We start from the raw sequence: 61956 nt of genomic DNA on the forward strand, positions 1-61956 counted from the left end.
ACCCCCAGACTGATGGCCTCGTAGAGAGATTTAACCAGACCCTCAAGCAAATGCTCAGACGTGTGGCGGCGGAGGACAAGCGGGATTGGGACCTCATGATCCCCTACGTGCTCTTCGGGATCCGCGAAGTTCCCCAGGCCTCAACTGGCTTCACCCCCTTCGAGCTCCTGTTTGGCCGTCAACCCCGGGGCCTCTTGGACGTGGCCCGGGAAGCGTGGGAGCAGCAGCCGGCCCCGCATCGTACCGTCATCGAACATGTCCGGCAAATGAGGGAACGGATCGACCGAGTGATGCCGTTAGTCCGGGAACACCTCACCAGGGCCCAACAAGCGCAGCAACGTCATTATGACCGGACAGCCCAGCCACGGGAGTTCCAACCGGGAGACCGCGTCATGGTCCTGGTCCCCAGCTCCGCCTGCAAATTTCTGGCCTCCTGGAAGGGGCCCTACTCGGTCGTCGAGAGGGTTGGACCGGTCACTTACCGCCTGAGACAGCCGGGACGACGGCAGGCGGAGCAACTCTACCACGTCAACCTCCTAAAGAAATGGGTGGGGACCCGGGACCAAGTAGCTGCCCTAAGCCTCACCGAGCCCGTGGTTGTGGATATCAACCCCCACCTTTCGGCTGCCCAGAAGACGGAGCTGCAGCACCTGGTCAGTCAGTTCCAGGATGTGTTCTCCTCTCAGCCCGGGCAGACCAACGTGCTTCAACACCATATCCGGACGCCCCCAGGAGTCGTCGTTAGGCAACGGCCCTACCGAGTCCCGGAGGCTCGTCGGCAGGCTATTGAGGAAGAGGTCCAACAGATGCTAAAGTTGGGGGTAATAGAACCATCCCGGAGTCCGTGGTCCAGCCCCATTGTGATGGTCCCAAAGCCGGATGGCACCCTCCGCTTTTGTAACGACTTCCGCCGCCTGAACGAAGTCTCCGAATTCGACGGGTACCCCATGCCTCGGGTGGACGAACTGCTGGACCGGCTAGGAAGGGCCCGGTATATCAGCACCCTAGACCTAACCAAGGGCTATTGGCAGGTACCGTTCTCCGAGGCCGCCAAGCCGAAAACCGCCTTCTCCACCCCCAGTGGCCACTGGCAGTACCGGATCCTTCCCTTCGGCCTACATGGGGCCCCCGCGACGTTCCAGCGGATGATGGACATCCTCCTGCGGCCTCACCAAGCTTACGCGGCCGCCTACCTGGATGACGTCGTGGTCCACTCCGAGGCGTGGGATGAACATCTGGATCGTCTGCGGAGGGTGCTCTCGGAGCTCCGGCGGGCTGGACTTACCGCCAACCCCGAAAATGCCACCTAGCCCTCTCTGAGGCCAAGTACCTGGGCTATCAAGTCGGCCGAGGACTCATCCGGCCGCAAGACAAGAAAGTTGAGGCCATCCACGCCGCACCAAGACCGGAGACAAAGACCCAGGTACGAGCCTTCTTGGGGTTGGCGGGTTATTATCGTTGTTTTATCCCCAACTTCTCCTCTTTAGCCGCCCCCCTGACAGACCTGACCAGGAAGGGGCAGCCGGAGAAAGTATGCTGGACCCCGTCGGCGGAAGAAGCCTTCTCCCAGGTGAAAGCAGCACTCACGTCCTCGCCGGTACTCCGCGCCCCGGACTTTAGCTGCCCCTTCCTGCTGCAGACGGATGCTTCCGACACAGGACTAGGAGCGGTCCTCTCCCAAATTCAGGAAGGTGAGGAGCATCCGATCATCTACATCAGCAGGAAGCTGTCCCCCGCCGAGAGGAAATACGCCGCTGTGGAGAAGGAAGCCCTGGCCATCAGGTGGGCAGTCCTGGAGCTCCGGTACTACCTCCTGGGCCGCAAGTTCACCCTGGTAACCGACCACGCGCCCCTACAGTGGATGGCCCGCGCCAAGGACACCAACGCCAGGGTGACTCGCTGGTTCCTAGCGCTCCAGGACTTCCACTTCGAAGTCCGCCATCGAGCTGGGGCCGCCAACGCGAACGCCGATGGCCTCTCCCGGATCTGGACAGCTTATGCAGGTCTGTCAGGGGTCATTCCCCACCCTCCCCTAATCTCACCCCTACTTTCTACATGTCTTCGCAGGACCAGAACGACGCTTAGGGGGGGGGGATGTGACGAGCACTCCCAGAGGAATCAGCGTCGCCCTGGAAACCAAACCAAAACACCTGCACGTCCTCGTCACCGGCTGATCGGTCACAGCTGCTCCCCATCAGCCAGCACATTGAAAAGCAGCACATCTTGCACTGAGAAGAGGTTCTCAAACAGAACGCGAAGCTGGACTAACCCCTCTCTCCTATCCCCACAGAAAGCAGCGAGTGACCGACAGCCCACACCCTTTGGAGCACGTCTGGACACCCACTTTCCCCTTGATTGGCACAGAGGAGCACGGAGAGCACACGGGGAGCACCAACCAGCGGAAAGCAGATCAGGACACTTCACCAGGCACCCTTCACTTTTCAATAAACCCACCCTCCGGGGCTTTTGATTTCACGTACCTCTTGTCGAGTGGTTCTTCACCCCGTGACAATATATATATATATATATATATATATATATACATATATATATATATGTATATATATATACATATATATATGTATATATATATATATATATATATATATATATATATATATATATATATATATATATACATATATATATGTATATATATATATATATATATATATATATACATATATACGTATATATATATATATATATATATATATATATATATATATATATATATATATATATATATAGTAACATTTTAAAACAAAATTGCTTCACTGTTTCTTTTTTTTATGAATTAAAATAAAACATTGTGTTTCAAAAATTCAAACAGTTAAAGCATTTACATCAGACATTAAGACTTATGGATGGTTTCATAATCTTGACAATTTTGACTATACCCCTTAGAAATATTTCAGACAATTATTTGTGAAATTGAAAACTTGGTCACACTTTATTTTAATGTCCAGCTCTCGCTATAAAAACAAACCATTCACTAAGACTTTTGCCTCAATAAACTAATTTACTGCTTATTTATAGTTAGTTAGGTAGTTGTTAAGTATGGGTATTAAGTTAAGTTTAGGGCTGTAAAATATGGTTATGCACAATATGTGCTTTTGTAAGTATAAACCGCCAATATATTATTAATAGGAATGGTAATAAGCATCTAGTTAATAGTGAAAATTGGTTCCTATACTAAAGTGTTAATGAAAACTTAATTGAATGAAGATTATATTAAAGTAATGCATTGCATTTCCAGTGTATTTCTAACTAAATTAATAAATCCACACCCAAAATAATGAGCATCACGTCATTGACCCATTTACATATGCTGGGCTGATTTAGTGGTCTCTCTGCAACCAGCACTGACACAACACCTTCCTTTGATGATAGCACGGATGTACTGTTCTCAGTCATGTCGCCCTCATATTAAATAAGCAAAGATGCGTTTCTTTTTCATAAAAGGACACAGTGAGCTGATCTCATTTAGCCTTGAATGACTCAGCAGCATCAAAATTAAAACGAACCACAGAAACTGTTTTTTTTTTTTTTTGCTGAGGCTAAAGCAGTTGTCCACAGGCAATGGCTTAACTAATTAAGCTTCTCCAACTTTGCAGTGACAGTCTTTATGAGCATTTTTCTTTAGCAACTCATTTAATCTAGAGCATTTCGTCGCCACTCAAAATAGCTGTGAGGGGGTGGATGGCTGCTCATGTTTAACTACTGTGGTTAAGAGAACGTCTGAGTTATTGTGGGGAGTTGGACACAAATTAAAATGTTTTCTGGCAATTTATCAGATTCAAGGTGTTTTGATGGACAGAAGGCACAACAATTGCCGTCAGTTATGCCAAGGTTTTTGAAAACAGATTTATACTTGACTGCCCAGGTTTAGGTTTTTATTCCTCCAATGATCCATGTCACTTTCCTAGACTCGATAACTCACACAGATAAAGAATGACAGAGCTCTTGACTGAACTGTTGACTGCTAATATGATTTGTGGTATTCTAGCATTTGCTCCTTGACTAAACCAACTTTGTGTGCTAAAGGGGTCATATGATGCGATTTAAATGTTTCCTTTCTCTTTGGAGTGTTATAAGCTCTTGGTGCATAAAGAAAATCTGTAAAGTTGCAAAGACTAAAGTCTAAAATCTATAGAGATATTCTCTATAGAAGTTAAGAGTCAACCACTCTTACCTAAAATGGCTCGTTCCAACATGCCCCCACGTCTATGTCATGATGTGGGAAGATTTGCATAATGCCGCACAAATGTTCACACAAAGAAAGAAGGCGTAACTTTTATTCTCGCTGTTGCTGCTGGTGCCATGTTGTGGAGATGCTGTGTGTTTCGTTGTGAAAGACAAAATACTTTATTTGGCCATCCAAAAGAGGGCACAACTAGAAATCAGTGGTTAAATTGTATTTACAACACTGTTCCACAACAGTTCAACCCAAATATTCAGATGTGTGCAGCGCATCTTACAGAGGACTGTTTCCTGTGAAAGTAGCCTACAATGACGGTGTCTGTTTCTATAAAGTGGGACAATTCTTTTTTTTTCATGGACAGTCTGATGCTTTTGACACACAGTCTTTAAGTACGTTTTCATATGAAAGAATTTTCCACTGATTATTCAAATTCCAGTTTTGAGAAGTGTAGAGTAACTGTTAGTGCTTGTTGTTTGTCGTTTCTCTGTAATTATCAGTAATTATGTAGTAATTAATAATTAGTAATTATGTCCCCACTGGATTCAACATATGCATCGTTTGAAATGTTTTATTTTTTTTGGTTTTGTCTCATTGTGCTGGGGCATATGGCATTAGAGTGTAAAGGGGCATAACATTTCCGTCATACACTTGAAGCAAATACACAAAATAATGTTCTTTTTAACGTCATATGGCCCCTTCAGTATTAGCATACATACAGTATGTGTTTCAAATGAATAAATACGGAGCATAAGTTTTGATAAAAAGGAATATTTCATTCAAAAATTCAATTTTGAGGATGAGTTTCATTACCGGACAGATTTGGAGAAATTTACCATTACATCACTTGCTCAACAATGGATCATCTGCAGTGAATGCTTTTTGATCAATCAAAAAGCATTTTGATGAATTATTTTGATGAAGTCAAAACAGAGCTATCAATATTTTTAAAATAATTAACCACAGTTATAAAGTTCAATGAAAAGCATCTATTTGAAAAGGATTTTTTTGTATTATTACAAATGTCTTTACTGATGCATTTGGTCAGTTTAATGAATCTTTGCTGAACAAAGAAATTAAGCAGAAAATGTATAATAATAATAATTAACAATGTCAAAATTTGTGAGCATAAGAGACATCCAAAAATTATTATTCCAGACTTTTTATATATTTATACATAAAAAAACATAACTTGCAATGCCTTTGTTTGTGTCTCAAATTGTGTACAGTTGCTATTTTGTGACATTTAAATTAAAATTTTGACATTTCCATCCTTCTATTTTCCAAACCACTTGTCCTATATAGGGTGGTGCAGATGCTATCCATTTCCCAGCTGTAGGCAGGGGAACAACCAAGTTCGGTAGAGAGTTCACCCTCAACCCTAATCAAACACACCTGAACAAGCTCATCAATGTCTTCAGGATTGCTAAGGCTACATGCAGGTGAGGCTTTTTTTCAGAGTTGGAGCTGAACTCTGGGTTCTCTAGGACCGAATTTGCCTACCCCTGACCTAGACGGATAGCCAAATTAAAACATATTTCCATTTAAATGAACTATTTCTGTATCAATTTTACCGAAGCACTAAGGGGGCAGAGGTTGCATTCAGAAGCCGCTCCTACATCAAAGGCCTTTAGAGAAGTGTCTTGCATGTGGCGACAAATCATTGTGTCTTCTAAATTGTTTCCCTCTTCATTCAAACACAGATGTGCATATGGGTCTGTTCATCATAAGCAGTTTGAGGTTTCATTGGAGATGTGTTGTCCTGCAAGCCAACTATATTATTTATGTTGCTGATAAAAATTTCAGATGCATAGAAGCCGCAGGGTTTTTTTTGCTTTCAATGCATAAAGACTTGAGGGAAGTTCAGCGTCTCTTCTTCTCTTTGGTTTTGTCTCTTTTCTCATATTCTCTCTGGTTTCGTTTCAAAACATACTCTGCATACCTCAACCTCGACTGTCTACATACACAGCTGTCTTTTATGTGAGCATCCTAACTGATATGAAGCCTCAGAAGTGAGTTATTTGAAATTCATAGCAACAAAAAGCATGTGTTAAGGTGTTTGACTCACTATTGATATTAATTTATTTTTTACATTTATGTTTAAAGTCCCACAATCCGTTCTGGGATTGCCTTCTCCACAAAGGATAAAATGATGGCTGCTGTAGAATTTGCCCAAAATAATGCTGCACACTTTTTGGAGCAACATTTGCCTAAGTCATAAAAAAATGTATCATGCTGGGTTTTAGAATAGAGCCTCTCTATGTCTGTCAGTCTGTCTCTGTCCTTTGCTGTCTCTCTCTTCATGCTTTTTAGAGCGAGTAGCATTTATTTTGTTTTGATCTCACTCTTTCCCTCTTTTGTTGTGTCCCACCGGGCTGTTCTGATTTTCTCTATGTGCCAGCTGTGCCCCAAAAATCTGATTTAAATGATGACCAGTAGAGATTACTTCCACTGATATGTTTTCATGGTTGTGTTAGTTTCTACTTTTGGGGTATAAAGCATTGGTTAGGTAAATTGTAACCCCAAAACGGTTATCATGAACAGCAGGGCAAAGAATAACTGCTAAATGAACTTGTTACTTGTTGCTGGTCCCCAATGACTTCCATACTATTAAAAAAATAGGTAACACTTTAGTATAGGGTCCAATTCACACTAATAAGTAGTTGCTTATTAGCATGTCTATTATTAACACATTGGCTGTTTATTAGTGCTACATATAATGCATGACATCCATAATCCTACCCAATATCCTAAACTTCACAACTACCTTATAAATGTTTAGTTAATAGTGAGAATTGGATCCTAAAATAAAGTGTGACCAAAAAATACTATGAAAGTCAGTGATTGCCAACAACTATATGGCTGGCAACATTCTCCAAAATATCTACTTTTAGGTTCAACAGAAGAAAGAAATTTATAAATGTCATGATCAGTCAATGATAACAGAATTTTCATTTTTGGGTGAACTCTCTCTTTAATCTATGAAAGACAAATGAATTAATTGAGTGCTGAGTGCTTGTAACAAGTTAAAACGTTTTGTAGTTTTTTGTTTTCAGTGCTATGTATTTTATACATTTATATATATATATATATATATATATATATATATATATATATATATGTATAATGTTTGTGCATGTATATATATATATATGCACAAACATTATACATTAGTATATAACCATATGGTCCATATATGTATTGAAAAATATGGAAATGTTATATTTTCCAGTTATTACCATATATTTGTGTTTGAGTGTGCCTTAAGCGAAATATTTATTCAGAAAGGCATGTATGATGGCTTAAAGAATAGTAAACGCTATTCTTTATCACTATTTAAATAATATGAATATCCTAGAATCGCCCCTGATGGAAAGCTTATTTTTATTTGTATTTCATTATTATTAATATATAAATTAGTTAGAATTATTATTTCTGTGTATAAATTATAAAAGGCATTTTTGTTATACAGAAAGAATATCTGGGATAATGCATCTAAAAACATGCTGTTCATTTTGTTTCAATACATTCTTCTAATGGCTCACTGACAGTTAGATTTAGTGTGAAACTTAATGCTTACATTTTTCAAAAAGAAATTCGCCTATTTGTGTTTCCATAGGAATGTTCAAAATTACCACAAAATCACTGCTTCATAAAATGTCTAAAGTAACGACACGTGACCATGCATAAGAACATGTTTTTAAGTGCACATCCAAACGGGTCTTTTTCAAACCTTCAAAAGAGGAAATTAACTTGTTCTAAAATGTTCTCAAATGAAGACTTGTAAGCATCATTACATGTTGTCAAGCAGTGCTATTAAACCAGTCACTTCCTGTGCATACATTACGCCGTCTTGCATCACTCTGCAGCCACCGCATTCATTCCTTACATCTGTGTCTCAAAGCTTGAGGATATCAGAGACACTCCAATATAATCGTGACACTTCCTCAGAAATCTTAAAGGACAAGAACAGAGGAATTACTCAAGATGCAAATTTGCTGATGCCTGATTCCTTTAAAGAATAAAACAAGAGGACAGAGAAAAGACACTTTCTGTTTTAATAAGGTTCCATGTGCTTCTGTGCATAGGTTATCTCCAGCAGATGGTATTTTTTTCCACCTAACTCATTCCCCAGTGATGGATCTGAGGCTGAGAAGAGCTCCGAGACTTTAGAAGCTTCCCCAGCTACTCAGAATACCTTATTACCAGAGAGCAGAATATGAAATATATGCTGGTGGAAAAAATTTGAAACTGAAGCTATATTCTCTGGCTTACTTTCTCATAATCATTGTGTTAAGCAATTGTATCTTCAAGAATTATGAGTATTAATAAAGATCTCTATGTGATATGAGTGAATTCATCTGCAGCACAACATGCAAAAAATTTTAGGCATAGGATGATGAGCTATGATTTTCTGTGGGCCTTTTTATGATGTCTTAAGGAACTCTTTTAAGGAAGTTAATGGTGTTTACTTCTTTGTCAAACAGCTGACACCTGTGATAGGTGACCGCGGGGGTCTCTACAACGATAAATATACTCTGAATGAATATGCAAGTACATAAAGCGTTTCTTGATTTCACCCCTGAGAAATTCAAACATCAAACCCATTGACACTGGTGATTGCCCCATAGAGAATCCAGAGGAAAATTGCCTATTTAGCCATAAGTGGCACACTTCTGCTCAGGTAGTCCTCTCAACTTAAATAAAAGTTCATAAAAAACGTGTTCAAGTAATCCTGCTGATCACAACACAGGCTTTTAAATGGCTGCCTCACACCTGTTTTCTTCCCCATGCATTCACATGACACAATATCAACCCACTTCAACTTAAAACTTTGTTTAATTGCTTCCCTACACCCTTATGAAACAAAAATATATTGCAGTATATTGGAAAATATTGTGTAAAATATTAGGCATATATACTTATACTTATATATATATATATTTATTTTTTCCAATATATTGCAATATATTGAAAGCGGCAATCATTTGTATATTTTGCAATATATTATATAATATATGTATCATCAATATATTATTAAACGTATTCAAATATATAAAATTTTAGAAAATAAAAAGGGAAAATAATATATTACAATATATCACAATATATTTTAAGAAATATATTGGTAAACATATTTTCCTTTCGTAAGGGCAAACAGAAGTAAACTCAAAATCATTCCATTTACTATTTGAACTTCATATTGAATGCTCAAAAAAGATATAAAGAAAATAGCCTATCATACTAACTGGCATCAATATCCACATATTAACTTATAAAGATAATACTCTAAAGCTAAAAGCTAAATAGTCTATTACAATGTACACAATAATCCGTCTTGCAACAAGATGACCACTGCAACAAAATAACAGTAATATTAATTTTGTAGTCTTCATTTTTCACTAAAATTAAGATGCAGGGTGGCACCAGTTGTGTTTCTATAAAATGAGAGTCTGCAGGATATAAAACATTAAAGTGCTGGCAGTTTTATTTCCCCGTATGAGTAGATTGATCAATATACTGTATATAATATTTTTTTGTATTTTACATTTTCTCTGTCCAAAGTGAGGTTAAAGTATCGAATGTGCACTTCAAAATCATCTCATCAGCTTTTTTGCTGTTTTCTAATCGTATAAATTCTAACATACTTCTCTTTCGGCGTACTGTTTTTCGTGTACATGTAGTAGGGAAGAATTCGATTTCATCAGTTACTTTCTTCATGAGTGAGTCATTTAAATCACTCATTCAACTGATTCGTTCAAAAACACGGATTCATTTAGAAATTAAAGAAGTGAATAACTGCATCTGACATGACACACTGTCTCAATAGAAACTGCATTTTATTTACTTTCTGACTGTTAAACAGTTATATTTTGTAGAGTATGTGTGTGTAAAATTAATGAAATTCAGACTGAATTTGAATGATGTCACTGTTACGTGATACAACATGAGCTTCATCGCTTCACTGCCATTAAACACCTCTCCTGTGGCCTCATGGGATAGTAAGGACCTTTCCTAATACCCACATATCTTGGTCACTTGAAAGTGAGTGCAAGTGACAGGAAGTGTGCAAGGCTAGTTCAAAGCTCAGTGCCTTTAATGCACACTAAATCCACACCATCTCTAATTCAGATTGGTAGTGGTAGGCTATCTGTGGCTATAAGTGCATCATGTAATGCATCATATTGAGGAACTCCGACGCCTTGAAATTGCGAGATCTCGAGGACAACCTTGCAGTGGAAATTCATTTAATTTGTGTAAAACGTAAATTGTTGTACATTTCATTGGTAAGGAGATATGTACATTTTGTAAAACATTTGCAGCTGCTTTTATCACTTAATTAAAAGCACCAACAATTCAATTGTGCCATGCATAGGGACTACTGAACAGGAATTTGAAGATTTATTTTAAAGTGTGAATATTAAACGTACAGAATGTGTAAATAAAGCTCTGTAAAAACTTAGATTTTTACAACATGTTTTAAATATCTCATGGAACGTTCTACACACCCCATTGAACATTCTGACCAAATACAGAGAATCTGTGATATAAGTAGACGGTAAGTGCAAAGATTGCAAGTGTGTGTGGGTATTGGGATGAGCCCAAAAGTGTCCATTGTATGTAGTAAGTCATATGGATTTTTTTTTTTTTTTTTTTTTTTTTTTTTGCTTGCTGTTTTATGAATACCATGAATCCGGAATTGCGTTCCAGTTTATTTATTTATTTATTTATTTTGGTCTTCATGACCATTTACAAATAAGGTTCCATTTGTTAACATTACTTAACATGAACCAACAATGAAACAATTCTTATGTTAGTTAATGCATTAACGAACATTAATTAATTCGACAGTTCTGCATGTAAATCATCATGCAACTTTTTTAAAATAATTTTTCAAAATCCAGAAACCTTCTTAAGTAAGATTTCAAATAGATTTTTTAATGTGATCTCAGACTTTAGACTCCACCATACATAATGCAATTATTTCTTTAAGCCTAACACTTTGTTGTCATATGACAAAAATGCTAAAGCATCTGTTCTGTCTAATTGTCTAATTAGTTGTTTTGCTCTGAGGTCGCACACATTCCTGTGAGGACTGAGTGCTTCATCTTCACATCACTTCCCTCTGTGCTGTGGTACACAATGCCGCCCCTCATCAGATTAGCGTGTGCTGGAGCTGCTGCCGCCCGCCCCTGGCTTCCCCCGATCTGACCCCATTCCATCTCTCACAGGGAAAGCAGGACTCTCATGTGATTTCTTTCTCTCATTTTTCTAACAGTCATCAATGTGTATGCAAAGTGGACGCCTCCCTGCTTTTAGTCACTTGAGCTCTGTTCGGTTTTTCTTTTTTCTTTTCAGTCTGGACAACAACCGACTGCAATTACAGTTCTCGGAAAGATGTATTAAGCATCTCGCTTGAGTCCTGATGGGGAGCTCTGCCGAATGCAGTTTCTAAGCATGTCCCGAAGCAAGATATTACATATCTTTTGATGGTTTAACCATCCAAAAATGACAAGAAGATCTAAAACTGCCGTTTAGAGGCTTGTAAACAGTGTGTCCACCACAACATCACACTATTTGTTGTGAAACGGCTGCGTCCTCTATGTTGGGTGGGTCAAGAGCAGAACACAGCAGACATGATGGGCAAATATTTCCTCAGAGGGAATCCGTCCTCGCTTTTTGCTATGCTCTTTCATTCTCTTTGATGTGTGTCTCCGGTCATTGGACATGATGTATCTGTTCTCAGAAGCCGATTTCAGAGATGGAAGTTTTTCAATAGCTTTCAAGTAGGAGAGCGAGATTGCCTTAGATATAACTGTGTACCAGTTTTGTCAGCTCTCTTATTAAGGCTCCAGGTTTCAGAACAGAACAGGGCAGAATTACTGAATCTGTTTGTACAGTGTAGCCATAAAAACTGGAGCCGAATGTGTAATGTGGTCCCTGAACTTGAAAAACTGTTGTTTCATAATCAGGCACAGTACGCATCAGATAACTAAAAACAAATCACAACAGGATCATTGTGTCACATTTTTCACACATCCTCCAGCATGGGGGTCTATTACCATCCAATGTTGCTAACATCAGCCCGAACATGCTCTCGTACTGTGAGAACATGACTAAACAAATGATGATTTTACACAATTTGGAAAATATCCCTAAAACGCCCTGTCGCTTGTGTCCCAGGCCCCTGTTGTCTTTTGATCCAGCCCTTAACTGAGATGTCGCATGAGTGCATAATAGACAGAATACTGTATTTATTTTATTAACATCATGGGCAGTTATGGTGAGAAACATCACAACACTGTTAAGATCTGGAACAACAGAGATTTGAGTATTAGCCAAAAAAGAACTAACAAACAAAATGATACATGAATCATTCTTATTTGACTCAGACTTGCCAGCTGACAGAATGAGATCTATCATATAATCTATGATTTTAAAGATGATTTGAATAAGTTACTCTGTGTAACTGTTCAGTTCAGCTGAGATGTAAATGCTCTGGCCATTTTATTATAGAATTATAGTGGTATTAACATATACATGACATTTCAATGAGGGTAATCAAATTTAGACTTTATATCTAGTTATTCTTGCCATCTTATGCAGCATTTGACTGATGTAGTTAATTTAACATCATCATATTGGGAGGAAAATATTGCATGTGTTTAAAGCCAAATTCACCAGCAGGTTTCCTTTGAAGCCCATCAGGACCGAGGACAGCGGCAAGGATTCAGGTCTGCACTGTCGTCACATGACTGGAAAACATGCGCTTCTAATGAGCTAACAGTTGCAATCTTCTTTCTGGTAACTGATAATAAAAAATTCTGAGATGCTAACAGTTAAATGTTTGTTTCATAAATACCAGTCAGATCAAAAACTTTATAAAAATTTCACATGTGAATGTCTTTGTACACTGAAGCAATTTAATGAAAGAGTCTGTCATATCTAAACTATTTTGATCCAGTTTTGAAATATTTTGAACATGTGCTCGTATAGATAATACATAATTAAAGTGGTCTGCCACATCACGTGTGGTCTTTGAAGGAGCTTTCACATGTGACCATGTAACCTGCCCATGTTTATTTGAGGAAATAAAGATTCTGCATAAAGAAATCCTTAGAGATCCCATATATACCGAGCACACAGACAAACTGATACACAGTTAAACAAGCAGTTTACATGCACACACATGCCAACACATACATTATATATGGGTCAATGATGTGACACTAAGTTTTGTCAGGATCCATTAAATTATTCTAAAATGCAATTCCTACATCAGCATCTGTTCTATGATAAAATGTTGTTACTTTCTTAATTAGAAGTCACATTCGTGTGGGGAAAAAATTAAAAGAAAAAGGAAAACATGTAAAAGGTGTAACCAGCTGGAGATTGTAAAGAAGAAAAAAAAAACTTCTTAAAATAACTGCTTAAATTCTAGAAAAAAAGAAGATAAGTTGCCATATCTTTCATTACAAAACAAGCATGTCAGCAGTTTTTTTTTTTTTTTTATCAGACCAAATCAAAGTCATTGTGGTGTAACCAACATGCTGAAAGACATTTTGTTTTCATGTGACAAGAAAACCATAAAACTCTTATTAATGTGTGTCAAGTTGATTTGTTTAGGTCAAATGAGGTCAATCTGAAACTTGATATTCATATAAGTGAAGGTTTTTTTTAAAATATTTGTATATATAACTAATTTATCTACATTTATTCAACAAGCAAGAAAATAAATGAGTAGGTTTTAAAACAAAAAAAAAAGCAAAAATGTACTTCACGTGGTATAAACTAATGAATAAAAAATGTTTCTTCAAATAACTGAATCAAAGTGTATATATATATATATATATATATATATATATATATATATATATATATATATATATATATATATATATATATATATATATATATATATATATACTGAATAAATTAGGTTTCCATTGATGTATGGTTGTTAGGATAGGACAATATTTGGCCGAGATACAGTTATTTGAAAATCTGGAATCTGAGGGAGCAAAAAATCTAAATACTGAGAAAATCACCTTTAAAGTTGTCCAAATGAAGTTTTGATACATTTACTGTAGTAAACATATAAAATATCTTAATGGAACCTGATCTGTATTTAATACCCTAATGATATTTGGCTTTAAAAATCTTAAATTGTTACCCACACAGTTTATTTTTGGCTATTGCTACAAACATATCTGTGCTACTCATGACTAGTTTTGTGGTCCAGGGTCACATATCAGGTTACACCAAGAAAACTACATTTAAGGGTAAGATCAGGCAGAAATAGCACTTTAACGTAACAACGTTTACAGTGTATTATATTATATTTTCAAAAGAATCCCCCTTTTTATCATCTCTTGACACTCTATGACACTCTTTTATTTGTCATTGACCCATATACATATGTGTGTGCATTTACGCGCGTGTAGAGTGCTGACACATTATCTTCTTGAAAGCTTTTCTAAAGTCTCTATTGAAAATGGTATAAATGATGGGGTTCACAGAGCTGTTGCAGTAACCAATCCAGAAAAAGAGATTGAATAGAGAATCCGGTATTGTGCAACTTTCTCGGCATATGGCATGAAGGCTGTAGGTGAAGAAAAAAGGAAACCAGCAGAGCACGAACACCCCCATAACCACTGCCAGCACGAAGGTGAAGCGCTTCTCTCGCATCTGTGCCAGTTTGGACTTGGACAAAGACAGCTGACGCGCCTTCGGTTCCTGATCGAGCTCCGACGCGCGGCTACACGCCCATGACAGCCGTCCGTTTAGCTTTGGACACGTTTGTGCCCCTTCCACCTTCCTGCTCTTGGCGAAGCGAGAGTTTCTTTGTCTGTTGGAGACGCTGCTCTCCTCCAGATCGATGTCGTCGAGTTCGCCTTTGCGCTCTCGGCTGCCTGAGCTGTGGCTGCTGGGGCTCTCCGTCTCAGTCTTGCCTTTACGCACGAAGCAGGTCTCCGATTGCGATGGTTGTCGCTCCATCCCGTTCTTAGCCACGAACACGGTGGTCGCGCGCTGTTTAGCCACCCTATAGATCTTGCAGTACACCAAAATCATGATGAGACCAGGCGCAAAAAACGAAACCATGCAGGAGGAGAGGATGTACCAGGTCTCGTTGTTCAGCAAGCACTCTAGCTCGTCGTGCTTGGTCATGAGAAGCGGTGGGAAGGAAATCACAGCCGAGATGACCCACACCACCGTGATCATGAACTTTATTCTCCGCGGGGTTCTCTTTAGGTTGTAGCTGACCGCTTTGGTGACCGACCAGTAGCGGTCCAAACTTATGGCGCAGAGGTGCACAATGGATGACGTGCAGAAGAGCACGTCCAAAGCCAGGTAGAAGGCACACCAGGTGCTTCCAAAGTACCAGTAGCCCATCACTTCATTGGCTAGGGAGAATGGAATAACCAAAGTGGCCACCAAAATATCAGCAGACGCCAAAGAAACCAGAAAGAGGTTCTGTGGCGCACGCAGCGCGCGGCTGGTGAAAACGGCCACCACCACTAATACGTTCCCCACAATGGTCACCAAGATGATCACGGTGACCACGAGAATGATGAGCACCGCCGCGTACTGTGAATGCGGAGGAGGTCTCGGCGCGCTTGTGCCATTAGTATCCGCGGATGAGTTCAGCGAGGGGAATGGGACAGTAGTTAAATCCATTCTGGGTACCTTTGACGCTGATCCCCCATTTCCAGGTGTACTCTCATCCAAAACGCGCTTCGACTTTAAACTTGTAGCATCCAGTCTGAAGCGCTGCGCGATCCGCCAAACACTCCACGCCAAACGTATCATACCAAAGATGGGGTGCTAACTTTTAAAACTCCCTCATGATCTGAATATCTTTCATCAGTTTCACCTGCCGTTTTGATGTGGCAGTGGTGAACCACACAGTGCCAAGACATGTTTAGTTTCCTCTAGAAGCGCGCGGGGAGAGGCGGCAGGGTGTTGGTGTTGCTCGCTCCAGCTCGTCGCGCTTAACACATATGGGAGTGTTTGTGCCCGTTTCTCTGCTCCTTTCTCTCTCTCTTTACGAGACGGGGGTGGACTGCGAAACTACACCAGCTCTTGAAGTGTGATTAATTAGCAATAAAGCGCTGCAAAATCCATAGGTAGTCGCATGTTATAATAACTTTAATTAATCAGTCATGAATGTGCATGGCATGTATTAATCAAAGTTTTCATTACACAGTAATCTGTTAAGAATTACATGATGATGTTTATAATTAGAGTTTATGGTAAGGAACTGGCAGCTGTGGTTGTCTGAACATTAGCCTACTATAATATTACAAACAATTTGAGAATACTTAAATGTATCCAACATAAAAACATTTATTGCTTTCATTTTTGATAATATTAAGTAATCTGATAGCAACGTGCTATCTATTAGTTTAACTAGTAAACACACACAAAAAAACACCTCATTAGATTCTTGATTATGTCAAACAACAGTGACTAGCATTTTATAATTTCCAATGGCAATATTTATAACACTTCTATGTAATGTACATTTAATAACTGATAATACATTTAATAAATACCAATACATTTTAATAATTATGCTTTTTTTTTTCCTTACTATGTTATGACCTCAAAATGCTTTTATCATAATGCATGACTTGTATATACAGTAATAGATTTTCACTTTTGCATCTCATAACCAGCTTAATACGTATGGCTTTTCTGATGTAGTAAACTTGCTAGGTAAATCACCTGGTACACCAATGTGTGTTTGAGACCCGTGAAGTCATAACAAAAGACAAAAAACTTGTTAAAAGCAAGCTAAAATTGCAAGGTTGCATGAACATTAACCTTCTAGAAACACTCAGCAGACATTTAATTTCCTATAGCTGCCACGGAATGTACAACAAACAACATAATGAACATTGGCAGGTTCACTTTCAGTTGTTTTGGATCAAACTGAATGTACTTTTTGCCCTACTCACTTAGACATTTCAAGTGTTTTGAAATGTCCAAAAAGGAACATAATATAATTTTACAGAAATGTCACCACAGGTACATTTTACAAGTGACCTTGGGTTGGAACTTAAAATGAGTAGTACACCAAAAAAAGAAAATGTTACCCTCAGGCCATCTAAGATGTAGATGAGTTTGTTTCTCTATCCGAAACAAATTTTGAGACATGTAACATTGCATCACTTGCTCACCAGTGGATCCTCTGCAGTGAATGGGTGCCGTCACCATAAGAGTCCAAACAGCTGATACAACATAACAAATCAATCAAACACATTATAATTTAATTCAATTTTGTATTTAATTTTATTTGAGAATATTTTATTACACATTATCTTTTACCATATATGGGTATGTAACCTATACGGATGACCGATTATCAGGTATTTATAGTAGAATACATACATTTTCTGTTATAATTACTTCCATTTTTCACAACATGTAATCACTTGACAGCTCCCGCTGAAGTCAATTAGTCTCTAAAGTAATTCCCAGTGTGAAGTGATAAATGCTATATATATATTATGCCACATGCTTGCACTTTGGAGTAATGTGATGCTTCATTTTGCCCCACATGCTTAAGCAGCAAATATCCTCATTTATTTTTAGAGAAGAGATTGTTAACTTGCTATACAATTATTAGGCCGGTAATTCTAGTGAATATACTCATCGAAAGAGGTGTAGAGATTCATTGACTACTATCAGAAATTAGCAAATTAGGTGGAATTTAAAATGTCAGTAACCAATTAATAATGAGAAACAGAGCAGAATCCTAAATATTTCTTCATTTCATGTCACACATACATTTTTCATGTCACACAAACATTTAGTTTAATTCCAGATTTCAATTTATTTTTGAATCCCAGCTTTTCATTGTCATTTCAGAGCTCTGAGCCCCATTTTATGTTCAGGTCAGATGTTTTCAGTGAGAATGCTTTCGAAGTATGCACTGAGGACCTGATGATGACAGTGTGTTTTCTTCCCCAAAGGAAGTGCTGTAAGTCTGTGCATTCTAAATGCAAATGGTAAATAACGAAAACCTGAAAGTTTGACTCAACTTTCAACTTGTTGAGGGAAAGAAACAGTTTGAGGACATTGGTTTTCATTTATGTGAATGTTATTATAAATGACACCAAATCTTTGTTCCAAAATGGTACACTGCCCCAATGCCTACTGATTTCTGATGTGGAACGCTCTGCATACACAAACAGCATTCAACTCACAAATGATTTCAATAGAGTTTGATGTTAACATGTTTCCAAGCTAACTGCACACTATTGGTAAGCATAAAAATAATCAGCAGTTGTGTATATTTCAGTAAGTATATTTCTAGTCAACATTACTCTTCACTTTTATACCGTCTTGGGATTATTATTATTATTTTGTCACTGAACATGTCACATTGCCTTTGAATTAGTCTACAATAAAATATCTTAATACCATAAAGCCCGACATAAGAAATAACAGTCAGATTTTCCCACCAGAATAGAGCGGTTTATTGAAAAGTGAGAAATTAAATATGAATTTTGCATATATGTTTTTCATATATATATATATATATATATATATATATATATATATATATATATATATATATATATATATATATATATATTGAGAATGGAGCTTTGAGAAGGGGAACACCTTTTTAAAAGTTTATTCAGATGCCTAAACTGAGCAAAATTATGCATTTTGATGCAGATGCTGATATTTATATGGCTTAAAGTAAGGTAAAATTGTCTATCCTTAATAAGATGATATTGAAATGTTTATACTCATTTTTTTATATTTAATGCTTAGTTTTATTGTGGGGAGCAAAACATATAATGTAATAAACGCTCTACATACACAAACAGCATTCAACTTACAAATGATTTCAATAGAGTTTGATGTTAACATGTTTCCAAGCTAACCAGTCCCAGTTTCCAGTCCCATCAGTGTTCATCTTTAAATACTAACAATAGAAAATATTTTACATTTAATTTATAAAATTCAGTAAAGATTTCACAGCTAATCTTTTTTTAATTATTATTATTATTGTTTTTTTTTTTTTTCCAATTATGCCAAAAGGCCATTCACTAAAAATAGTAAGCTATCAATCAGACGCCACAATGCATGTTGTAGATTGTAGGACAGCAAAGTTTTAATTTAGAGCCCTTTGAGATTTGCATTTGGATCATGATGAAGTAGGCTAAGGGTTAAAGGAAATGTTCAACCAAGAAAAGAAAATTCTGTCATCACCCTCATGTTGGTCCACACGCACACATTTCTAATAATTTCTCAGAAATGTTCTACAAAACATGTATAATTAAGATGCAGTTTTGTAAGACCTATGAATATTGCCTTTGCAGGTAGCTCACTAAAGCACATGAGAAGGCTCTGTGTGATGCTCTGAATTCTGTATTACTAATGTGAGCAATGAACTCACACTAGGTGTTTGCTAGGTAATCAACTGTTCTCTCTTTATAGCTCATTTAGGGCAAATGCTCTGGCTTCAAATTGCTGATTGATGCAATTACAAATTCACTTAAGCTCTCTTAATAGTAGTTTAGGGAAAAGTTCAATATCACGCAATATTACTATATACTTTGTGCTTGAAAAATCTGAAATGAACACTGGAGGTTCACAGATTAATGAGTGCAGTGCACTGGAATGTGTTGATCTCATTTGGTTGCTTTGTTCACACGAGTTAGTGTCTGCAATTATATCTAAGTCTAACAGATGTGTCAGTCCTGCTGCTTTCTGTGACAAGCTCAGATGTGTGGCAACTGTGCACTTTGCATGCTCTTTGCAAGGCTCACATGCATGCAATCATATAAAAGAGAACACACAGTTTTCCCCACGGTCAGCGGGTTATGATGGTTTATGAACTCAGGGATGCTGAACTCCCTCAATGTGGTTGTATTGACATGACGGGTTTACCAGCATCACAGCTGTAGCTTTCTATGACGCCATCGGCACTCACGGCTGGAGAAAAACAGATCCAGCACAAGGTTTTTAAAAACTGGTTTCTGCTCCAACATCCTTTGGTTTTTCACCTTGAGCTAGTGAGGCTCCTGACTTAAAGCTTCAAAGGGGGAGAAAAAAAATAAAACAAATATAAATCAAACCATGATTTAGTTGTTCATCTGCGTTAATTGTCAACCCTTGAAGTGCTGTTGGGATTTATCACTGTCTTTATTTCTTTTATCCAAGTCAAAGCAAAGATCTATAAATCATCTCAAATACTGTTGCTACGGCCCTGCTCACCGGAGGAGAGAATGTGGGGGTGTGAGTGTGAGAATTGAACAGGGAGAAACAACAAAGGAAAAAAACAACAACCCTGTTTACCTTGAATTATTAAATGAGATGCAGAAAAGAAAATCTGGACGATCAGGGCTGTCACAGCTTCATGTCAACGGTCGAAACGTGGCCCCTGTGACAAATTCCCATGCAGCTTGAAGGGATCCCCCAGGGCCCTCTCTGTTCATGATTCAGATCCACAGGCGGTTCCTTTCTTCCCGTTTGACTTACACATCCAGCTTCTTTGTTTTAAAAGAGAAACTGAGAGAAGGCAAAAAGAAAAAAAAATGTACTTGAGCAAACAACATTCTCAAATAGCCTTTCTTTTTTCCCTTGACCTTCAGTTCTTACTCATTAGAGATGGAAAATAATGACATCACAGACTCCTTTCCTACTGTGCTGAGATAATTATCAAGTGTTTGATTTATATAACCCGAGGCGTTCGATTTCTTGAAAGCGCTAATAATGCTGACACTTGCATGCTATTGAAAGCCATTCAATAGCTTTTGGCATTAAGCGTTAAGTCACTGCTCTGGAGAGCTTTCTGGCACACATCTGCACAGTCAGCGGAAGTGGGAGCGAGATGATTGAGAAACACAAGATGATAGAACATTTGACAAGCGCAACCCTTGCAATTCTCCGATAAGTGAATGCGGCAAAAGCATCTGTCAGATTTCGATGTGTACGCTGCTAAATGAGGATGCTGCTTAAAATGATGCCTTGGAATTTATGTAGGTGCTAATTGGATGATGTGGATTCAATTTTGGAATTTTGATCAATTATTTTAATTCATACCATTGCCATATTGCTTTATTCATGTTTTTAACAACGTTTTATTTTCCCAGACTAAGGACTTTCAATAAAATGTGTAAATTAATTTAAAAAAATATGAATGTTTACATGTGCATTGCTATAAATCGAATCAATCTAAATACAACAAATAAGATCCATACCGAAATGTATTGTGTAAATGCATAATACCCTATTTAAAATACATAAATGCAATGATAATTGCTTTATAATTTCCGCATTTCATCACACTGATTACTTTTTTATAGTGTATTGGTTACCAAGGAGACAAGCATGTCAGTGAAGTGCTTGAGATGAAATGTGAGACGTGTGATGTGTGAAGAAAACAAAGGAAACCCAAGGTTAATATCACATGAAGGAAATTACTATATATTGTGAGTCCTTTCCAATCAAGCGATAATTTTGTCAAATTATTTAAAGAGCGTGAAAACATTGTTTAATTGTGTGTATTTAGAGTGCATTACATGCTAGCTTTGAAATGACTCTTAGCAAGACAAAGGAGCTGGGGTTATGGGGATTGAAATGTGGTGGAAATTAGACAAAAAAAAAAAAATGGCATAATTCCTGCTTATTCCTTTTGTTTTGTATGTTCTTCGTTATCTTTAAAGGAATACTCACCCCCAAAATGAAAATTTTGAGGTGCAGTTTGCGTTCAGTGGATATTTTCTAAAATGGCTACCGTGATGCAGAGAGACACAAAAGAGACGAATGGTTGAATAAGGTCATTATTTTTGTTTTCTTTGCGTATAAAAATTATTCTTTTCGCTTCAAAATTTTACAGTTGAACCACTGATGGCAGATGGACTATTCTGACAATGTCTTTCATACTTTTCAGTGTATTTCAGTGGACTTTGACAGTGTATTTGACTTCGCAGTTAATGGGACAGTCACATGCCTCCCGGTTTTCATCCAAAATGTCTTAAATTGTGTTCCGAAGACAAACAAAGCTTTTATGGGTTTGGAACGACATGGGTTTAATAACAAAATGTTCAAGCTCCCAGACCTATTGATGTTCTATCATGAGAGGTTTAGCCCTTGTTACATGCATCATGATGTGGAAGATGTCAGGGATGAAACTATATTTAGCCCTCAGCGGGTGGGAGTGTGTTTGTGCTTGTGGCAGGATTATCACTTGACAGTTTCAGTGTTGTCACCAAATCTTTACATCCCACATTTCAAGCACAGATTATTGAAAACGCTGTATTCCTTCTACATGTCAGTGGTGAATTGGGTTAGATATTGTGTAAATTTATTAGCACATACATGGTTTTCATCCATTTTTATCAGTCATTAAGGCCTGTGTTTGATAAGGCTCAAAAATATTCCTTGTGTTCCTTATTACTTGGGTTGCCTTACATGTTGTCATTTTATTATCAATGTCATTTTTATTGAATTGTTGTTTATATGCTTGTGGTTTATGAATAAAAAAAAAACATACATCCACTTAAGTTATTTTTCTCAGCATCTGTTAAGATCATAATTTTTTTTAAATATGAAAACAATACAACATGCAATACAGCTTATAATCATAAAATATCATAAAAACATCAAATAAACTAATTTCACTATTATACCACAATCCAAAGTCTAAGGATAACCAAGTTACGCGAATGTTCTGTATCCATGTAGCTAAGCGAGCTACTTACACAGACATTAAAGGAACAACAATAACAACAAAAACAACAACAAAAGAAAAATGTCCGGAAAATCTTTCACCCTCAGGTCATCCAGCATGTAGAAGAGTTTGTTTCTTCATTGGAACATATTTGGAGAAAATTTCCATTATATTACTTGCTTACCAGTGGGTCCCTTTGCAGTGGATGGGTGCCGTCCAAACAGCTGATAAAAGCAAATGTCTCCAAATCTGTTGAAGGACCAATTTATTAACACCTTGGAAAGTCTAAGGGTGAAATCCTTTTTAGCATATTTTAATTTTGGGGTGAACTATAGTGTTTAAAGTATTGGATCCTACAATGCCATATGCTCAGATTAACAGAAAAGAAAAGAAAGTATTCAGTTTTGAACAAAGCCGAAATGTGTGAATGTAAAGCTCTATGACGCCATCCATTGGCCAGCCAAATGTACTGCAGCTCATAAACGCATTTTTTAATTATACTACTTTTAATTTTATTTTCCTGGAAACATGAAAGCCTTTATAGACTTATTGATGGTATATTTAGACACCAAAAAAATATTTCGATACCCACATATTATTATCACATGTGGTTGATATAATATTTTGGAAAGTGATGGACCTCAAATAAGTAATAAAAATGAAGTGATCCACGTATTTTGTATGTGTGGTTTGATTTTCACGTTTAAAGAAACGTCGAAGCAATAAAAAGCAAAGCAGGACAGTCTGTGTATTAGTCGCCATATAACTTCCTTTTTATTTTTTTAAAGCGTTTACAACAAAACGCGACTCCCACGTGTTTCTTAAATGCTATTCATCAATTGTCATTACTGTTATCGTCGCATAATGCTCTATAGCGCGTTTATTTAAAAAAAAAACTGCATCTTTGTTTTACTCGACTCGTCAACATCCGCAAAATTGACCTATTTTTGTGACTCTCATTTGCGGCCTGCCTCGCTGGCGTAAACAGTGTGGAGGCGTCGAGCGCACAGAAGAACCAATAAGAGTGCTCGTTTTAAGAGCAGCCAATGAGAGACGCGCTTCTTATCGAGCCCTGAAACTCTCACGGCCGCCATGATGCTTGTTTGCCATCAGTGAGAAAGAGCAGCGGATCAGAAACAAAAGAAACGCGCACTCGTCTTTGTGAACTGGTATGAGCTTACAGGTAAATTTAACACGTATTTGAGGCATTCCCAAATGTATCTAATAGTATGCAAACAACGGAATATGTTTTCTTTCATATTGCTTTGCGGTGCTTTTGATGTTGGTCTAGTTTCGTAAATGTATAATCGCTTTTAGCTAGTTAGCTTATGAGCTAATTTGCTCAATCCGAACAGAGAGGAAACGATGGATCGATAAGATTGGTATCCTTTGATTTGTATTCGCTGCGTGCGTGAGTGCTTTAAAATCTATGATAGATGGATAAATTTCGCAAACGAGCGATTTTGAATGTTGAGATCTATGTTGTTGGTTATGTAAGCAGCCTGCTGTGTCCATAGAGAAGCTAACTTACATAGGCTAAGTAAGCACCACAAGGCTTCTTCTATATATTTCTTAACATCATTAAACTTAATGGATTACTTATGATAGTTCCCGGCGATTAACGTCGCACACATAAACCTTCAAAGTAACGTTGACGTTAAATCCAAAGTTATATAGAGAGGCAAACGCTTAACGTTTACGGTCACATTGTTAGGGGTCCGATCAAACTAATTCACTACAGCAGTTAGACAGCAAATCTGTGGTAAGAACATATTACGATCTAAAGCCAATTAATTTCCTAATTACTTGTTCTTAATTGGCTCATTAAGACGTCTTGCAGCTTGCCGTTTTCTCAGTGAATTTGTCTCGCACAGCTAACTGAACAATCCTAGCTCTGTATCGTGGCTCTGCTTAACAAACACGAGGTGGTGATGTTTTTGTTTGGGTTCCGTTGCACAGCGATGATGAAAGACTAAAAAATTAACCACATCTGGCCCTGACTGATTAGTTAGCGATAATCACTGTAGTTGTAAATGGAAATATACTGACTCCGTGTTCATTTGGAGTGCAGTTTGCAAGGACCTCAGCTGCACCTTTGTTTCTTGGAATTAGTAATAAGACCCGACTTTGTTTGTGCCATAACTAACAAATGAAGAAGTGGTTTTAAAGGAAATTTAGTTCGAGTGAGTCGCCCTTCGCCTAAAATGCCAGCTAACGTTACTCGAGACCGCTGGAGACTTGCTACCACTAGGCCTACTTGGTAATTTCTTAACAAAACTTTATCACAAGTTTTCATCTTTTGCCTTTCCTCTGTATCGAGTGCTAATTTGTCATTTACGGGTTTAAACTATTACGGTTTGTTTTAACTGAAAGCAGTTTAATGTAAATTTGAGGAGCGTGGTGACGTTGAGCTGCGCGCGAGTGTCTCTTTGTCATACGCGTAATGGAAAAATCCCAACAGCTATTGATCCTGGAACTGCTTTTGTGTGTTCTCACTCTCTGAGTGTTTTCAGTGTCTTTTTTCCCTAGGTATCTCACCTGGTCTTTGCACCCAATCTGTTTCCTGTCATATAAAACCACTTCGTGTGTGTTTAAAGTGCATGTGCTGTACTTTTCCCGTAACAGTGTTCTAGTTAAAGTGATTGTCGTTTGTTTCAGTATTACAGGGATGCCCAAGGAAAAATATGACCCGCCTGACCCCAGGCGGATGTACACTATAATGTCCAGTGAGGAGGCGGCCAATGGGAAGAAGTCATATTGGGCAGAGCTGGAGATTGTTGGTAATGTTCGGGGTCTCAGATGGGGTCAACATGTTAGTGAACTCAAAACAGAATGCACTCAGTGTGTTTAAAGTTGGCATGACATGGAAAATTCACTTTATTTTCAAAATGCATGTTATAGATTTAAACTATTTATCTGTGCTCTTCCCTCTTTAATTGTGTGTGGATTTTTTTTTTCTTTACTACTTTGTTTTTAAGCATAACTGGAAATTCCAGTGAAAATGCCCGACTTCTTTCTGGTGACACATACAGGAATTCTCCAATCATCATTTAGTCTGTTTAAACCCATCCCCACAAGCTCACGTTGACCTGCCTCCACTTGAGCGTGATGCCTGCATCTCTAAATCCAAACAACAGCTGATGAATAGAAACAAGTGTCCTACATTTTTTCCATTACACTCGGTTTTTTGTCACCATATGGAAGAAAAGTGGTGTTGATTGTTTCACCGTGACTTTCAGCTTGTTATTCCAATGGAAAATGTTAGTACTACTAATTAATCAATGTAGTTATTTGCTTCACCTGTAACTGATTTTGGTTTTGGCTGAGGTGACATTGTTGGAATATGATGTTAAGCTGTAGGCAAAAAACTTTTTCCAGTTTACACCGTTGTTGTAGTCAGTTACATTTTTTTTGTCTTTACAATAGTTAATCCAGTAATGCCATATAATGTTAATACATTCGTTTTTTTAGGACTGCATTAAATCAACTTAGAATTTTGATTCAGTCAAATCTTCACGCTATGCGCATCCCATTGGTTATTTTTATTTATGGAAGAAAATAGTAAATTTTTATAGACAAAACTGAAATGCAGAACCCAGACTGTTGTTGCGGTAAAAGGAAGACGGTTGCTTTGTTTTATGCCTTTTAATGTTTAGAGATGTTTTCATAAGCGCTCAACTTTTTATGGTTATATGCTTATCTGTAAGTGTTAGAAAATCTTGGAAGTGTTCCTTTTGTCATAAAGGTTCTTCACAGGGAGTGAGTCTGTGAAACTTCACAGACTTCATTGAACAAGCACCAGCATGTGCATCAAACTGACAGAGCACATCAGAAAAGGGGTGCTATAATTCTGACTGAAATGTGACTTTCATCAGGGGAACGCCGCCAAAAAAACGTCTGTTTTATCCCCTTGAAAAGTGATAGCGCTAGTTTCCAGTAGCAACTGGGCAGGATTTTGCTTTGAAAACCTGGCAACCCTGGTTCCTTTTGCTTCAGCCCAGATACTGAAGTGTGCATCGTACAAACAATTTTCTATCCCAAGAGATCATGGGAGAGAAATCTGTAGCCTAGCGTACAAGGATGCATTAACTATTGTTTTCATAGCATTCAATTTATACTTTACATATTCCACATCCTGCCTAATATTGTCCTCCAAATGGAGTAATTAAACTTGAGCTTTTATGTGGTTAATCAATTAAATAATCAGATGTTGCAGAGTTTAAAAAGATTTATTTGGGATGTTGATTTTCTTGAGACTGAACCCCAGTATTAAATTTACAATGTTAAATTTGCAAATGCTGTTTCATTATGATCAGTTGTATTCAACATTTTAGTATGTTGACTTAAGTCCCGTTAAAGGGTTTTTATTTATATTTGGTGGTGTATGTGCGTGTGCTTACGCATGTATCTTACTGTTCATGCGGTTTTTTCTTTGCAGGAAAGGTGAGGAGTTTAAGTTCATCATTATGGTCCCTTACCCACCTCACTGCGCTTCACATCAGTGATAACTCACTTTCACGAATCCCGCCCGACATTGCCAAACTACACAACTTGGTGTATCTGGACCTCTCGTCCAATAAGATCAGGAGCCTGCCCGCCGAGCTAGGCAACTTGGTTAATCTCAGGTAAGAAGCAAATTTTCTGTTTATTTGCACACTAAATTGCACTGGTTGAAACCACCATGAAGATTTTTTGTAAGGCAGCTGGATGAGACTATTGTGGTAGCTTGAAGAGACTTTAACCCCATACTTGCTTTTACAAGTCATTATAGCAGTGTTTCCACCGCTTGAACTTTACTCAGGAACTAGGGACTTTGGGCTGGTACTTGGTGTGTTTCCAGGAACAAGGATCTAAAAAAATTTCTGCATTAAAAATGCCCCCCAGAAAGTCCCTGCTGGCGTGGTAGTACTTTTTAAAAGTTCCTGAACTTTCAGGGACGGGACCTGGGCGCTAAACATGCTGATTGGTTAAGTTCACGCAGCATTGGTTGAGTTCAACCACCATCTATTTGGGTCATTTTCAAAAATATTACTGTTATTGTGTCATGAAATGTAATTTTTTGAAGTATTTCAGGTGAGAATGTAGGCGAGAACGTAGTTTTAAACTCAAATCTGCTGTTTATTTATAAAGACAGTGCTCATTTAAAAATGTTTTGCCGATTTCGGAGAGTGTGAGCTCAACGCGATCAGCGGGAGCTCAGTGCTTATGTATCCACCTAGAGTACTCTCAACTCGGCTAGACCTTCTGATATGTGCCGCTGGCTCTGTCTCTTTAGTGGTTAAACAAAATATCATCCGTTTTGGGTAAATCTAACAGGTAATCTTTGGTCTGTATTCAATTTATCTAGATGTTAAAATTTAAAAGTAGTTGATTTATATACAGCCATTACAATGAAAATATATACACATTTCCCTGAACTAAGTACATTTCTGCGGGTAGTTCCTGGGGAGGTGAGTTCCTGGTACAATTGTTCCAGGTAATTTCGGTGGAACTGCAGCATTAGCCTCCAAGCTTTAATTAGGTCCTATATTCTTCAGGAGTGATGTTTGTCTCCAGGGGCTGTGCTCTGATAACACCACCATTCTTATATGTGGGTGACACAGTGGTTTGCTCTGAATCTATTTCATTTGTCCCAGGTTGAAATGTTGCCACTTCTCTGGTAGTGTGATTACTGCTGCTTGGGATGGTTATAAATCACGTTCTGAGCGCAGCTGAAATGCTACAGTGTTAGGTACCATTGAAAGTGGTTGGGATTTCATCCAGCTGCTGAAATGCACCAGGCTACTATAAGTTTTTTGCAGCGTGGGGGCTCAAAGGCTGGTTGAGGATGTTCAGTTTTACGTAGTATTTGGTTTTTCATGCAATATTTGATCCCTGTTTTCTTTTGTGCATACTGCTGTGTGATTATCACTGTTTTTATGGCATGCAAATCTTTGTCTGTTTGTTTCACAGGGAACTGCTTTTAAATAACAACCAGTTACGAGTTCTGCCTTTTGAGCTTGGAAAACTCTTTCAGTTACAAACGTTGGGTTTGAAAGGTACTACTTCCTTTTATAACCCATAAAGGGGTACATTACATGTAGTAATATTGAGACTTTAAATGGTGTTTTTTTTTTTTTTTTTTTTTTTTTGTAGTAAAGTAATCCAATCTTTTTTTGGTCTTTATCTTTTTGTTTGAAACAGAATTTTAAATTGTTATCCCCATTTCTAAAATTACAGATTGATTTTTATTTTTTATACATTTTCCCCTCTTGGATTCACAATGAAGTCATGGCTTTTATTTTTTTTATTTTTATTTTTTTAGAAACCATATATAAATTGTAATTTTGAATGCTTTATGTACTAGGGCTGCCCTTGATTTAGTGTTCTTATTGGTCGACTTGTAGTCATTAATTTGAAGCAGCAGTCGACTAATCGCACGTTTTTTTAATAAACCATTTAAATCATCATAATAAGCCTTTAATTGCCTGCAAAGCCTAATAAGCTCTGAAGTACACACAAAGCTTGCCACAACGCAACAGCAGGAAATTATGAATGTCAGGGAAAAACGGTAAGGAAACTGCATTAACATTTTAATATTTATACTTTGTTTTCGGATTACGAGATTAAGTCGGAATAGTGGCTGTTTAATACATATTACATAATCTGAGAATTTGTTTTCCATTTGGTTTATTTGAAAGTAGGCGTTTCACATTCTATACTGTAGATGCGTTTTTGCCTGTAAGGCATTTCACAGTTTTGCGCTCAAGTTCAAAGACTGAGACAGCAGAAAGCGCGTCATGTTTGCTTTTCATTATTTTACAAAAGCACAGTATTTTGAATGCACACAAATGTAGTCTTTACATATTTGAAAGATGTATTCCTCTTATCTGTATGACCAAAAATGACCAGTATTTTAAGTGCGAGTGCAACGGCGCCTCCATCTGTCCTGCAGTGAGCTCTACTGTTAAGCTTTCACACGCCACACACATTTTAACAGTGCACATTTCTGTTAACCTTAGATTGAGCGGCCATGTAAAGTTGCTTCTACTTTAATATTCCAGATAAGCAATATATGAGAAGTCGTTGAATAATAGTCGAGCTTATGGATGTCCTGCCCATCTATAAGTATTGTATTAAGACTGGCTGTTAAAACTTTGGTCGACTTCTGATTAGTCCACTATAAGGGGGCAGCCCTACTTTGTACTGGCTCTGTAATTACACATGGCATGTTTCATGTTTGGTTGTGTCCTATAGGAAACCCACTTGCACAAGAAATCTTGAACCTCTACCAAGAGCCTGATGGGACACGTCGGCTCCTAAACTACCTGCTGGACAATCTCGCAGGCACCAAACGTGGTGAGTCAACCCTTGTACAGCTGCCGGCCCGCTTGTGTGGCAAGCACTGAAAAGCTTCTATTCTTGTACATGCTCTTTAGAACAGATTAATTTCATGCAATGAAATGAGTCATGGCATTGTTGTCTGATTGAACATTTTTCTTTTGATTTTCTTGAATTACTGTGGGGATAATTACTATGTTCTTACATGCAATGCAGTGTTCAGACCATTTCCACCGAGTCATTGCTCAGCTTTTACTGAAAAGTTCACTCACTGAGTGTATGATTTATTTTTTTCTTTATCATAGTACCTATAGAACATCCACCACCACGCTCATGGATACCACTGCAGGAGCATGACAGAACACGGCCAGCAGGTGAGACACTTTCACTTCAGTTCACATTGTCTCACACAGGCCATCACTGCACCATTTACTCTCACTTCTCTTTTACCCAGGTGCAGCTATTTAGAGTCTTTTCTAATAATAAAGTGCAAAACATTTTATTTAGGGGCAATTTTACTTCATGAGAGACCTATGGCTGCACAATTAATACAAAATGCTGGATTTGTGATTTTAAGGTTGTTTTGATTTGGCTGAGATTTGATTAGACATAGTCTGCAGACACTGTGTCTGTAATATACTTTAAGCACATGTGAGATTCTTGATGCAGTGTTTTTGCCATTTGAGTTTGGTTTGCTTCAGATCTAGAGCTCTAAGTAACCTTTTTATTTATTCCAGTTCATGGTTATCTGATGTAATGGTTTAAGCATCAAAAAGCATATCGAATCATTTGAATTTATAACTAATGACTAAAGCCCTTTGAAATTCTTCCCCTTTTCCCAAGTTCCATTTTAATTCAAAATATAAGTCTTGATTTGAAAAATTATCAAACTGTGGTCAGCACGAGTTCATAATGTAACAATATTTTAAAACGAAGCATATATATGTCTTTTTTTACTTGTCATTTTTAAATTTAATTGAGTGTTTATTTTGGTGTTTTGATGTGAAGACTGCCAAATTGTTATTTCCTTAGTGTCAAAACCCTAAAACACATTTGAGATGTTAACGTGTGAATGGGTTGCACATCAGTGAAAACAATAGCACTCGTATCTATTATTAGGTTAAAAGGGGTCATTAAAAAGACGTTCATTTAATTATTCTGATTCAAAAAGCAACACGAAAAGTGATGCATGCATTAATTTGCAGTGGCGATTGGCTGCTGTGGCTTGAGAGTACATGTCTCATTAGTTTTCCGAGCTTTTCTCAGTATTTAGGTATGCACCAATCATGATTTTTCATGGGCAATACAGTTTTCCCTTTTTTTTTTTTCTCTCTTTTAATAAAGATGCAAAAGTGTTTCATTGGTCCAATTAAAAACAAATAGGGTAATGATTCACATCTATATTTTTTTTTTTTACTTGAGCCAATGAAAAATAAATAACTACTGGCTCAAGTAAAAAAAAAAAAAAAGATGTGAATCATTACCCTAAAATGTTGTAATTGGATGAATGGAAAAAAAAAAAGGGGAAAAGCATTTTAGTCAGTTTAGTTTCTCATCCAACACGTGAGAAGTTGTCCCTTCACTGTCTCTGCTTGTGCCGGGCACGGACCAGAGTATGTGAGCGGAGTGGAGCGGCAACAATTTCCCCTTCACACTCAGAGCATTTAATAATCACTCCGCTCCGGGTTCACAATTTCCCGCTCCCGCTCCACTCCGCGCTCCGTGATAACCGAAACACCGCTCGGCCTTCGCTCCGTGGCTAAAGTATTTCAGTATGTTTGAAATGTTATGTTCATAATGTAGCCTATATTAAAATTAAAAAAAAAAAACAGGAGAGTTTTAAAGTGGCTTAGGGTATTGTGTGCAAACTTTTTTTTTTTCCTACCACATGCCAAACTAATAACATGGATGTCAGCATTAAAAGGTATAATTACTGTATTCTGCTGTGCAAATTTTGTTTGTGATGAAAATAACTACATTTTTATTTTATCTACAGATCAATGCATTTCTTACACATTTCTGTTCATTCAAAATCAGATACAGATGAAGTAAAATTTTAAGATTACATTTGTTTGAATGCATTATTGCGAAAGCGATTGCATGTGAATGTGCTGTAACTGTTTAAATCATGCTTTGACCCGAAAATATTCAGTAAAAGGAACCGACAAACTCCTTGAGAACTAACCTATAACTTCCCGCTCGGCTAATGTCGTCATTGTAACCTTCTGATTTGAGAGATCCATCTGTATCAAGCTATAGTTAAATATGTTTAACGTGAATACTTGCTAAATATGCAGTTATATTACCGGCCATTGGCATGAATTGTACTCGTGATGGAGCGCTCTTGGAGCGAGTGAAAACCACAACGCTCCGACTTTAAAAAAATCCGCTCCTCGCTCCTGTCAAAATCACACCGCTCCGCTCACATACTCTGGCACGGACAGGTACAGTACACTTGTGCAGGAAAGGGGCTCTTATTTTGTGCAGTAAGCTATTCACTTCCTGCTATCTGTGCCTCAGACGTGTAGCTCTGCACTTCCAGTGCTGAGCGGCTGACCGTGTTCTGTGCAAAGATTTCAAAATACTTCCACACAAGTGACATGACAGTAAATGATTACAATGTAGTCTGTGCACGTAGGCGCACTTTCAGAAAAATCGGCCGATTGTGTATTCTAAGCAAAAACCAGCCGGTTCCGATTTATCGATGGTCAACCAGTGCATCCCTAGTATTCATAAGAATGAAGTCTTATGATCCAAACACTGTGCTGTATTATGCATGAGGTTGTCTTGCAGCGGAGAATTGAAAATAATGAAAGGGCTTCTGTGCTGTCAGCTCACCTCTGTAAACATGTTTGTAACAATTTAATATGTAACGTGAAGTGTGCATGAAAATACCACGATAATTTTAACCATAGTCTTTGGTCCTGGAGGCACCCCAACACTGCACCTTTTGCACGTCTCCTTTCTCAGACACACCAGTTTCAGGTCTTGGAATCTCTACTAATGATCTGATGACCTGAATCCGGTGTGCTTAAGGAGACATGCAAAACGTGCAGTGTTGGGCTGCTTAATATCCGTTGGTCTGTATGATGAGTGTATTGTAAGTTTGTGATTTATGGATGGGATTTTTTTTTGCCCTCTTCCCATCCTCTACACTCCCATTTTTCCATGCCCATTTCTAAGGTGTGTAAAGCCAGTGCTGGAACAGGGTGGTTTCATGACACTTTAAAGACACCTGAGATAAATTTATAATAATACGGTTTAAATATTGAATGTCTTTGTAAAAAAAAAAAAAAAAAGTTATTTTGTTAGCGTTACTGAAGTCTTGCTTACACTCTTCACACTTTAGCACTTTTCTCTGTAATGTGCTACAACGTGCTGTGTGACAAGTACGCCACACGCCAGCTCTATGGCTACTGTCCCCCCTGGGCCCTCAACTGGGACTACAGGAAGAAGTCCATCATGCAGGAGATTCTCAGCTGCAGTGCGGATATCATCAGCCTACAGGTTTGTCAGCCGTTCACATAACTCTAGATGTAGAACTGCGCTTTCAAGGTATTTCAAATGTTGCAGTATTAGCAAGGGACTCCAAAACTGTTCAAGAGCGTACACCCAGTCTAAAAATCTACCTCTTTTGTGCCCAATAGGAAGTGGAAACAGAGCAGTACTACAACTATTTCCTGGTGGAGCTGAAGGAACAAGGTTATGAAGGATTCTTCAGTCCAAAGTCCCGAGCCAGGACCATGTCTGAATCTGACCGCAAACATGTGGATGGCTGCGCAGTCTTCTATAAAACAGAGAAGTGAGTCTCCCATAAGCAGACTGCAAGTCTTAAGATTAGTGGTTTGAACAAGAGTTTTTCTAGCATGTGGTGTTTGCATGTGTCCTGACTAGGGATGTCAAATTTCGATTATTTCCATGATCGATCGTCGTTTAAATTAACGATCAATTAATCGATTAATCGTTAACCATAATACTGCAAAATGCGTCTATTGCAGGCACGCAGTCAGCGGTATGACAGGATGTGCAAAAGCCACACACACACACAAAACGCTTTCTCACTTGAATTAAAGAGATTTTAGTCTGAATAAAATGCTAGTAGCAGGATTATAAAATGAATAGATGCGATTATGATCATTTGATAAAATGAAGAGAGCGCGCCATACTTTTGAGGTCATTTTACTTTGTTGACAGTTTCCAATCCCGCACGGAGAACGCTGAACGTGCATCTTTAAATGGTTTTGTGGTGCTCGTTGTTGTATTTTAAAGCACAATTGCAATGTTTTCAACTGACATTATTGTATAAAATTATCCGAAATGTGGAGCGCGTGTGACTGCGCTGCACATTAAGTGAACTACATCGGCGCTGCTGCACCAAAACACAGTTGCTCACATTAATTTGATCCTGCTGGATTCTGTCCTAGAAAATGTCAGATTTTTAAAAATCCGGCATACAGCGCATTAGATCGTGACAGTGCATGCGTGCAGACGAGGATGAGCGAGCGCGGCTTTGGCTAGATTTATTTGGAGGTTATTGCTCATGTCTCATTCGGCACAAATCGAAATGTTTCCATATTCGCAATGAATTTGAATGATAAACTATTATTTATAATGTAAACTAGGCTTGTACTTAACACGCATTCGCATATAGACGGAAAAGATGATCCTCTTCATATGAGCAAAAACGTCCTTGGCATAACAGCAGAGTGGACCGGTATACTACGGTCTATTTAAACTGACCAGTGTAACCTTTTAATGTTTAGTTGACATTTTATTTTGATAATGAACAGACTGCGATATAAGTTTGAATCGCTAGAATATACGTGTGCAGCAGGCTCCGGGGCGATCGAAACAGCTGAGACATTAAAAAAATATATATATTTTCCGCAAAAGTGTTTACTTTCATTTGTGCACACTCACAATAAAAACAGAAGATTTGTGCTCTTGTAAAATAAAGCAAACAAACAGAATGCGTTGTCATCCTTTTTTTTTTTTTTTTTTTGTGAACTTATGGAGCGCCCACACTTCTGTTTTAAATCCGTTAATCTTAATTAGCCTATTTAAGTCGGATATATTACGCATAGCCTATTTAAAAAAAAAAAAAAAAAACATGAAAACAAATTGTTATTTTTATGTTGGGCCTATTACTTAGTAGGCTATAAATTTTCCTTAAAGCATCCCATTTTGTCCCAGGGCTTAGAACCTGTGCCCTAGTCAGGTCCATGCAGAAACTTGTGAACGATGCTCGGCGTCATCGTTTAGTGACAGCAGTGAATGCTCCAGGAATGTGTCGGTCACAGCGCCTATTAATCGCTGTTTTGAATCCAGCAATTATTTATTTAGAAATTATAAGATCTGATTATGACAAGTGTGGTATAAAAGCTTTGTTTATTAGAGGAATAATAGGTTAACTGGAAAATGTTAGATCGCGACCATGCTTTTGGACCCCATAGTCTTCATTTACGCGGCTTTGTTCTGGTTTGCCGGTTGGTCACGAATTTCCACAAATTCAGTATATTTAAGCATTGTTTCTTTTCCTAAATCTTCATAGTCTAACCCTCTAATTTCCCAGGTTTATTTTATTATCTTTCGCTTTTTAATAACTGTTTTGGCATCTCTTACTGTGGTAAACATGGGAAGGGAAATTAAAGATTTCATGAATTAAGAATTCGTTCGATTTATTAATTTGTTCCCTTATTTCACTTAAATCATGGGTTATTTAGGGAACAAAATTAATGAAACATGGACAATTGCCACATTAATAATTCGTAGGAATGAATTAAGTTGTAGGAATGAATAGACTATACCTGTCCTGTCACTGTGTCCCGCAGCCCTGCAGAGCGCACGATATAAAACAGTTATCTGATGAAATGATTAGTAACTACATTTCTATTGCATTTAATGTTGAAGAACTTTTGTTGTTTCTATTTTAGTGTACTTTAAAGTTTAAATCACACTAAAAGCTTAATTTGTACATTGTGAATGAATGATGATGCTTTTATATATCGTCACCGTCACTCACAGCCGCTCGCACGTGTTGAGTGCGCATGAGCCGCACGCAGCCCAACATTGAATCAGTTAACCGACCATCCATAGCCTTAATCGATTGCATCTCTTATCGACAATTAATCGATCATCGATTAATCGTTGACATCCCTAGTCCTGACCTCACTGTTTCTGTCGAGCAGGTTCAGTCTGGTGCAGAAACACACAGTGGAGTTCAACCAGCTGGCTATGGCAAATTCAGAAGGTTCAGAGGCCATGTTGAACAGGGTGATGACAAAGGACAACATCGGAGTCGCCGTACTACTAGAGCTGCGGAAAGAGATCATGGAACAGTCTGGTCTGTTTTCTATTCCCCCTTTTTGCAATTGGTAGATGTGACTTCAGATTAAATCTGTATAGGGCCTTTCGCACCGCAGGAACCTTTTCATAGTATTGTCAATTTATTTCGCATGCATGATGAACAGTGATAAATGGGTGGACGCTGAACTGCAGGCACTTGTAGCAATGTAGCACTGCCAGTTGTCGTTGTAGGTTCCTTTCTGTTCTTTCAATCACTTTACGTATACGTCGACATTCCATGTCCATTATTTTGAAACCTGCTAGACACAACAAAAACATAGCTCCGTTCAGTGTCCTCCATCCTCCTGTTGTTAACGTTGTTGAACGCCGCTTTCAAATGAAATAGCTGTTGTACACACGGTCGGTGCGAATGCAACCTTTTAAATGGTATTTGGAAATATTTTCGCAAAATCATCCTAGTACTTTAGTACTGTACATTGTACATGAAGTCGCAGAAGTCATTCATGTTATACAAATGCTTTGAACGAGGCTCAGCAAATCATATTTAAGGAATATTACATTTAAAATCACTAATTTAATGAACATGTTAAGTGTAATTCTAGCAGATATCTATTTTGAAGTAAATGTCACAAACAATATTACAATTCTGTACCTTTTTTATTATTCTTAACTAAAACCATAGTGACATTTTATAAATAAATAAAAGAAACATTTAACTGAAATAGTATTAAACCATTTCATCAAGTTGCCATTGAAATAAAATTAACTTAGTTTACCTTGTACTAAAATTAAAACGTAAAAATGAAACCATATTGACATTTACAAAATGTAAAATGCCTCAAAATTGCTAAGATTTGCTGAAAATGAAACTAACATACTCAAAGACCATAAGTGTCTCAATGGCGAAGTCACATTTACTTTTATAGGAATTTTTTTTTTTTTTAGTTTAATTCAGTGGAGCTTCACAGTATTCAACAGGAAAGTAACAGAATTAGTAATGCAAAAAAAAAAAGATGCAAATCCAAAATGCTATAAAGCAGCTGTAAGACAATAGTGTCATTCTTCAGCTCCAGTCAGTTCAGTGTTGGTTAAGTTCAGTAAGTGTGTAAAGGTCGTTCATTCCAAATGAGTTCAGTTCAGTAATAAGCAGCTCAACTGAAGACAGTAATGTCATTCAACTTGAGTCATTTCAATTTTGATTATTCTCAGTTCAATAAGTGTTTGAATTCAGTTTTATTGATCCCAACATAACACTGGGCTGAGATTAAGTCTCAAAGCAATATCTAAAGCAGTTTCTCTCTCTGCTCTATAGCTGGAAAGCCTCTGCATGGCATGGAGAAACAGCTCCTTCTTGTGGCCAATGCTCACATGCACTGGGACCCAGAGTACTCAGATGTTAAGCTTGTCCAGACCATGATGTTTCTGTCTGAAGTGAAGAACATTGTGGATAAAGCCACTCGCAGTCTCAAGCTCTCCTCCATCTCAGGGGAAACCAATGCCATCCCTCTCGTCCTGTGTGCTGACCTCAACTCTCTACCTGACTCGGGTATGTGTGCCAGAACCATAGTGTTTAGAGATTGGTTTTTATTGTTTATTGTTGATGGGTTTTCTCCATGCTCGCACAGGTGTGGTGGAGTACCTGAGCACAGGTGGTGTGGACAGCACCCACAAGGACTTCAGAGAGCTGCGATATATTGACAGCTTGACCAACTTCAACTGCAACGGCAAGAACGGCACCTCCAGCACCAGGATCACGCACGGCTTCAAGCTGAAGAGTGCCTATGAGAACAGCCTGATGCCTTACACCAACTACACATTGGACTTTAAGGTTTGATTTTTTTTTTTTTTTTTTTTTTTTTTTTTATCGAATACTCCCTTGCCCCAGTATTGTTTCTGTTTGCAGTAGCCCTACTGTGCTGTAACATGTCGGGTATAAGGAGCAACTCTGGTAACGCTGCCCTCGCATTCGTTGATCTGTTAACTGCTTGGTTATGCTCTCGTATTCTGATAGTAATCGTGTTCTAGGACTAAACATTGTGGATGATTGGTAAAAATAAGTCCCTTAATAGCCCTACATTAAGACCTACCTGGAGAAACTAAAGCAATTGATTTCATTTGTATCGTTATTTATGCTATCTTTAGTCATTTATTTGTTCTTATTTTGTTACTGACTCCTTTTTGTTTTTAATTCAATTCTAAGTTTGAAGTCGAGCCATATTTGTAGGGTGCCATTATTTAGATTTTTTATTTCCGAAGGGTGCCGCCCCAAAAATTGGTCTAGCCTATTTCATAGTGTATGTGTGCACTCTTTATTTATTATACATAATGTATAATATACATAATGGAAGTCAGCAACAGTTTGATTAACTGCAGTCTTTAAAAAAAAAAAAACACGTTTTGGGGAGAACTAAGATGCAATACAATTTTGTTTGTTAATCTCACCCCTAATCTCTAGTCGGCAACTTTAAAATCCAAGGGACCATCATTTAGACAAAACAAGCTAGTTTCAAGAAGTTTAAACTGTCATTCACCATAACCTTACTGTTTGTACATTTAACATTATCCTCAAAAAACACAAATGTATTAACACTTTTGAAATGTATAATAAATAATAATAGAAGCTTTTAAGTGTGTTTGTAGCATGTTTTATCTTGGTGTCTAACATCAATGGCACAGTTGTAAGGTGGTGTTTTTTGTTTTTCAGGGCATCATTGACTACATCTTCTACTCTACACCTTTGCTTAATGTGCTGGGTGTGCTGGGTCCCTTGGACCCCCACTGGCTCCACGAGAACAATGTCACTGGCTGTCCCCATCCCCACATCCCCTCTGATCACTTCTCCCTGTTTGCACAACTGGAGCTGCTCCTGCCCTTTCTGCCTGCTGTCAACGGCATTCATCTGCCTGGTCGCAGGTAGTTCTCAGAGCCAGCAGAGGGAGCTCCAGGCCCCTGCCTTTCTCTCTCATAGTGGAGTGAGAACGAGGCAAGGCCTGTTGTGTTTAAATCAGAATCCATTAAGAGGAGATGGAGTGTGGCAAACTTTTATTCCCACAGATTTTAACTGAAGCAGATGCTAATGTCAGTCTTATCTCTACCACCTTCCTCACACTTTTTTTTTTTTTTTTTTTTTTTCTCTACCCTCCGTTTCTGGGCACAATTAACAAATCTGTTTTTTTTTGTTTTTTTTTTTTCAAACCCCTAAGGCCCCTTGAGTGATCATGTAAGTTTTACCTTAAACAGAAAAAAAAGCTTTTTTATATATAAATAACTGAATGGCAATATCTTTGAAACTCATGCAGGGAGTCCAGATAAAGCAGGTGATCATGAAATGCGTAATTTGGATCATGCTACTATGAAGCCAGTTTAGAGCAAGCAGCTGAATTTGATGAATTAAAAAAAAAAAAAAAAAAGGAATTTCACCAGCTTGGGTCAGATAGTCCGATCTCCAGGAGCAACCCTTTAAAAAAGGGCTTTTTAACGTGTAAAGAGAGCTGGCCGAACTCTTACATTTGCACTTAGTGGTGCTGAGGCCTCTCCACGGATGCTCGAGCTGTTCTCCAGTGATGGGTTGCATGGCCCGCCATCACCACCTAGCGGGCCTTGTCCATCTTGTAATTAAATCCATTGGATGCCAGTGCAACTGCACCTTTTTTTATTCCTGCTTTTAAGAAAGCAACATTTCAAGAGCCAAAATGGCCGACTTATGGAGTTGTCTAGCTTCATGTGCCATAGAGCCCTCCTTGAACTGAGGTGCCCACTGATCTGGTGCGTGCAGCTGAGAAAGGGTTTCAGCGACGAGAAATCATCTGGAATGGCCAGCTTTGTGTTAGTGTATGCAGGAAGTTTGGCAGGAAATATGCTAGAACAGGCAAAGACGAGCACATCCCACTCATAGCCCGATAAATTAAACTCAATGTGACCAGTAGACGCCCAGCCAAGACTCCAGGTTTTCTCCTTTTTTTTGTCTCTACATGATTGTATACAAGCAACAAAACTCCTGATCTACTGCAATTTTTTTTTTTTTTTTTTTTTTTTGTACGTACACTTTTAGATTTGGATGAAAAATGATTGTATTGTAAATGCAGGCTAAATTCCTATCCGTTTAAGATCCTAATGAACATTCAAAAGACCAGCGTGTGTATAAAAAAAAAAAAAACATTCTGCTGTATAAAGTTGCACTTGTCCAGGTTCCCGTTTTTACCCAGTGCAAATTTTTTTTTTTCTTTCTCCTTTTCATTAATTATTTTGGAGGTATAATTCCACTGAGACAGATATCTGGTGATGTGGTCCCGTTAACGGCTTTGATATTCAAGAACATATGACATTGTGCCTCACTGATTCGTTTCTCGAAGCGCACTGCCAGTGCTATCAGTGAACACCTGAACAGCCTCAATCTCTGTACATCTTCACCATATTTATACAATATCCTCATTTCTGTTTGTTTTTTTTTTTTTTTATTCTCTATCAAATATCTTAATCTTCTGATATTTTTGGGTGTCTACAAAGTCAAGTGAGTGTTTCTGCTGTGCCGGTCGTGATTTGGAGAAATCCTAATGGTCTCACTGTAGTGTTTTCTTTTTTTTTTTTTTTTTTCTCGTTTAAATTCTTTACTGCCACTTCCTCTCTCTCGACTCAGGCAATTCTCTTTAACCGTATATTTTGCTTGTGTGTTTCTCTTTGTTTGGATCTCGTTCTGTATTCCACTTCCTGCTAGATCACGGTTATCTCCTAGTGTCGTGCCATCTAATGCATTCTGCCACAAGGCCAAGTGTAAAGCTCGATTTACTACTGTAAAGCCTGTTCTCTGACCTGATGAAAACATGGTGTTTTTTTTGTTTTTTTTTTGTCTGTTTTCTGCTCTAAACGCAAGGCCAGAGTACTGTTACTGTAGCACGGTCTGATTTTTAACTTCATCTTCGGTGGCATCATCGTTTATTGCCGCGTGCTCACCAAGCCAAATTGTTTTCCGTTTTCCCCATCCCTCTTGAGTTTGTCATGTTTTAAAAATCATATGGATTGACAAGCACTTATTGTAGATCACTGGTGCAGCTACTCACTTGCTTTTTTTAAAATGAAAACATACTTTTGCCATGAGGCAGAGGTCAATTTTAATGACTTTTATTAAGCAAGAGTAAATAGATGAACTGGGGAGGACCATCTTATAGTTCCCCTTTTGTTGTCCCTTTTTATTCCTCAAATTATCTCCAGTTTTTTTTTTTCTTTTTCTTCTGGTTGTTTTTAATTGAAAGCAACTTGTCTGGTTATAATATTGGATTGCTGATGGTGTTGTAGTAAAAAGATTTTTGTAAAGTGTGAATAAATAATGTATCACGTTTCCTTTCTTTTGACATGAATTGTGTTGATGTGTGTATTATATCTAATAGTTTGTCATTTTTGTTTTGTAATACTCAAAACCAAATTTTTTTTGTAAAAATGTTGGCACACTGAATTATAGATTTATATTGTTGCTAACCTTCACTTGGAAATACTTTTGAGGAAAAAACAAATGCGTCAATGAAATCGTAGAGTCTCACAGAGAAATAAAGCTGTCATTTTGTCACCAAACAATTTCAACTTTGACCCTGAGCTTTATGTGGCGTTTCACCTCATTTGAGAGCCAGTTAGTTTAAAGCGTACAAATATTTTTGGGTTGTGGTAAGCATTGCAGACACTTATTTTTCTCTCTCTCCTTTTTTTTCCTACTTTCGTAGGTGTTTTCTTGCTATTGATCTCCAGACAAAAAGTAAGGTTAAAGGTAGATGAGATGAAAAGACGTCTTTTTATATTAGCAAGTGTTCTTGTTCTCCTTTTGTGTTCTGTGCACTCTTCAGTGTCACTGACCTCTGAAAAACACACTTCTAATAAATTGTGCATGTTTGGATATTGTTGCCATTGCCATATCGTTGTTTAGAGGCATTTATGTTTCCTTTGGGTCAAAGACAATGGTTTCAGGTGGTGTCTTGTGCACGACAAGCAAAAACGGCGTAATGCTAATCATGTAAACATGCTCAACTTGGCAATAATGACTCGCAGCCATGTCACCCCTCCTTTTCAGATCCACTTGAGCAGATGTTTCAGGCTTTACCATAGAAATGCTTTTCATTTCCTTTTCCTGTTTCATAGTTGACTTTTCTCTGTCAGTAGGGGTAGTAGTTCAATGGTCAGGATTGTGGTTGAAGCTGAGAGTCAATAAGTATTTAGGTAATGTCACTATATAATGCACTGGACCAACTCTTGTTTACCATTTATGGAATACCAGCATAACACTTGCACAATGTAAAAAAAAAAAAAAGTATATTCCCGTATATATGTATGTATGGGAAAAGAACATTAGATATATATAAAAAATCAAATAATGGCAGCTGTTTTTAATTCAATATTAAGTGTTGGGGATAAAAACCAAATGGTAAACAAGGCGTTTTGGATTTCACTGTTTCTCCAGTTCTCTTGGTTCTCTAAGTAGTGATGTGTTTATAACAGGGTCAGCTTGTTTCCTTTACACCTATGTATTTTTTTTTTTCCTACTCATTGGTTAAATAAATTCTATATCTGTTTCAGTCTTGGTGTTCTGTGTTCATTCTTATATATATATATTTTTTTCAAATGTTAATACACATGTAGGCTACAGAAGTTGATTTCTTCAGTTTCCCACAAAAGTTATAAGCTTATTTTTAACAGCCCATTTTAACTGTATGTCTACCATTGTTTGAATAAAACAGATAGCTACGCCCACAAACCCATGTCATTGGTTGAGCTTCAATTGCTATGTCTGCCTGGATGCATAAATGGTAATATATTGGTAGTACTCTGTTTTAAGGGAAATCAACCTACAAATGTCTCTGCAGGAGATATGATGGTAAAATTACATGCTTCAACTGTTTCTTAACTAACTTTGGCCCCAGACTGCTCTTTTTGTCTGCCCTGATGTAGTTCACCCAGCAGATGGAGCGCATGTTTCACAGCACTGATCATGGATTTTTTTTCTTCTTTCTGTTATGAATTCATTTTTTTTCCATCCGTATAAGCTTGGCAGGAATTCTTTATGAATGTAAAAAGCTCTAGGTATGAACGCACAACCACATGCCACTATAGAGGAATGACAAAATGACCCTATGAGATTTCAAACTTTGGTGAGATTACAGTGTGTTTTTACCAGACGCAGATGAATATGTATTATATTGTCTACAAAACCCTCAAATTGACAGTCTGTATGAATGTGTAAACAGACATTTCCCTGCAGTTCCATTGTGATTTAATGCAATTACCATGGAGACAAACCCTCCTGCAAAACGATCATCACAAGGAGCATAAACAGTCAGTCTTGGGTAGCAATGCGGCAAACATCTGCAGCACTGAGATGAATAACTCATGTCAGTCATAATTTGTTTAAACTTTGTCAATAAGACAGCCAAGGGCTACAAATTATGTATCGCTGAGAACCTGAGATGCATAATCATAACCATACGCGCAACGTGGAAAATATCAAAGCAGTATCTTCTCTTGACCTGTCTCTGGACAGTAAAACAAAAAGAGAGTCCAGACAGTTGCCTGGATGAAAACTATTACACATTGAATATACAGAAAAATACATAGATTGATTTCAAATCATAAAATCAAATACAAAGATAGACTGATTAAAAACAGATAGATAGACAGATTACAATCATATATGAAGATAGATCATGATTTAGAAACTAGATGGATAAATTTAGATTGTTTAGTCCAGCTGAGCATGGTGTTTCTCAGCACATAAAATTGACAGTAGACTTTTAGATTGTCACGATGTAATTTTGCTGCCTTAAAGCTGAAGTTGTTTACAGGTTGGGTTTATCCTTGGCTAGACTTCATTAGTTTTGAAGTTTCATTTCAAGGTTTGGGCCATAGGGAATCTTTCTTAATTCTCTCTGTAAGTCTGTATCTTGGTTATAACGACCCAAAGCAATGATTGCTGCTAAAAACATTTTCAGACCCAATCTCTTGGGACGGCCATTTTTTGAGGTATAATTGCTTTAGAATTCACTTGGCTTTACACCGAGGGTCTTAATGCTGATCCTAAAACCACATTTGAAATGATCTGGTCTGCTGCCAGCAGAGTCATTTTTACCAAACACACGTCCATGCCTGGACTTGTCTATCCCAAGAAGGTATATCATTCAAAATTTCATCAGGTTTTGTGACTAATGATACAGTGAGCTCCATCTGCTTCTTTGGCCCTATACTATTAGGGGGAAATATGTGCTCATTTTAATATTTGGCCTATCAGTCTGATAGGTTTAGTATATATGCTACAGAACCATCAATACTCTGATCTGCAGTCCTGTATGATGTTTTAACCAATAGAAAAGTTAATTAAAGGCCAATTTCAATCCAATCCAATCCAAGTCTGACTTAATTAAGCATGATGTAAGTAAATTATAATAAATAGTATGCAAAAAAGAATTGTACCTCTTGAAAGGTATCATTGAAATACCATCGAAAGACCAACCCTGCCGTTCTAAACAATATAAAAGTGGACGTCGGCCAGTCAGATTAACCAATTAGAAGCCGCTTTTATCCTGTCAATCATTTTCGTTTGCAGCAGGAAGTCCATATATGGGATTTGGAAGCTATATATTAACTTGAAGTATTATGTGAGACATGTTTGCAGCCAAACATTCTAAAAGGAATAGAAAGAGGAAAATAAGGAGACCAAAGCAACAGATAAAAAAAAAAAGAAGAAGAAGAAGAAGCAAAATGAGAGTAAACACTGGCAAAGCATTTGATCGCTGGAGGGAGCTGAGAGTTTCAAAGTGTATAAAAATGGATGCCAAGCTCGCTTTGCTTCAGCTTGACAGGTAAAAATACCAAAGGGCAGAAAGGTCATGTCTGGTTCTGGAGGAAGTCTGTTATTTACAGTTCTTTCATAGAGATGACTGTGAGTAAACAGTAATATTTAATTTAAGAAAAAAATGGATACATTTAATTCAAGATATATTAGTTTTTTTTTCTCAGTGGATTTTTTATGTGTTATTTTCTTTAAAATAAGTCAAAATGCTGGTTAAAAATGATTTAGTTTTTTTGTAATTTGTATAAATTCAGATATTATTTGGTCTTGTGGAATGTTTGGGAATATGTTACAGCATGTAAATAGTTTAAACAAGGCAGTACTATACGTACAGACACTTATGTTCGCTTTAATTCAAGAAGTTATCATAACAGATAATAAATGAAGTATACTTATGGCAGAACTTTATTGATTAATATTTTTACTGTAGGAACAGTAAAGGTTGTAGGCCACTAGTTACAACATCTGGTGTCAAGTTTATGGGCTGCTCAACAAGCATGATGTCCGTCCTAATGTGAAGCAAATGGCCTGAAGAAGAAATAAAACTCCTTGTGGCTAAAGCACTGTTCTGAATTTAGACATATATTTATTTTTTAATGAAGACATTGTCACAGTGACATTTTTATTTTTAGGTTTACAATCTTGTTTGCTCAAAAGACATTTGATGCCTGCGGTTGGTTAAGTAATTTAAATGGTTGAACACTTGTATAATATTATAAATGTAGTTTGAAGCATGTTTATAGCCGAAAATAGATTTCGTTCCATGGAAAATGGAAGCTCAGGGTCCTCTGCTTTTCGTCCTCTTGGGCTCATAAATTGTTCAGCGGGTTTCGTAAATGAATGAATCAAGTATCCTGAGGTTCTGAATGTGTTGCCGGTAATACATGTGCATCTTTGCATTTCCGAATTTCATATTTTGACAACAGATTTCAGATGTTATTTGACGTTCAAAGACATGCTGGTTATCAAACACATGGGAGCATTTATGCAATGGTTTTTGGTGGTATATCCACAATTCTTTCAAGCAGTGTGTTCCTTTGAGAGGAATGCAAGAGGATGAGAAGTTAAGACAGCCTAACATGGCTTGACTTGTGCAGTTTATAGAGTAAATATAGAGATATAGCTATGACGTCAAAACTCGAAAGACTAATTGACTACTGGTTTCCTCAAGATTTCCCTATGTGATTTTATAATGGGTTTTTTGATTCTTGAGTAAAGTACAATACTATACAATACAAGACAATATTTATTTATAAAGCACATTTAAAAACAACCAAGGCTGACCAAAGTGATGTGCCTAGCAGAGAATAAAATGCAGAACAGTACCGGACAAAAGAAACAACTGAAAAAATAAATAAATAAATAAATAAAACAAAAAGAAAAAATAAGCAGTAATTGTATCAGAATCAATGAGCATCAAAAGCAAGAGAAAACAAAAAAGTCTTTAAAGAAGATTCGAAGATGGAAACTGAAGGAGCCAGTCTGATATAGAGAGGCAGACTGTTCCAAAGTTTTGGGCCTGCAGTCGCAAAAGCACGGTCACCTCGTTTTTTAAGGCTGGATCTAGGCACGATGAGAAGACAGTGATCGCTGGATCTTAAAGTACGAGAAGGAGTGTACGGACAGAGCAGATCAGTCAGGTACTGAGGGGCCAAATTGTTAAGAGCTTTATACACAAAAAGTAAAATTTTAAAATCAATTCTAAATTTAACAGGTAGCCAATGGAGTTTGAATAAAATAGGGGTGATCGACTCATACTTGCGTGTCCCAGTGAGTAGTCTAGCTGCTGCGTTTTGCACTAGCTGTAGGCGAGAGAGATAAGACTGAGATAGACCAAAGTAAAGTGAATTACAGTAGTCTAGTCGTGATGTTACGAATGCGTGAGTCACTATTTGAAGATTACTCTGAGTTAAAAACGGTTTGACTTTAGAGAGTTGGCGAAGCTGAAAAAAGCATGACTTTACAACAGCACTGATCTGTTTCTCAAATTTTAAGTTGTGGTCAAACAGAAAGCCCAGATTTCTTGTGCAGAAAGTAAGGTCTGTGGTTAACATAACTTGATAATACTTTGACCGACCAGATTTTTGGGGTTTTGTCAACTAAAAACCCTAAAAAGCCGACCAGATTTTTGGGGTTTTGTCAACCATTACTTTAAAAGTCATAGTTTTAATAACTTAAGTTAAAGCTGCATGATTACGGATACATAGAGAATCCCTTTGTTTGTTTGTTTGTTGTGTCTGCAGCACATTTCTTTATTTGTGTTGTGAGCATTTGCATCGTTTTTGTATTTAGTTGTGTTGCGACAATTTGCAGCGCTTGTGTTGTCAAACTGATGAAAATGTTTTCTTAATTTGATGGTGCTTTTTTATTTGCATGTTTTGTGAAGTTAAAGTCACGTTGAGCTCACTCGGCCACCATACCTCGCCCCTGTTTTGAAATCTCCGTCCCACACATATACAGACACAAAACCATAGCAATGATGGTCGTGGAAACAAGTGAAGACATTTTATTGAAACTACCCATCATATTATGCTATATTCTGATAAAACGAATGTAAAAGTTAACACACATTTTGCCAGTTGATCTTTGACGTCAGTGCAGTCTTAAGAGCCTCTGCAAAACATATATATATATATATATATATATATATATATATATATATATATATATATTTTTAGATATACAGCTATATAAGATAATATTAAAGCTGAGCAAACATTAGCTGAATCATAGTGATACTTAAAAAATATATAAATTTTATACTTTGTCAGGAAAATGATGTATGATGATGCTGCCATCCCCTACAATAAGAAAAACCAAACCAGGATGTGTGTAGTAAACATGAAACACTATATTACTTACACGTTAAAATACTATATGAAATAACTTATACTAAGGATAAGAAAAAACAACTTAAATTGAAATGGTCAATATATTGGAATATCACTGAAAGGGCAAACTACTAGACTAATAGAGAATTACTGTTTATTTATTGAGACAATTCTGATTTCAATATGTAATGATAAAATCAGCTTATAATTTATGCATATAGATATTTTTCTGTTAGGTAGTTTTCACGTTCAGATTCTCTGACATGGACGGAATTGGCCGACAAAATAATGCATAATAAAGTTTTTTTTTTTTTTTTTTTTTTTTTTCACTATTGACATCCACAGTATGAAAAAAATAATATGAAGTCAATGGTACCCCACAACAGTTTGGTTACAAAAATTCATTAAAATATCTTATTTTGTGTTGAGCAGAATAATGAAATTCATACGTGTTTTGAGGTACTTAAGGTTGGGTAATTGATGACAGATTTTGGGGATTTTGTCAACTATTACTTTAAAAGTCATAGTTTTAATAACTTAAGTTAGAGCTACATGATTCTGGATACACAGAGAATCCCATTTTTTGATACTGCACGCTACTGTAGACATACATGTTTATATCCAAACTAAACTTTTACCAGTACTTCTGTGATCATTTGAATAATTCTTTGTGACACTCCTAACCCTAAGGTTGTGGGTTCAAATCTCGGGCCGGCAATACCACAACTTAGGTGTCCTTGAGCAAGGCATAAATGGCTGCCCACTGCTCTGTGTGTGTGTTCACCGCTGTGTGTATGGTTGCTTGATCGTGTCTAGTGTAGACAGACTTGAAATGTTGTGCCGCGGTGTGACATAAGAACTTTCGTGTCTGGTGTAGACATGTTGTTAGTATGCGAGAACAATAACTGTCATTTAGGAATAAGAATAAATGGTATTTGGATCTAGATTATGATCTTATGATTTATCGTGCTGCTCTAAATTCTGATAATATATGTCTCCATATATTTCTGATAATATTTTTAAAGAAACAGTACAGTTTTAATTCAGAATCATAATTATACATTGTATTAAAGGGATAGTTCACTCAAAAATGAAAATTCTGTCATCATTTTCTCAAATCAAACCAGTTGACGCGCCCCATTGATTTTCACAGTAATTTTTTTCCTACTACTATATGGAAGTCAGTGGCTACTATGAACTGTTTGGTTATTACCATTCTTCAAAATATCTTTTTGTCTTCAGAATGAAGAAATTCATTCAGGTTTTAAAAAACATAGGGGTAATGAAGGGGAATGAATTTATTTATTTTTTTAACCATTATACAATCTTAAATGTATTTAAATTGTATTGCCATTTGATATTAAAAGCCATTTATACTAAAAACAAATTGTCAGCTTTAAAACTTTATGTAATGATTCAAAATTTAAACATAAACCTAATGCATGACAATCCCATCAGAAAAATTTTAATCCCCCCAAAAGACAAAGAGGATTCACAAAAATTGACCCTTTCCATAGATATCATAGCAAAATAAACAAAACCGCAGCTTAAAAAAGGCCAATTAGTACACCACAATCAAACCAACCTTCATATAATTTTCCCTGCAGCTGCATTTATCCTCATATGACACATCTGGAGGTCGTGATTTCCCCGAATGTAATATACAGTAGGACTGACGATGTGACAAGTTCTATTCCGCTTTTCTTTGTGCCACCTCAGAAGAAAAAAAGACGATCAGGAGAAAAAAAAAAGTAAAATTTTCTATCACCAGTGGAGGAAACATCTTACAAATTGTAACAAATGGACACTGGGACAGAAGGTAAGAGCGCGTTCGTTTATTTGATGTAGAAACGGAGAGTACGGGAGAAATGCATAGACTGAGGTGAACTACTAAAGCTGGTTCCGGTAGGACAAACGGGATGGGGAAATCCGGAGCCGTCGGTGGGATGACCGGGGGAACAGTCACGTTGCACGCGTTGAACACACAGGTTCACACAGGAGGATGGAGTGCTGGAGACACACGGGAGAGATGCTGGAGAAACACTGGAGAGACACTGGGATCTAGGAGAGGAATCAATGACAGGTAAGTAGTTTGATGTCCAGTAGCTCTCGGTTTCCGATGTCATAATTTTTTTCCGCCGGGATGAGCTTTCTGGAGGAGAAGACACATAGATGAAATAGAGGAGGAGAGCCTTGCCGCTGGGAGAGAACCGCTCCCACTACAGTGGTGGAGGCATCCACTTCCACTATGAAAGGGAGTTCCGGGTCTGGATGTACCAGGAGGGGAGCGGTAGTAAAGGCCCGTTTTAGAGTAGTGAAAGCTTCGGTGGCGGCTGGTGTCCAGGACAGAGACTTGGGCTTGTCACAGAGGAGGTTGATTATAGGGTTGGTGATGGTACTGTAATCTTTGTTGAATCAACAGTAGAAGTTTGCGACTCCTAGGAAGCGTTGGAGTTCTTTGATGCTAGAGGGTTATGGCCAGTTGGTGATAGCTTCAATCTTCCCCTCGTCCATATGGATAACAGTTGCATTAATGATGTAACCCAGGACAGAGGTGGAATTCTCTGAGTCTTGAGAGGACGGATCTTACATGCATGTGGTGTCCGCAAAGGCTCCGGGAGTAAATAAGGATGTCATCAATATACACAATCACAAAGCGGTTGAGATACTCCCGGAGCACTGTGTGCATGAAGTCTTGAAAGATGGAAGGGGCGTTGAAAAGGCAGTACATCATGACACGGTATTCGTAATGGCCAGTCGTGGTCACAAATACCGTCTTCCACTCATCTCCCTTACGAATGCAGATGAGATTATAGGCACTGCAGAGATCTAATTTTGTGAATACGGTGGCTCCTTGGAGTTGTTCTAGGGAAGCTGGGATGAGGGGAAGGGGGTACCGGAACTTGATGGTGATCTGATTGAGTGCTCGATAATCTATGCAAGGCCGCAAGCCTCCGTCCTTCTTCACCATGAAAAAGAAGCTTGAGGTGGCAGGAGAGTTAGATGGTACAATATAACCTTGTTTGAGGGCTTCCTCCCCATACTCCTCCATGGCCTTCTGTTCTGAAAATGTATCCCCTATCCATACCCGAACAGAAGGCCATGGAGGAGTATGTTGAGGAAGCCTATATGGGACTGGTTGTGTTTGCACATGTCGAGCCAGTATGGTTTGGCCAAGAAAGCCCCAAATGTGTTTCCCCATTCTGAACCCATATAGAGGTTGCCTACGTGGGTACTACCTTGGGACAATGTAGGCAGCCTATATGGGATTAATTGTATTTTCCCATGTCTAACCCATTTGTTAAACCAATTGGGCCCCAGATAAGATGCCCATTTTGGGACCATGCCCACTTGGTGCCCATGCAGACCTAGCGTAAACCATGTGGGGCCCACATATACATGTTTGCTGGGGTGCACTCAAACTGAGTGCTTTCTTCTCTCTTTCATTTAAAAGGCATGCCCCCTTACCACTGATTGGCTACAAGTATGTTTTGGGACTTAGTCAGACACTGCGGTAAAAAGCGTTTTTCAAAAATCGCTTAGTGCGGTTAAGGAGCAGAGGACCAGGTCGCCACTACTTTGGCTAATGTACATAGCGGAAACTCTGATTAATCCTCTGTTTACTGATGTCTTCTTTAATAGAGACAGTGAGGGGAACGGATCGGGTCACTATGAAACCTCCCTAGTGCCATCTGTGCACCCGTGTATGACTGTCTGCAGTATCTGCATGTATCTATATGTACACTAGACATCAGCAGATATCAGCAGAATTTTACTGATTATAAGAGACAGTTTGAAAATTGCTCTTAGCTTCTAATGAAAGAAAATAACAACTTGGCAACATTCTTCCATTTCTGTGGGAATTGAAATTGTTGTGGTTTATTTTTACAACTGGAGGCTGCTCAACATTGTGGCATGTTGGAAATCTGATTGGTTTTTATAGTGAGTGATGACAGCATTTTAAATGTTGACCATGGTGAATGTGTTGATGTGTCTGGAGCAGTTGAATGAGGTATCACTGTAGGGCTGAATAGTGACCCAGAGGCCATCCAAGATGTAGGTGAGTCAAAACAGCGTTTACAGACACCACAAAATTAAAACCTGTGGCTCCTGATGATATATTGAGCTCTTATGAAGCCAAACGATTACTCTGTGGATAAGTCATTATGCAACAGGAAGTCTTGTGAAAGCATTCAGGACAGTTTGCCTGTGGCTATGGATTATAATGTTGTAAATATTGCTCAGTTTGTTGCACAGACCAATCATTTAGTTTCATAAGACCTAAATATATCGTCAGAAGTCACGAGCATTAATTTTGTGATGCTTGTATATGCGTCTTTGACTCTCAAAGTGACAGTAGCAGTAAACTTGCATTTTATAAATCACTATGGACAATGAATTCAGTAAAAATATGCTTGATTGTTCTAATGAATTAAAAAAGTGATGGCCTGAGGGTGAGTTAACAGCAGTTTTTCTTTTTCTGAGTGAACCTCTGTTGCTTTAAAGCTCACAGAGAAGAGATGGATTAAAAGCCACATGATTCTTATTTTGATTACATTGTTTGTTAAACTCCTCACAGAGAAAATCATTGTCTTGTATCCCAGTAACAGATTATATTGTTTATATTGTTATTTTCAGTGATAGTGCAAAAATATCAGTGCTCCAAGAGAAGTGCGCTCACACATGGGTCCTGACTGCAGTCACCTCAGTGAGGTTGATTTGACATAAATGTCTGCTGACAGCTCCCAAATGCATCGTCTACACTTGAGTTGTGCTCTGCTCACAGTGTAACCCACTTTCTTTACCTTTTTGTTAAAAGCAGAAAAGTTCATTTTGCAGAGAACCCCCCCCCCCATCACTCTTTACCTAACAAACCCGACTGATTACTTGTCACCCTGTGGGTTGCTTCCTTACTTTTGTCACTTCAAATTCTCCCCATCATCCATCTGAGGCGCACAGGGACCCGTGCTATGTCAAAGAGTGATTTAAGTGAACCCTCTCAAATTGAGTCGATGTATATGCCACGCTTTGAGACGAGAGATTTTGAGGACTGAAGCTACACTACAGCATCTAGAGCCAGGGAGAGGTGTTTGGCTCTGCCACAAGACATCAAGGACACTGATGTTTGTTAGCGGGGGAGCGAGGCTCAGCCGGAGGTGCAGGTACAGTTAGGATGAGGAGATGCAGGTTGACAGCCGTTCCAGGTAGATGCCAATGCTGAAGCCGTGGGGAAATGCTGAGCTCAGCAGTCTGAAGTGAAGTTAACAGAAAAGGGAGGAGTGTGAGGTGAGAAGGCACAGCGAACATGACTGAGCAGACGGGAATTTCTTATTGTTTACCAGAATCTGCTCATGAGGGAACGTGCTTTGGTTGTAAAATATATATATATATATATATATATATTTTTTTTTAGCTTGAGCTCAAATTTTTAAATATGGAAAAATCAGTGCATAACCTCAATTCATTACACTTTCTTAAGAGGAAAGGCAGAGTTTATATTTGCATGTGCCGACATGTTTGTAATATTCTCAATCCAGCTAAATGTTTGTCCAGAGCATTTGCAGGAGCTTTGATGTCTAGGACACACATCCTTAAGCAGTATTGCATGCTTTTGTCCATCTGGAGAAATAAAAGGTGGAGAGTTTTGCTTTACTGCCTATATATTAGGCTTGCAAAGTTTGGCCCTTGATTGTCCACGCCATCAGGGTGAAGTTAATTAGGTCACCATAAAAAGAGCTTCTCTTGGAGATAATTAAAGTAGTAAGGAAGAAAACACATTCTGAGTGGGTGATTTTAGGGAGCTTACGGGGAACATGTTGTTGTCAAGCCCAATTTTAGAATAAGCTCTTTGAAAGACAATTTGATGAAACCAAGAACCTGAAAGCTGTGAACCAGAAATATTAAAATTAGGATCAGTTTCTTTATACTTTGTGTGTGTTTGAAGGACCTATCAGCAAGCTGTCCTGTGATTTAGTACATCAGTGAAGACTTTTAATTTCTAATTTCACCACAATTTGTTGTGGTGCTTAGCTTTGTGGAGAGGCTCACTAGATTTACAGACAGGAAGAGCAGTCAAAAACAAACTGTTCCTAAAACACCAGGGGATTTCAGTTCTTTAAGTCATTTTTTGGAAGATTTCCCCTCCGTTCCATTCCAGTTCTTTCCTGTCCAAAGTTTTAATGCCTTTGATCATGGAATTGAAAGCAGAAGATGTGGTGCACATTGTGGAGAGAGCCAGCAATAGAGACTGCTTCTGGTTAAACAGAGGGATTTAACCTCTGTTTTTCAGTTCATATTCACATTATAGGGATGTTATAAAGGAAAGGAAAGGGTTTTTACAAGTCTATTGCTTTCACCATGTTTCAGAATGATGTAAGCCTTGGCACATTTAGTGAATAGGGTATGAAGAAACGTTATATTTTAGATTATTGTACTTATGATGGATATCAACATGTAATCGTACCTGACACGTTGTTTGGGTGGCGTAAACACCAATAATACATTACTATTATAATACAGATTTTTATAACTAGACATAAATTATATGATAATGAAAAGAAATTATATAGTAAAAGTCACAATAAAATGTATAATATATGATAATGAAATTTATTTTATCTTTTTATAAGAGTAACTTGATTAACTGGGTTTCTCAATTTTAGGGAAATTAACATTTTGGGGGAATTATGTTGTAACGGTTGTAAAATGTGAATTAAATTAAATTGTTCATTAAAATGATTTAATAATTAACATTTTGGTCACACTTTATATGTGACCCTGGACCAAAATTATAGATTTTTCTTTTATGCCAAAAATCATTAGGATATAATAAAGATCATGTTCCATGAAGATATTTTGAAAATTTCCTACCGTAAATATATCAAAACTTAATTTTTGATTAGTAATATGCATTGCTAAGAACTTCATATGGGCAATTTTAAAGGAGATTTTCTCAGTATTTAGATTTTTTTGCACCCTCAGATTCCAGATTTTCAAATAGTTGTATCTCTATTCCAAATATTGTCTGATCCTAACAGTCATACATCAATGGAAAGCTTATTTATTCAGCTTTCAGATGATGTATTTTGCTAAATTTACACTTAAGACTGGTTTTGTGGACCAGGGTTACATATTATGTGGCCTTAACTACCATATACTTACATTTAAATAAAAAAATTGGATACAATGCACTTATTGTGTATATACATGTTTTTACATTGTACTTATGTTTTAAATAATACCCACATGCAATTACATATTTAATTAATTTCTGTAATTACATTTATAACTGCACTGTTGACCCATTCCTTACACCTTACACCCACATGTAAAACTGTCCCTAGACTTACCCATATCCCACCTCAATTTATTTTTTTTATTTTTTGGATGCAAGTAGCTTACATAATATTTAAGGCCACTTAATATAAAGTAGGACCTTTATTTTTTTTTACTAAAATGAATATCAATTCATCAGATATTCTTATAGATAATTAACGGATAAACATTGTTCTATAAATGTGTTTAAGCTTTTTTTCATGCCAAGTAAATAATTGTTTTACTTATAGTAATACATTTTTACACCCAAAGATAATTTTTTTAAAGTTGGACTATTGCATTATGTTTTATAGGGAAATGCTGTTTTAGTCTTTTTACTTTAAATTTCACTTTCAGTTTAGCGTTGCTTGCCAGTTTTTTTTGCAATTATTGTGAAACTTATTAGCAGTTTCTGAGTGAATAATTTTCAGTGTAACATGTTCACGAAAAAAGACCTTTAGTTTTGATAATCATTGTGCAAATCTGTTGTCTTCTAATCTGAATCCTTCCCTATTTCCTCTGTGCTGTGAGTGCACATTGAAAGAGTCGATTTAGAGGAGGACGTGTTTCCTGCAGGAGACACCTTGTCTATGAAACACCCTCTAATGAGGAGCGCCAGTGTCGCTGTGTGTAACCACGGTGACAGTCTTCCTGATCCAATTTCGAGGCAGATTCCGCTGGCTGCTGTCACAGGCATGTCTCATACAGCCCACTCATGCTTAAGCTCCACAGTTCTGTATAAGTCAGTGCAGGAGAAGAACCAGAGGACCTTGAGGTCCTCCCGGACCATAGTGTGCACTGCTGATCTGGCATACGGCTGCTCAGTGGGTTTATTATGTGCTTCAGCAGGGAGCTCTCCCAATCTTCCTCCATTAAACAGCAGAAAGGAATAACCTTCACCTGAACCCACTCGGGATATCACTATCGAGGCGCAGCCGGCTCTTCGTCTCCACTGCTTGAGAGAATAATGTACTTACTAATGTGTGAGATGCATTCCTTGAAAATTCCTCACCGTTCTTAATAGTCAGCTCAGCCGTGTGATCTCACAAAGTGATGACACGGATAAAACAGGCTTAAGATTTTATTGACATGTTTGTTTTGCTTGTTAAATGTGCACTCAATATTTTTTGTCATTAAAAAGTTTACACTTAAAGGGGCGTCTAATGCTATTTCATGCATTCTGAGTTATTTACACTGTTAAATCCTAATTGGAGTTGGATCCTAATGCTAAACATGGCAAAAGATGAAAAAAATTATTTGGATGCATGACGGAATCTGTGCCAAATATACTTAACATACTCGAGAAGAATGTCTCCAAAGTAGGGGTTGAATTCAAGTCGACATCCACTTGTCACCAATGATGTCATTAATGAATAAATAAGCCTGAACCTAATCTAAGATTTGAACACATTGTGCACAGCTATGGAATATGAAACAGCACTGCCCACATGGCATTTGCTCCTATAACAGCTCATTTTTATCAGTTCCTTTGTCTTTGGGTTGTTACATTTCTCACAGATTTCTGCTCGTTCTAAATCAGATACAGATAAAGTAGCACTGTAGAGATTACATTTATACGAATGCATTAGTGAGAGATTGATTGCGTGTGTGAATTCTACCTGGCAGAATAGTGAAGGTGTGGGTTTTAGTTAAAATGCTACCACACTTTTCAGTTTCTAAGCTATATTATTGAGAAATCATAGAACAGTATTGACAATACATTTCTGTGCTGCGCTACTATGTGCGTGCAATCTGTGCATGATGAATGAGCTGCTGTCTAAAGTCTATGAGTGTGCGTTACAATAAAAAACAGATGAACTTACCTGTACAATAAACTGTTTAAAATGTGCATTCTCCCATTCAGTTTCTAGCACACAGACACATACACACTTCAGGAGTGTGCATTTATTTGTTATTTTAACTCTGGAAACAGAGCATAAAAATGGACTTCAAAGATTTCATATCATGTTGCGCCCTCTATAGGACCAGTGACTAGTTTGTGCAACCTCTATTCCAAAGAAGTGTGTTTTTTGGTTGTAAGGGAAAGATAACCTTAACATCCCACAGAACCCAGTGTTACGTGAACAGCGGATGAAGAAACGGAGTTTTGCAAGTGTGTTTCTTTGTTCACGTCATTTCAGTGTTAAATAAACAAGGCCCACTTCAATGTCTGATTTTCACATTGTTTGATACTGAAATATTGAGTGGCTCTAGCGATAAAAGATCCCAGTCATGAATTGGAACGGCAGGCGGTAAGTAAAACTGCATCGAATTTCAGTGTTTTGTTGGCAGTCAGCTTGAAACTGCTCGTGACTCTTTAGAGTATGATAATATATGACAAAACTAAAGACTCTTTGGAGAAAAGATGGATTCAATACTACTCTATGGGTACTCAAGATTAATATGAGATTGGGCAAAACTGTGTTATGTCCCCTTAAAAAAAAATAAACAGTCATATGAGTTGTCGTTTTACAGAGAGAGGGTCGCCCGTGTTGGCAGCCATTTTGAGATCACATGACCAGCCAAATACTGTTCTGGTAAATCCCTTTATTGGTCACATTTGCTTACAGAACAAATGAATCATGTCCGTCTGCAAAAAGTGAGTGGATGAAGTTTGTGCTTGCGCGATGCTTCATCCACACCACTAGGTGTCAGTATGTGTCCAAGAGAGCTGTCAGCACCATAAACAAATACTGACTATGCCTTTAATAAATAAAAATGTGTGTCTACATAGACTTATCAGTTTGTAAGTGTGTAGAAGTTTGTGTGTTTACTTTGGAAAACTGAATAGCAGCTTTCATAACAGTGCCAGGCTGCTCCCTTTACTAGTCCCTTCTGTTTTCTTTCTGGTCCTGTAAATGTCATTCATAAATCAAGCAGCTCAGAGACACTGCTCTTGACTCTTGAAGGTCTCCAACCAAAAGCTTTTCTTTCTTGTGGGTTGAGCCACTGTATAAAATCATGACTCCTTTAACAAAGTGAAAGCAAAACAGGTTTGCCATGGAAAAATACACTAGTGAGGTTTAAAAACCCTCATGGGAGTTGAAAGAAAATACGTGGTGATGTATTTTTTCTTCATATGCAAATGTCTATCCACCAAAACAGGGGTTTGTGCTTCAACTGAAAGGCATGGTGTTGAGGTGTAAAAAATGTTACTGGTGTGTATGACCTACTTTTCAGCAGTTGTTCATAATATATTCATTGGGCTCAACAGATTTATTGTTTCTTTAAAGGAATAGTTCACCTAATAGTTCCTTTTTTTAAGCAAATATCACAAATGATTTTTAAGAAGATCGAATTATTTATGAACACATTTCCTGTGTTATTTCTTCTTGTGCTCACATTTTGACACCATGATTTTCAAGCAGTAAACAAGTAGGACATACTTGTTTACATAATATTAGGGGAAAAAAATCACTCAAGCTATTTACTTTCCGAGTGATTTTGACAGACATGATATTTTATAAATAATTCTAAGTGGAGCAATTTTGTTGAGTTATTATCTTTATTATGACATAATAATGAATGTTTTTTTTTTATATGATGTCAGGACAGTTGTATCATTACTTGACTTTATGCCTCCAAAAAGTTGATCTTAAAAGCACTGTCCAGTTTTAATCTATGAAAGAGAGCGGCATTAACATTCTTCATGACCTCATCTTTTATTTTCCACAGAAGAATAGCTTTAGGATGACATGAGGGTGAATACATTTTGGCAGAAGTTACATTTTTGGGGGAACTATGAACGAACTGTCTTGTCAGTACTTGTATTTCTGCGCTTGTATGCATTTAAGTGTATGTTCATGTTATCCATGTGTCTGCTCAGCAGCAGCCGTTAAACCCAGCAGGTCACGTGGCATGAGGTTGTGCGGAAGGAGTTTCAGGAGGAGAGGGGAGAGAGGGAGCAGAGGAACAAATGTGAAACACACGCTCTGGCGGGACATACTGGCTCGGCCGTGGTTCGTTTGAGAGCCAGCAGTGACGGCAACATAGATCCAACTCCGTTTTACAGCCGCTAACCAGTAACAAGTCCCTTTAGGGCTTACAGCTGCCAGCTGTGGGCCCTATGCATGCAGTCTCTGATTAAAACCAAAAGCAAAGTAAGACAGCATCTCTGTCGGCTTGCTTAAGTGTCCTCCTCTTCCTGGATAAACATGAGTGAATCATATGGTGGACTTGGCCGGGTGCACCGGAACTGGAGAGAAATTCAAATAGTGTGATACATGCATTAGGACATGTTGTTGCACATGTGGTGTGTGATAATATCATCTGACGTTACGTGACTTAAGCATCTCAGGGACTTTGGATGGTTCATGGCTGGACGTGTTTAGACTTTAGGTTGTATGTATAGCCAGCTGCAGTATGTATCTGTTGGTTTATGAATCTAAAGGTTGTGTTTAGCTGCAGTATGCATCTATTGGTTTTTCCTTTCAGGCTCTATTACATGAAGTTTGCTGACTCAATGTTTTTGTCCACACTGGGCAGTAAATGGGTAGGAATGCTTAGTCTATTGTCTACTGACAATAATGTGATTACAAATGAAAATGTATATTTAAAAGTGTTTTGTGTTGAGTATGATTTTTTGTTACATGTAAACTCTCACTTAGAAAAAGTCTACTATTTATCTAAAAATTATATGGATATAATTAATAAATATATTAAATATTAATAATAAATATATATGATTTATGTTATTATTTTAAGAAGAATGTTCATGCTGCTCTATTCAATGCAATGGAAATTCATTTATTAATAATAATAATAATAATAATTATTATTATTATTATTATTACAAATTTTAACATTTAAAAAACCTAGGAAGATTTTCATTGTATGGAAGAGAGCAGCCTGAACATTCTTTATGTATACAGTCACTCAGACCAAAAATTATTCAGACACCAGACATTTTTTTTTTTTTTTTTTTTCTAGTGGGTGCAGGGCACTATAGTTAATTTATATGAAGATGTTACTACCAGTAAAATTTATTAAAACAATCAAAATAAATTGGACCATAAATTATTCAGACACCATGTTTTTCTTAAAGGGGTCATATGATATTGCTAAAAAGAACATTATTTTGTGTATTTAGTGTAATTCAATGTGTTTATGCAGTTAAAGGTTTAAAAGACACATTATTTTCCACATAATGTACATTATTGTGTACGTTCCTCTATGCACCGCCTTTCTGAAACAAAGCTCATCGTTCTGAAAAGTGAGGTGTACACTGATTGGCCAGCTATCCAGTGCATAGGCCAAACAAAGTAGTTCTTTCACAACAAAACACACATCATCTCCACGACATGGCGGCAATGGCAACAGCGAGAATAAAAGTTACGCCTTCTTTCTTTGTGTGAACATTTGGGCGGCATTATGTAAATCTTTCCACATAATGATGTAGACATGTGGGGGTGTATTAGAATGAGCTGTTTAGGAGTGGCTGACTCTTAATTTTTATAAAGAATATCTCTTTTGATTTGAAACTTTAGTCTTTGCAACTTTACAGATATTCTTTTTGCACCAAGAGCTTGTAACACTCCAAAGAGAAACGAAAAATTTAAATCGCATCATATGACCCGTTTGTTTTTTTCCTTAATTGCTTATGCAACCTTTTTACACCACAGACTGAACAAAATGAAGTATTTGCTTGGTAATTTGTTGACCTAGATTGGTATTATTTAATTGTGTACTTAAATTTAACAATTGACTGCTGACAGCTATTCAATGTAATTCATTACGTGCCTTTCTATCAAAGTTATCTGATATTATCTAGATTAATTTTGAGTTCATATCATATTTAATTACCATTTTCTAAACTTTAGTGAATAAACTGTGATAATGTGATAAATGTTAAAGGTGTCTGAATAAATTTTGGTTTGATATATATATAGGAGAATGTTTGCATATATTTTATTTCATTTGTGGTAGTTATCCGTATAGGCATTCCAATTATAAAAATGCTTTGAGAAAATATCGCAGATTGCCACTGAGAGTGTTATTTAGACAAGGATTAATATACATGACCATCTGCTTTCACATTCACTCTTTTGCAACTTCTTTCAGTTCAGTGAACTAAAACTCAAGTAGCCTTCCCTCATCTGACCCTATCATACAAGTTCAAGTGACTAAGCTCTCAACGTTTTCCAGGATATGACCTTCCCCATAAATATAAATTGCACTTTTAACAGCTTAAAATATTCTTTGGCTGTAATAAGGGTTACTATTCAGTTTTTACATGCAGTTATCCTTAAAATGTATACTCTCTGCACCTAGTTTACATTTTGGATGCCAGCTACAAAATATGTTGTAAGTTTATTGCCTAGTGTAAAGCATGATAGCATGATCCATCTGGCTTAGCAATGGAGTTGGAATGTAGAGGTTTGATTAAACCATCGTCTGCCTTAGCCACAGTGACAACCTCAATCCTTTACCTCAGCCAACGTAGCATAAGAAATAGATGGTGTCC

At 37.6% G+C, this 61956-nt stretch overlaps 2 protein-coding genes and 1 long non-coding RNA gene across 5 annotated transcripts; 1 reads left to right on the forward strand and 2 right to left on the reverse strand.

Annotated features, from left to right (window-relative positions):
- Positions 1 to 14179: 14179 nt before the first annotated feature.
- adra2db (adrenergic, alpha-2D-, receptor b) lies at positions 14180 to 16162 on the reverse strand. The gene has a single exon (XM_052588663.1). The coding sequence runs from the start codon at positions 16010 to 16012 to the stop codon at positions 14633 to 14635; it is 1380 nt and encodes a 459-aa protein (XP_052444623.1). The 5' UTR covers positions 16013 to 16162; the 3' UTR covers positions 14180 to 14632.
- Positions 16163 to 22388: 6226 nt separating this feature from the next.
- Positions 22389 to 24553, reverse strand: LOC127985914 (uncharacterized). The gene is made up of 2 exons (XR_008160702.1): positions 24430 to 24553; positions 22389 to 23147 (listed from the first exon to the last, which is right to left on the reverse strand). It is a non-coding gene; the product is annotated as an uncharacterized LOC127985914 (long non-coding RNA).
- Positions 23961 to 43081, forward strand: cnot6a (CCR4-NOT transcription complex, subunit 6a). Of its 3 annotated transcripts, none has more exons than XM_052588125.1 (12): positions 23961 to 24081; positions 25557 to 25678; positions 27337 to 27523; positions 28851 to 28936; positions 30135 to 30236; positions 30524 to 30592; positions 33568 to 33725; positions 33866 to 34020; positions 36407 to 36561; positions 37837 to 38070; positions 38150 to 38352; positions 39229 to 43081. In XM_052588125.1, exons 2-12 carry the CDS (start codon positions 25567 to 25569, stop codon positions 39439 to 39441), a joined length of 1674 nt encoding a protein of 557 aa, XP_052444085.1. In that variant the 5' UTR covers positions 23961 to 24081; positions 25557 to 25566; the 3' UTR covers positions 39442 to 43081. The 3 variants fall into 3 exon arrangements, with proteins under 3 accessions (XP_052444085.1, XP_052444086.1, XP_052444084.1); XM_052588126.1 differs by having other exon boundaries at positions 24011 to 24067; XM_052588124.1 differs by lacking the exon at positions 23961 to 24081 and adding an exon at positions 24742 to 25158.
- Positions 43082 to 61956: the final 18875 nt, after the last annotated feature.

The sequence above is a fragment of the Carassius gibelio genome, chromosome B21 (genome assembly GCF_023724105.1).
Source record: "Carassius gibelio isolate Cgi1373 ecotype wild population from Czech Republic chromosome B21, carGib1.2-hapl.c, whole genome shotgun sequence".
NCBI lineage: Eukaryota > Metazoa > Chordata > Actinopteri > Cypriniformes > Cyprinidae > Carassius > Carassius gibelio.

Excerpts from the sequence above, each read along its gene's own strand:
- adra2db (XM_052588663.1), bottom strand. The coding sequence starts at position 16,012 with ATGATACGTTTGGCGTGGAGTGTTTGGCGGATCGCGCAGCGCTTCAGA.
- cnot6a (XM_052588124.1), top strand. The coding sequence starts at position 25,103 with ATGCCAGCTAACGTTACTCGAGACCGCTGGAGACTTGCTACCACTAGG. Across the intron at positions 25,159-25,556 it reads GCTACCACTAGGCCTACTTG|TATTACAGGGATGCCCAAGG; the intron begins GTAATTTCTTAA and ends CGTTTGTTTCAG. Across the intron at positions 34,021-36,406 it reads GTCTTCTATAAAACAGAGAA|GTTCAGTCTGGTGCAGAAAC; the intron begins GTGAGTCTCCCA and ends TCTGTCGAGCAG.